The sequence below is a fragment of the Lepisma saccharinum genome, chromosome 14, assembly GCF_977018435.1.
Source record: "Lepisma saccharinum chromosome 14, izLepSacc3.1, whole genome shotgun sequence".
NCBI lineage: Eukaryota > Metazoa > Arthropoda > Insecta > Zygentoma > Lepismatidae > Lepisma > Lepisma saccharinum.
In genome coordinates this window covers 20371797-20443885 of record NC_139242.1, presented here as the reverse complement: position 1 = coordinate 20443885, position 72089 = coordinate 20371797, and the positions used below count along the sequence as shown (strand labels likewise).

The 72089-nt window shown below is 39.6% G+C and overlaps 1 protein-coding gene across 1 annotated transcript; it reads left to right on the top strand.

The window, feature by feature from the left end:
* The first annotated feature begins 12561 nt into the window (after positions 1-12561).
* LOC145998447 (facilitated trehalose transporter Tret1-like) lies at positions 12562-39399 on the top strand. The gene is made up of 4 exons (XM_083134858.1): positions 12562-12722; positions 24893-25026; positions 36906-37041; positions 37936-39399. The coding sequence occupies exons 2-4, from the start codon at positions 24967-24969 to the stop codon at positions 39213-39215; spliced, it is 1476 nt and encodes a 491-aa protein (XP_082990984.1). The 5' UTR covers positions 12562-12722; positions 24893-24966; the 3' UTR covers positions 39216-39399.
* Positions 39400-72089: the final 32690 nt, after the last annotated feature.

The following is a 72089-nucleotide window of genomic DNA, read 5'->3' as shown; positions in this document are numbered from 1 at the left end:
TCCCCCATTCCACCCACACCCCTACATTCTTGTTGATTTTCACATCAATATATGAATTTCTATTTCAATAGGATATTGTGTATTTTTAATCTTACTATGAAATAGATAGGCTATGTGTAAATTATTAAAAATTGGTATGTGAGACACATAGAACAAAACTGAGGTCATTTTTGGAGTCAGGTACAAAACTGACTTATAAAACAAGCGTCACAATCAAAAATTAAAAATCCTTGTTGACCTGTGTTATTAGTAGCATTAAATCTCAATTGTTTAGAATACTAACAAATAGTAAATAGTGCTGGTTTGATCCTCAGTGATTCGAATCTCACTTAAAACTGATTAGGGTCCGATTAACCTATAGAAGTATAAGGTGGACTTAAAACAAAGAAACAAACAAAAAGTAAACAGGGACTATAACATCTAGAAGACGAAATAAATAAATGTCCTTCGATAGATAGTGTGTATGTATAATGGGTTATACCATACCCATTATCCATATATCAATGGAGCTGTATCCTAACTGCACTAACATATGTATATATCTGTCTAACTATCTTTTATTCTTACTGTTCTTCTTAAGGTATACGTGCAAACTAAACTTTCGTATTGCGTAATGGAAAATTTAAAAATAAAAATAAATGAACTCGTACAAAATAATGCGAAAGTTGACAATTCAAAGTTACGATGTAACAAAACGTCCGTGAAAATACATGGACGGGAGCGGCAAATGACACACAGTCTCTCAAACTGAGTTAAAAGGCACGTGTGACGTAACTATGTTACGTAAGACCCTTCAATATGTGGCAATGGTGGACGGGGAAACGATAAGCAAGAGAAATAACTATCGATATTATATGACTGAACATTTTCCCATATTGGCACTCAGAGATAAAAATCAAGGACATTCATTGCAAACAGTTTGTTTTGTGGTAGTTTTTTCTTTTTTTCTTTTAAATGTTGAGACGCTTTCTCTATGTGATGCGCGCAGTGGTAGCGTCGTTGCCTTGTAATCAAGGGGTCCCGGGTTCGATACCCGGTGGGGGCACATAGTGGTTCGGATTCCACTTTAAACTGTAGGTCCAGTCCCGATTAGCCTTACTGTACATAAAGTGGACTTAAAACACTAAATCAACCAAATCAACCAATCTCTAATACAATAATAAAGTACAAAACATAAGCTACAGTATCTTTCTCAACTTCTTTCACATCACAATATATTAATCTCAAGTCGCTGTCGCCGTGTCCAAGAGTCCAGGGTTCGACTCCCGGTGGAGACGCGTGGAACAGGGGTTCGGATACTCTCCCTATTCGTGAAGTGAACCTCAAATGAATTGAATTGATTGATTTGATTTATTTTACTTCGCGTTTCTGCCACTTTTGGCTAATCGCGAAGATGATGATGAATGGTGATGAAATAGATGAAGGGACAATCACAAACAGGTGTGGACAACTCAAGTCCTTTTGAGGATTACACGGGCCATGGGTCCAGACGCCAGAGCCTCGCTAGTCTGCAAAATGCAGTCCAGGGTGTACATTTGGGTCCTTGCTGTAAGTTACCCTTTACATCCCAAATAAATTGGGGGACTTTCGACCCACACTGTAAATATTTCCTTAGCATCCCAGATTATGCTTTAATGGATAATAGAAGAAAGCTTCCCGCCAACTGCACAACACAAAATGGATGTTTCAGAAAGACAATGCAGTGCAAATATGGTGTGTGTCCTGTGTAACTGTGGAGCTTGTGATAAAATTAAGGCATGTCAAGATTATTGGAGCGAAAGAAAGTATGTTTCATTTAACATTGCTAAATGCAAAGAGCCTGAAGAAATTTGCCCTTAGCTGCCAAAATCTTAGCTTTACTAGTTGTTATATTGACCACTCCATATGTGACATCCTTTGTGTATTCACTTGTAAATTCTAGGACTGATGCGATACCACTTTGAACCGAAACTCACACCGATACTGATACTGATACTCATACCGATACCGATACTCATACCGATGCCGATACTCATACCGATAGCGATACTCATACCAATATCGATACTCATACCGATACCGATACCGATGTTTGCAAATTGTATGAATTACAAGTTGTGTAAAATATTGATTAATATACTGCTGGACAAAAAAAAACCGGACACCTTAATATTTGACATCTGGATTGCAATTACTAAAAAAGTTAAAAAGTGCCCTCTCCTTTGAAAATCCTAGGCACGCCACTAAGTCGTTCATTTTAATATTGTTTTCTGTTGAATATATTCAGGTTTTCTTATTTCCAATAATTTCTGCAACATTTAGTTAGCCTTCGAATCAGAATTTATGCGTTATCACAAAAAATGCAAGTGTCCGGTTTATTTTGTCCAGCAGTGTATTATAAGTATCTATTAATTTATGACAGTTTAGCTTCAAAATATTGAAAAATCACATCAGAATATTAAAATTCCTGTTATAAAATCACAAAATACAGTATTTTAAATATAATAATGGTACAAAATTCATGGAAACTTGCGATTTTGCATAATTAGACTCTGCGAATGTGTCCTACGGCATTTTTGCGGGCCCCGTGAACGATCAAAACGCCCGAAAGATATCGGCTGGTATCTGTAAATAAAATCCAACCGGTACCCACCGGTATCGGCTCAGCCCTAGAAAATTGCATTAATTTTGAGGTTTCGGGTTCGAATCCCGGTCTGGGCAAGGGTGTTCTTTGTGAGTGTCCCTTCATCAATTTCATCATATCATCACTCATCCGCATCTTCGAGATTAGCCAAAAGTGGAAGAATAGCGAAGTAAAATAAACAGAATCAATCAAACTATTAATTTGGATAATTGCCGGACATTTTAAAAGGATTTCTTTTATTGATTTTAGAAGATAGGAAGAATAGTATTTGGAAGACCATTTTTTCCCCGTTCTGATAGAGAAGCACTTGTGAGTGAGATAAAAGGCAATTTATCTTCATCTCATCAGATCAGAGTGCACAGTGACCACGAATCAGTTTCATTTATTGTCGTGTGTCTGTCGTTACGTCACTCCTAGTCGCTCTCTGGTAACCTTGAATTCTATGCAGCCAACCCATCCGGCGGAAAAAGCTCAGGCATGCTTTCCTCGCCAAGGGGGCGGAGGGGTAACGTTCAACATCTGCTCGGTCAGTGAGAGTTGCAGGAAAGTGCTTTTTTTCTTTCCTCGTTGTGTTCTGCTTGGTCAGGGCATTTTTATTGGAACAATTCCAGCACTAACGTGTGTCACAGTTGTAGACACCGTTTTCATCATGGTCAGATAGCTGACGGTAAGTCTAAATCGTTTATTTAAACATGAAACAACAGTGCAAGGATTTGTTAACTTGAAACGAGTTTTTTTACCCATCGAGACACCTCCTGTTGCTGTCTTGTTAGTGTGCCGTGTGCAGAGAGCCACAGTATCTAACTCAAAAATCGAATAACTAAAAAACTTTGAGATCTATATATTAATTCGAGCGAGTCAAAAACACATGTTGCACACCGAGAGTTTTGTTTCGTTTCGAACCAACTTGGGAGAGCTGATCATTGCACGAGAGCGTGACGTCACTGTGCGGAGGAACTGAGCTTTCTGAAGCAGACGAACGTTACGGAGTTTCAGGGAGGGGTCATTCCATGTGAAATCAACCAATGAAGAGCCACTTTTCAACATCATAATTATTTTGATTCATTTGAAATTTGGTATACTGCAGTGGCACAGAGGGACAGAGGGAACAGAACAGGCTGTTCCCTCCAATTTATCGCCCTTTGCAGCTTTTTAAATGATCTATATTAACACAATATGAACGCTTTTTTCTCGCGAAATAAATGTTTCCAAAAGTAACTTTGAAGAGAAAATTTGAAATGGATGATATTCATGCCCTCTGCCATGATTCCGGTAAACGTTTCGGAACGTTGTAAACACGCTTATAAGCATGGCGCATACAGCCTTTGTGGCAGTGATTCAAGGTATAAATATAACGATTATATGCCAAATGTAGTCCTTCGCATTTTGCTCAGTCTGGTAACAATGACCAGACCATCTAAAGAGATTTTATTTGTCACAAAACAACGTTGTATAAAGGTATTAACATTTGAAAGAAATACAGGGCTAGGAACAGGGTTGGCATGTTTAAAACAACTTGTTTCAAACGTTTAAAACACACGGCTTTGTTTATTCTTACAAATGTTTAAAACGTTTAAAACAATGTGTTTTAAACATGTTTTTTTCAGACTTGTTTAAAACACATTTTGATTCTTGATGTTTGATAATTTATGGTTATTTGCGTGTGTTGAAACTTTATCTTTTCATTCATTCCGTGTCATTTTGTCTATTCTGCACAGAAATCTGTAGAGTGCCTGAAAATGTATAATCAGTTAACAAAGAAACATATCGTGATGAATATCCGTGAACTGCGACGCCAAGGGTCCCGGGTTCGAATCCCGGTCGGGCTTGGTTGTTTGTGAATGTCCATTCATCAATTTCATCATTTCATCACTCATCCCCATCTTCGCAAATTAGCCAAGAGGCACAAAACGCGAAGTAAAATAAACTAAATCAATCAATCAATCGAATATCCGTGAGCCTCTTTAAAAAGCCTGCCTGTGGTTTTTAACAAGTGTTTTAAAAAAAATGAAAAGAATACTATATGGATCAAACAGTTTTGTTTCTCACTTAATACACTGCACACAGTTGTTAATTTCAATGTTTTGTTGCAATTACGAGAAAATGTCGTATACCGAAAAACAGAGTAGCTACCACGTGGATAGAGAGGGACCTGGCAACTGTGCGTTACTTGAAGCTTCTTGAACAGCCTACATGCGAGATTTAAGATTAACAAAACTAAGTATTTTAAGAAGTCAGTCAAGCTTTTACTTTAAAACTAGGAACATAGTCCTTCCTTGGATTATTAACAAATTCCTTATTATCATTATTCTTGGAATATAAGTCTCCTTGGCATTATGTTTTAAACGTTTTATTTGCTTAAAATATGTTTTTTGCGGTTTTTGTTTGAAACACTGTTTAAAACATGAAAAACATGTTTAAAACAAAAAAACTGTTGTTTTTTCGAGAGAGAAAAAACAAATTTTGCCAATGCTGGCTGGCTAGGAAGCCTGTTTCCCATGGAAATAATCGGGCCTATCTGATAGCGTAGCGTCTATTGCTGTCCCCTTGTAATCGAAGGACCGAATATTAGATTTCAGGTAGAAGCACATTTTTAACGGTACTAGTCCATTTTAATTTTAAGAAAAATCTGTCTCGTGAAAATGATAATTTATAGGTATGTTCCGAAGTGCAAAATTGTATACATTTTTTTAAAATCATTAACATACAATTATCAATTTTTGTATGTGGATTGAGACGCATAGAAGATATACTGAAAAGTGTTTACAAATATATGCATACTGCGAAGGCATACACTGATTGATAAACAAAGTTTCAATTTTTTTCATATTTTCTTTTGTGAACATTATTAGATATCAAGGAACGCAGGCGTTGAAACGCATCAAGATCAAAAAGTAGCATAAAAATGCATAAAATGCTAGTCATAAACACAGTACTTGCAATTCAAATACGATTCTTATTTCACCCGGAATGAAAACATTACTCCATCTTAACCACAGATGAAGCTGTATGAAAGTATGATGTTCTCTCACAGTTAATACATAAACAATGGCATACACACACGCGCGCGCACACACACAAAACGCATTAATTAACCAAAAGGAAACTTCATTTGAAAATATACAATAATGCAATTAAAAGTGTTAAACACCGGGTCATTTTCATGCAGGCAGCATTTGTCTCGATTCACGCTTGCAGGACTGCGCCGGACAGCATGCGTTTTGGCCACATTTCCCATCATGCTCTGCGCCGTTGACGTCACATTGAATATCATCCATTCTCTGCATGTTTGTTTAGTTTTCCTACCCTCGTCGTTCCACCACAGATAAGGGCATATACAGTGCGTCCATTTCGATCTTCAGCCGAGAGATCGGGAGAAGCGTGGCGGGCGGCGCTGGCGGAGATGCCGACATTTGCGGCCTGTAATGTCCGCTTATTTTTATGGACATATGCAGACATTTATATAAATATTGCAAAACGAGCACTAACCTGTGTTATAATTTATCATCTGTAATTCATCCAAGTTCTGCCCTTATATACACAAAAAAAATACGCTTTAGAAACGATGTTAAGAGCCACAGATAATAAAACATTTTAATCATAGTTTTGACCAGTAACGTCCTGCTTAAGTTTGTATCCTTGAAAGAGTTTTGTGCCGATGGGGATCGTTTGGAGGTTTCGAATGTGCAACACTGTATCAAGATTACGCTGTAGACGAAACCGTTAAAAGTCAATGGTATTCGTGAGCTTCCTTGCAATCCGAAATCTCCGAGCTCGAGTTTTTTGTTCCTTCGTGACAGAGCTGTGAATATAGTGGCGAGCAGATGTAAACCAAGAGCGTGTTAATTTCGTACTGTGTGCAAGAGTGTTATTATTGGTTACTTGCCGTTACTTGTTTGTGTTATTGCAGTGTGTATGTGTGTTGTGTCAGTGAGAGGATTGGAATGCCAGCCGGAAGGTTCACGTTACGAGGGGGGCTGATAAGTTCTCCGCCCGACCCAGAAGGACTTTAGCTACAGGCACGAAAGTTTCAGGCTATTCAACGTATTCTCCCCGAAAGTCTACACACTTGGCACTTGGTGGATATCAGTTTGAACAACTCTTATAACACAGGTTAGGTTTGCAATATTTATATAAATGTCTGCATATGTCCATAAAAGTAAGCGGGCATTACAGGCCGCAAATGTCGGCATCTCCGTCAGCGCCGCCCGCCACGCTTCTCCCGATCTCTCGGCTGAAGATCGAAATGGACGCACTGTATATACCCTTGTCCGTGGTTCCACCCTCTACTGCGGGTCTGCCTTGTTTCACTTCACTTCTGCAACCTTGTGTTCTGACGTCACACGAGGAATGCCTACGAGGTTAGGTTAGGCCTGTTAGGCTAGGTTCCAATATCATAAATACAATTAAAAATTATTAATTAGGCTAAGAGAACTTAACCTAGCTAGCCTAACCTAACAACGTAGTCATTTATCCTAAAATTAAAAAGCTTTCTCCCGTGACGTCAGAACACAGGTTGCTCAAGTGTTTTGCGATCAGTGAGACGCGCGAAGGTATACGATCCCCAAGGTCTTAAGGAAGCTGAACTCCCTAGCTGTTCCCTACGACTGCAAAGAGAATCGAGTAACATCCCATTCTCTTTGTACGACTGTCTAGTGTCTATGTTCCTTGCTACGACTCTACGAGATATACTGGCCTCGCCAATGGCGTAGTGGAAGCGTCGTCGCCTTGTAATCAAGGGGTCCCGGGTTCGATTCCCGGTGGAGGCACATAGTGGTTCGGATCCCACTTTAAACCGTAGGTCCAGTCCCGATTAGCCTTACTGTGCATAAAGTGGACTTAAAACAACAAATCAATCCAAATCTACGAGAGATACTATAGCGGATTCGATTTTCTTTGAGTTTTTGCTATGTGCTGAAGTTTAATTGCATCGTAGTGATACTTTTGAGTGTATTAAGTCTATAATGCCCTAATCTCGTTGCGAAATTGCGTCTGACTTTCATAACGAACTGGAAAAATCTCCTACAGTCTAAGCGCCTTCTAAAAGCTGCGGAATAAGCTTGCCAAGGGAACAGCTCCCATCCACCTGTTCCACCAGCCCAAAGACCGAAGTTTCAACGCACGCAGCGGTAGGGCAAGAAAGCGAATGTTGCGAGTGTTGTATGATAGACCGGCTGAAGACGAAAGCTTTTAGTTCATTGAATGTTGAAGAAAATACACCAAGTCAACACCTATCCTAACTGAATTAAAAACTAAAACGAAATTGTACACAATACATTTTGAAACGTGTTACTACAACTCTATAAAATGATTAACTGGATATTCCTCCAGTGGCAAATTATATTGTTGTCCTTATTTGTTCCTAAGAAGGAAGTTTGGAACAGTTACACTATTACTCAATCACTGTACAAAATTTTAAAATGGGATGCCAATGGGATCCGGAGTTGTCTTAGATTTAGGTTAGGTTAGGGTAGGGTATGGTGGATTAGGTAATACATGATAACATATTCTGATAGACAAATTCCTACAATGCAAAAATAAAAGTCTAGCAGAAATAAAATACAATATAAATATTGTTTGAATTAACGTACATAAAACTGATGTTTACATTACCAGTTATTAGAAATACAGGGTGATTCAAAAGTCTGGTACCATAGGCAGCAACTCCGTTGTTAGTGCACATACCGAAAAATGGAAGGAGGGAAAAGTTGTTGGAAATACGTGATTCTCAGTCTAAAATGCATAAATTTTCAACGTAGGCTGTACACTGGTATGAGCCTTATTGGTAGCCGAAAATGCCACATGCTTGGCACAGAATACTGCATGCCATTGCAATATCATTCAGTACTGGGTAAATTAAGAAACTATGACAATAGTTACACGCAGGGACGTTGTTAGGGGGGGGCACGCAGGGTCACTGGCCCCGGCAAACGTCCACGTGGCCCCGGGAAACTGTTCTGTATTTGCTGGAAATGTTACTTTGATGACAAATATTGCAAAATAATTCTTCAGTAAATTTTGCTTGCAGTTTGAAACACTTCTTCAATTTTCAGTAGCACGAACCCAAGCAAGGCATTTCTTTCTTATTTCCCTGTTTCTTGCTTGTTGAACGAACACAAACAGATGTATTGGGAGGGATGCAGTTAATGGTTTTGTAGTCCGCCCCGGTCAGGGAAGTCTGACACCTGTTGAAAATGCACTTTTCCTCCCTGCTGCACACCAGATCCAGGATCCCCCCAAAACCCGCACTTTCTCTTCATCTGGCCCTGCACTGGCACCATGGGCGCCGAAAGGACGACACAAACAGGAAGATTTAGCTACGGGTGGCTGGAACTTTCTGGGTTAATTATTTTATAGTTCAGAAAAGATATCCCCATGCGTTTCAAATTCCAAGAACAGAATTCTATTGCTTGTCCCTTTTTCGGCGCCGGAATGAATGACATTGCGGTTCTTCTCACATGCACTCAACCCTCCTGCTAATGACCTGCCTTGCAAAGGAGGGGAAAGTCCATTTTCTGAAAATTCGGAGAAACATCGAAGCGGTCGGTTCATCTGTTGATTTGGTGGACAGTTGATATCTGTCAGATAGTTTGAAGTAGGATTTGTGGTCCGAGCGGTTGTAAACTTTTGTAAACGCGAGAAGATAGCATCACGAAGTGTTTGTGATCTCGTTTTCCTACATCGCGAGTAAAATGTCAAATGAGATGCTGCCATATCGTCTTCCTCTGGAGACAATGGATCAGGATCGACCAAATATCCAATATATTGGCATTCTAAAAGAGAGTCTGATTACCACACAAGATCCTGGGTTCGACTCCCAGGCTGGTTGATCTCATGTAGTATAATGAAGAATAAACTACGTTTCAATTAAGGAAGGAAACTAGGTATGTAGCAATTGTTTTTACAGCCGTCTGCATGCTCTAGAAGAATTATGTTTCAAAATTTGTATATCTTTCTGACTTTCTGTGATTTTTCTTCATTTAACCTCCACCTGCAAATGCGGAAGCTGTTGCTGCTTAGGTGGCTAGGTTGGCTAGACATACAAATATAATAAATCCCTAGTCATACGGCGAATAATACTTATAATATAATCATGAGTTATGGAGAAGCAAATAACTTATCAAATATTTTCTGTTTCTATTTGTTGTGCAGTAGTTAACAAGGTGCATTACAATGCCAGGGGTCCTGGGTTCAAATCCCGGGCTGGGCGTGTGTGTTCTTTATGATGGTCCTCTCATCAATTTACATCACTCATTGTCATCTTCATCTTCACGATTAGCCAAAAAGTGTCAGAAAAGCGAAGTAAAATAATCCAAATCAATCATTTACATATTTCTATATTACGCCGCTTTTCTACCTCTTGGGTTAAATGCGACGATGAGGATGAAAGATGAGCCGAAGGAATGGCGATGGGACAGACATGATACAACCATACCTGTCCAAGTTCCGAATCTTGGACCTCTGATTTCGTAGCGTGTTTTACTCAGTGGAATTCTTAGGAAGAAAAACTGTGTAAGTAGGGTGAAAAGAAGCAAAGTTGTACGATGCATAAAAAGCCATGTTTAGTTCTTCTAAAACTTTCCAATTATCGAGTTCGTGTTTTAAGTCCACTGTATGCACAGTAAGGCTAATCGGGGATCCGAACCACTATGTGCCTCCACCGGGTATCGAACCCGGGACCCCTTGATTAGAAGGCGGCGACGCTACCACTGCGTCATCGAGGAGGCCGAGAAAAACTTACAATTAGTCAGTAAAATTAATATTGAGGGACAAGGCCTGCGAAGAGTTATTTCATTCGGTTGCGCGTGGTCATCTCATCAAGTCCCATAGTTTCAAGAGCAGAATTTGCTTCCATATCGCTTTCAAGTACTTCCCAAATTGTCCTCACGATGTTGTAACAGCACAGAAATTTTGGAAGTAATACAAGCAGGCACATACCCAGGGAAGGGGCTCGAGGGCTGCAGTCCTTTCCCGAAATCCTACAAATATCTGATTTTAAAAATGTGTCGTAGTAATTAAATTTACTTCATTAACAGGATTAAACATCTTGTATATGGTAAGTTGCAATATACCAAGAAATTCATCTTCAGCGCATTTACTCCTCCCCCCAACCTTTTCGTCTTTAGATGGCGGCTGCTGATAAGGGACAAGCCCCTTCCGAAATCAAATTCTGGCTACCGGCCTGACCACCAGGAATCGAACCTTGAACCTTTCTATTGATTGATTAATTGAACTGGTGTTTTAAGTCCACTTTATGCTCAGTGAGGCTAATCGGGACTGGACCTACAGTTTAAAGTGAGATCCGAACAACTATGTGTCTCCATCGGGAATCGAACCCGGGCAGGTTGTTGAACCTGCAGAACCAAAGACGAGAGCGTATAATTTCTTATCGTCATCATTTCCCAAGCGAACAATCAGATGCCATAGAAGACTCGGGCCCGCCCTATAGAATAGTGCTTAACGCGGTCGCCTTGAACTAAGAGATACCGGATTCGATTCCGGTATGAACTGCATACGTGAGATGCCTAGCTTGAACTCATTACGCACACATTTCATATTTGCACTGTTGCCAATACTTGTAAACCTGGTTCCAGGACTTTATATCTAAAATCACGGAAAAGCATTTTATCTACTTCTTCCAGCAAATTTACAAATCTAAAGACTAATAACATTCTTCTTGGTGTATCAGTCATTAAGCTAATGAGTTCATTCTGCATTTAGTTTCCCGAATAAGGGCTGTGGATTTCGCGAGTGTATATCCGTAGACTGTTGGGGGCTACAGAAGAAAATGATGTTCCTTTCCAATTTATTGAGTGATTGAGTTGGTGTTTTAAGTCCACTTTATACAAAGTAAGGCTAATCGGGACTGGTTCTACAGTGTTAAGTGGGATCCGAACCACTCTGAGCATCCACCGAGTATCGAACCCGGAACCCCTTGATTACAAGGCGACGATGCTACCATGCGCCACCCCCCCCCACACACATACATATACATATATATTATATGGTGCATAAATAGTTTGTTAATTTATAATACTTTGATAGAAAAAATCTTACGTTTGGGCCCCCCAAACTGATCAACCTAGCTACGTCCCTGGTTACACGCAAAGTAAACAAGTATAAAACGTGAACATGTGACTCGCACACCCCACCCTTCCTCAGACCACGAGAAAAGGCTAATAACGCACAGATGACAATCAGGCTACAATACGTGCTTCACACTGCCACTGCGCGTGTCCAGAGAACCTCATCGACTTTGAAACTGTCCCTCCTGACCTTAAGAAAATTTTGGGGAGTGTTGCAAATTACTCGCCAATTGTAAGTTAAACATGCGAGAGGAATATTAGTGTGTCCAGAATATTGTGCAGAAAGGGTTGGGTGGATCGAAGGTCTAAGTTTATTCTGCTATATTTTATTTTGACACACCAAAGAACAAATATCCATATTTACAGAAAAGTGATTGGGTGGGAAATCTAGATTCAAAAAAAAAGTCTCGAGGTTTTATTGTTTGCTATAGCTATGCATAGACACACGAAACTGAAATTTAAGAATTATCGAATTTAGGGAATCATTCAAAAGTCCAAGATACAATGACAGGTTAAACTTTCAGTTTACTTACAATTTGAATGTAAAAAACCTTTCGCGGACAATTTGACTGCGCATACTTTGTAATCAATTAGACAGTACGTGATATATGAGTTTATAAACGATATACATAAATACGCTATTTTAGAAGTTATTCGCAAACCCTCAGATTACACGAAAGGTCAAGCGTAGTGGTTAAAAATAGATAAAACCGAGATAAGCTTGAATCGAAAGGTCAGAAATGAAGAGAAACAGCTATTTGTAGAACCGCCTGTCACCCACAAGAACTGGATTCAGAGTCACGATTCTCACATCGTATTGAGGAAGATTCCACTGTGGGTTGTTTACTTACCATCTGATTCTTGCTTGTGTACATTGAATATTCACATACACACGTCTGAGGTTGCTCAGTCAAGTTAAAACATCAGGACTGGTTAGCCAAGATAGAATCTAGACAAACCGAATTCTGATTTTAAAAATTGAAGTCGCTGTATTTAATAGTCATGGAATCTTGGTAAGTGATTTTCATTTTTACTTGTCAACATGGTACAGAACGTGTAATTAAAATGAGGGGTGAGCATTTAAGGTGCGAGGGGAGGGTAGACAGGAAAGCACGGGTGTATTTGTTTATTCTTGTGTACAGTGGAAAACTTAAAACTACAGATATGACATAGACGGAAACTTGGACACTTATTGTGACAAAGGCTTCATTACATTCACTTGCAGAGTGAGCATAACACGGCAAAGTCTTTGACAAAAATAACTAAGAATAAACGATGCAGTTCGCCGAATTGAATTCCGATCAGCACATGACTTTATGAATTCTCGCAAATACAATTCTTACATTGTGGTCTCAAATGTTTTAAAGTAAGTGCGACGACTGTAAGAATAATGATCTGCTTTACTTTATTTTCCCTTGCAGGCATTACCCCTTCATACTCACTGCGAAGGACTTGACACTTTCCCGAATACATAGTGTACTTCCAAGAACGTATTTAAAGGGGGTTCCGGGGATCCGGACCCCCCAAAGACTTATAAAGTACAACAATAAAAGTAATGATATAATAAAATAACTAAAAGTAAATAATGAAAATATACTTGTTCTTTAATGTCCGCCAAACTTATTGGAAGGCAAGAATTATATGTATTAGAATCATACGATTTTGACTGACAGTACCAAAGAAGATTTATAGGAAATATTTATTACTACATATAATAACATGCATATTGGATCCCACTTTAAACTGTAGGGCCAGTCCCGATTAGCCTTACTGTACATAAAGTGGACTTAAAACACCAACTCAACAACAACAATAACATGCATAAAATATTACCAGGAACTTTGCTTTTCGACAACTGGATCTAACATGTTTTTTGATACTCAATAAATATTCAATTTTTATCTATTTGACATTAATTTCCTTGCTACGGCAGTTGATTGTTTACAAATTTTGCCGACCTTAACTGCACGTAAGCTAGAATGAATACGCACTATCCTTATACCGTCTTTTTACTTATTCATGTAATGAAAATATAATATTAATTAATTTGAATATTTTAATTAATTAAATATACTTATAATTATTTTATTTTGAACATTATTATTGTTATTATTATATTATTATTGTTATGAGACATATGATTCGGACCCCCCCCGAAATGTATTTCTAGATACGTGCCTGTGTACTTCATATTGTAAATTGTGTATTTTACGTTGCTTTTCTAACTCTCTATTTCTCTACGTAATTTGAGATGATTATGTTGAAAGATAGATGCAATTCATGAAAAGTCAAACAAAAAGTAACAACCATTCTAGGATTCGAGTTCAGATGCCGAGATTATGAGTTTACTTTAATTTGAGTTTGTTTTTTAAGTGCTTTTTATGCACAGAAGGGCTAATCGGGACTGCACCTAGAGCTGAAAGTCGGATTCGAAGTACCGGGTATCCAACCCGGCAACCCTTGATTACAAGAGTCATTACTTCAACCAGCCCGGCTTTTTTTATGGAAGTAAGGTACTCCTTCCCCAACCAAATTGCTCACGAGGATCAAATATTAGTGTTTACTCCATGTATAAATAAAAGTTATGCAATGGCTAGCCCTTCTCCATAAGCATGTCACTGGGTAATGGAATCAGCTTATTTGTCTACAAACCACCTCTAAATATGGAAATCAAGGGGTCCCGGGTTCGATAGCCGGTGGAGGCACATAGTGGTTCGGATCACACTTTAAACTGTAGGTCCTATCCCGATTAGCCTTAATGTGCATAAAGTGGACTTAAAGCCCCAAATGAATCAATCAATCACTCTAAATATGGTTGAAATTAGAAATGGCGGGACAAGATGAGCATGAAATTTTTAAAACAGGGCTTCCAACTTGATATGCATCCATAGAAGAGAGAGCATAAAATATATCATCAAGGTGTTTTCTTTTTATTTTTATATTAATGTAGCCGAGTCAGGATTTTTAAAAAGATTTGGAGCCTCCCCAACGGCGCGGTGCTAATGTCGTCACCTTGTAATGAAGGGGTTATGGGTTCGATACCTGGAAGAGGCACATAGTGGTTTGGATCCTAGTTGTAGGTCTAATCACAATTAGCCTATCTGTACATAAAAGCAGACTAAAACAAAACTCAATCAAACAAACTTCCAACTGGGAGGAGGAGGGGGGTTGTGTTCGTATTTAGGGGGTGTAAGGGTCTATTTAGAGCCAAAACGTCCATAAAGTTGGCCATTGTGAAAACGTTTATGGGGTGTTGAGTAAATTTTTGGGGGAGGGGTGGATAAAAGATCCAGTGTCGGATCTACAAGCCGGAAAACACCGCAGTGCGGAAACATTTAATCCTTTAGGGGTATCTCAACCATTGACATAGCAGAGGGTTCGTATATGCGTATGTAAAAAATAAACGTAGGTACTCAGGGGTACAGCAATGTATACAATATATACAGGTAAAGGTAAAGTAAAAGTTCGCTCTGCATATAGCACCTTGCCATAAAAGCACATTTAGGATATGTGGGGGTAGGACACACATATTTTCGATGTCGGCCATCTTGGAGGTGATGTGATCATCCTTTACCCCCCCCCCCATATCATTTGATTTGAGGCGGGGGGGCCTAGAGCCGCTTTATGCGGGGACAAAGCCGGAAAAATTCCGACCTTAGATCACCCACTCCGAGTTTCCCGCGTGGCAGTCCGACTGAATCAAATCAGGCTAGAATTTAATGAGAAATGTAGTGGTGAAGGTTCCTTCAACCTATATTTAATCAGGAAACAGTTATGACTGCATGATTGTAACAAATGTATCATTTTCCAGGTGTGAAAAAACAGTATCTTATATATATATCATCACCTCACTCGCTTCCCATTTAAAAATTTTGAGTTGAATTCAAATATGGCGGCCACCAATATAACACACCAATGTGGTTCCCCCTAAGTTTAACCTGTTTCTATTATGACCAATTGTACCCAGTCTAGTAGCTCCTTTACTTTTTATGGGGATGTTAAAGAACTTTTGAATCACCCTGAAGGCCCATCACGGACGTCCCCAGGATTTTTTTCCAGGAAGGAGCAAGGAAGTTATTTTCGGGGAGGGGGCAAACAAGGCACATTTTCTCCAAAAATAGTGTTGTTCCCTAAAAAAAACATTGCTTAAATTTGAATTTATGATGTTCATGCAATAATTAACACATATTATTGTGGCTAAAATGAAATTATATGTATGAAATACACAATTTTTGGTTAACTTTTATTTTCCAGGGGGGCCACGGCCCACCCCGTGCCCCCTTCCGGACGCCCATGAGGCCCATGTGACTTAGTCAACATGAGATCAAGAATTACACACATACACATATATTATATATGTATGTATGTATGTATATACAGGGTGTTTCTAAAGGTCGTTTACAACGCTTGGGAGGTGATTCCTCACACGATAACAAGCAAAAAGTGTGAGTTCCATTTTTACGACTGAGGCTTCGTTTCCGAGATAGGAGCCTCGCAAAAGGTGACAAAGTGAACGTCACACCTAACTGGGACGAATACTATCACAGATAGAGAGGCGGTTCCAAGGGAATCATAAAGGAATCGTATGTGCTCAGTCCGGAAGTCACTATGAAAAGTTCACTGCACGCATGCGCAATGGAGTCCTCAAAGGAATTGGGGATTTCCAGCAAGAACAATGCATGAAAAGGATATGTGACGCAGCAAGAAGGACCGTGACAATGAGAAATGCGTTAAAGACAACACATCCCGACCTCAAACATCAAAACATGAGCACGGAACACAAAATCCGAAAAGTTGAGCACGGTTGCATACCCCAGTTACACGCGAGGAATGAACGAATCATGTCATGTGGCATACGAGACACATATTACTCCACCAGGAGGAGGGAAAGAAAAACTCAATATCAGATGATTGCGACAACGTGTATTTTTACACGCGACAACTACGTAATATCCCCCCCCCCCACACACACACAACAAACAACAAAAGCTACAATGTCTTACGCTCAGACAGTGCGTGTCACTGTACACCAACTGAAGATGTCACTTTCACCACACAAAGGGGTTGGGGAGCAATACCAAGAGTGTTATCACTAGGATTTGCTGAGGGCAATAATCACAGACGGTTTTCAAAATGTCTGCCGTTCACTTCTACGCAGAGATGACAGCGACGAATCGAGAATTGTCGAGTACGAGCAAACAAGCCAGGTGTATCTGCTACCGTCGCGTCGGCGACGTTGATGCGAGCTGATGTGACAGGTGTGTCGTATACGAGTGTTTTCATTTCTCCCCAGAAGAAAAAAATCGAGAGGGTTGGGGTCTGGCGACCTCGGTGGCCAAGGCACAGGCTCATCCCTATCAATGAACCTATTGCGAAACACGTCATGCAGGAAATGTCGTACATTACGATCGAAATGAGCTGGTGCCCCATTGTGTTGGTACCACATTTCTTGCCGCAGTGCCAAAGGTACAGTCTCCAACAGTTCAGGCAGAACCTCAGTAAGAAATGCATGATACGTGCGACCATTCAGGCGAGCAGGGAGAATGTATGGTCCAATTAAATGATCATGTACTATCCCGCACCACACATTCACTGAAAACCTGTGCTGGTGATGGGCCACAAAAGTGCATGTGGGTTGTCAAAGTCCCAGACATGACTGTTTCTACTATTGAGGATATCCTGGTGAAAATGGCTTCATCTGTCCACAATACCTTTGCCCCGAAGTGAGGGTTTGTGTTCAGCTGATGCAACAACCATTGGCAAAACTCCATACGAGGGCGAAAGTCACGAGGTAACAGTTCTTGTACTTTCTGCAGTTTAAAAGGATGCATTCCTTCCTCTGACAACACTCGCCAAACATTCGCATGAGACGTGTTTCGTGCCCGAGCGAGCACGCGCGTACTTGTGCCAGGACGTTCTGCGACCGCTGTTAACACATCTTCTGCAAACTGATGTGTGCGTACACTTCGGGGTCTTCCAACTTCTTGCCGTGGTGGTAACACTGACCCTGTTTCACGCAGTCGACTGTCCACTACCTGAAGGAAGGCGTGAGACGGTAAACGTCTATGTGGAAAGCGTTCTCCATAAAGACGCCTTGCCTCACGGCTATTACCACGTGCCTCCCCATACATGAGATGCATGTCTGCTAGCTGCTGGGTCGTATACGCAGCCATCTGTGTAATAGGGAGCTGGAACTGCAAAGTATCGTTTTTGTTTAACACTGGCACACTGCACAAATTGGCCGTATCACCGTACGAACACCACAGACCAATTGTTGCGATACTTGACTTGCCCACTCCACCACGTCAACTTCTTTCAATACAACATACTAGTACTCTTCAATCCGTATGACAACCTAGAGCGAACTGCTGATCATATCCCAGCACCTGCAACACGACTGGGACGACTGCTGGAGAGAACCAACCCTTCGAGCTCCTCTCGCGGGTACAGCAGTCATGAAGGTCAAACGTAGACTACGAGAGCCAGACTTGCCTGCGCAGCGCTTCCGAAACTGGTCTCTTTTACGTCACAGTAATCCTTTTCGAACACTCTTGGTATTGCTCCCCACCCCCTTTGTGTGGTGAAAGTGACATCTTCAGTTGGTGTACAGTGACACGCACTGTCTGAGCGTAAGACATTGTAGCTTTTGTTGTTTGTTGTGTGTGTGTGTGGGGGGGTGGGGATATTACGTAGTTGTCGCGTGTAAAAATACACGTTGTCGCAATCATCTGATATTGAGTTTTTCTTTCCCTCCTCCTGGTGGAGTAATATGTGTCTCGTATGGCACATGACATGATTCGTTCATTCCTCGCGTGTAACTGGGGTATGCAACCGTGCTCAACTTTTCGGATTTTGTGTTCCGTGCTCATGTTTTGATGTTTGAGGTCGGGATGTGTTGTCTTTAACGCATTTCTCATTGTCACGGTCCTTCTTGCTGCGTCACATATCCTTTTCATGCATTGTTCTTGCTGGAAATCCCCAATTCCTTTGAGGACTCCATTGCGCATGCGTGCAGTGAACTTTTCATAGTGACTTCCGGACTGAGCACATACGATTCCTTTATGATTCCCTTGGAACCGCCTCTCTATCTGTGATAGTATTCGTCCCAGTTAGGTGTGACGTTCACTTTGTCACCTTTTGCGAGGCTCCTATCTCGGAAACGAAGCCTCAGTCGTAAAAATGGAACTCACACTTTTTGCTTGTTTTCGTGTGAGGAATCACCTCCCAAGCGTTGTAAACGACCTTTAGAAACACCCTGTATATATATATATATATATAAAAGGTAAAAAAAAGTGCTCCCCTGTGCATAGCACTACGCCATGAAGGCGTGTAGGGGGTGTGGGGGTAACGCCCCACACTTTCTTGATCCGGTCGTGAGTGGGGGTGATGTGATATATATATGTATGTATGTATGTATGTATGTATGTATATACAGGGTGATTCTAAAGGTATAGTACAAACGAAAACCACAGATACTTCCCATGAAATAGAGACGAAAGTTCCCCTTCCACTTTGCCGAGAGATGCCTCCGTGAGGAGCTAGACAACGCCGAAAACGTGTGAAAATGAACTTCACACCTCTGTACAGCCAGTACCAGTGAAGATAGAAAGGCGGAACAAACGAAGTCAAAAGGAACACCAAAGTTGCCCATCCGAAAAACACTAGGCGGCAGCTGCGCAACGCATGCGCATGGGGTTCCAAAAAGGAAATAGGAGTGTCCCGCAAGACAAGTGAAGGGAAAGGGTAGCGATCGACAACGGTAGGGAGAAAAGAAGCTATGAAGCATGAAGTAACAATTTCACAGCGGGAAACAAACACCATGACTGAAGCAGTGCAGTCGAGAAAAGTAGTGCGGGGTTGCAGAACCACGGGAGGACGACGTAGGATGTAAAAACACACCGAGAATGCAAGCAAAGTGGTCCGTGACACTCGACAGGCAACAGACGCGTACATGGTTCGGGGCAGAAATGGCGGCGCTGGCGGTGCAGCGCAAGGGGAGTCCCCAAAACACAGTGGGGAGACACCGCAGCAAGAACAAAGCACGGTTCAACAAAAGAGAAAGGGGACCGGACGGGGAATGGTACCTGCCAAGGAGACAACAAATGCGGGACGAGGGATTCCCCGTAGCAGCACCGAGGGGATGTCACACAGAGGTCGTGCGCCAGCAGGACAAACACAGCAACTACGGGCACAGGAGGTTATTTCTAATGAAAGGTGCACGTACAGATAGGACTACGTACCCCGTACTGACGTTGTAACAAACGTCGTGATGGGGCCCAATCAGCCTCTTAGAAATGAAGCCGGAGGCACATCGCTGGGTGGGAGCGGGCGAAAGGCTGCTGGAGTGTCGTACGGACCCCACCACTCCGTACGGTGGACGACACTAATGGACGAGGTCGGAATGTTTCCATCCCGATCACCAGGTCCACCGTTCCCAGACCTGACGCGACTGCTTGCTTCCGAGCGCAACCCCAGCCGAACAACTGGAGTCCCTCCTCGACCGCAGCCTTCCGCTCCGAAACCAAGCGTGGCCTCACACCACCGCAGCCGCACACTGCCGCGTGGGTGTGAGACCGGGCCGAGCAAGGCTGGACAGATAAACTGCGTGGGACAATCGTGTAATGAAGCTACGTGGGGGTATGCACGTCTGTTCAACTGCTGGGTTACCCCACATTGGTGTACACAAACACCACACGATCGTACGTAGTGCTCCCCGTCGGCTCGAGCAAGACGGGCGAAGTACGTGTTGTGGGTGAATGGGACAAGAATGAAGGACGCTACATGTGTTCCACGATGACAAGGCCCCAGAGTACATGGCCCCACCTGCCGGCAGTGGTCAGGTAGTGAAGAGCACAGGCACGGGTGGCTCAGGAACGTCAGCTGATTGTACCACAGCGCCGTGCGGACGTGTGGGCTGATTGGAAGTGCAGGGTCAGGGAGCGTGTCAGTGAAAGAGCCGGTGCGGTGGTGGTGTGCTTGACGTACGACAATTGAGTACGTTGTTTCGAAGCCGTTGTGACCAGTGTGTGTGTGTGTGCCACCTGTGCACTGCAGTACAGTATTCCATAATTGGCACTATCCTCACCGTACCATGGAACGCTACACATTTGTAGAACTGAGGGACATGCATTTTGTCTGCGGCCTTGCAGATGGCAATGGCCGAGCAGCTGCACGCCTTTATCGCGGACGGTATCCGGAGAGGCGACAACCCGACAGCAGGTTGTTTTCGAACGTGCACCGTACCCTTGGTGAATCGGGTGTGTTACGTGCAGGCCATCATGTCGGTCACCCAAGACATGTGCGCACCGCGGCGGTCGAGGAGGACATACTTGCTCGCGTGGACGACACACCGTCCACTAGCACCCGTAGCATTGCACGTGCAGTGGGAGTATCACAGTCGACAGTGTGGCGTGTCAATCACGATGATCTGCTGTATCCCTATCATCCACAGCGAGTCCACGCGTTGCAGGCTGGGGATTACCCACGACGTGTGGAATTCTGTCAACGACTGTTGCAGTTTTGTACCGACGATCCCCGTTTTTTGCGCCATGTGCTTTTCACGGACGAGGCAACATTCACCCGTGAGGGCATCTTCAATTGCCGAAACAGCCATGTGTGGGATTATGAAAATCCACATGCAGCAGTCGAGGTGCACCATCAGACCCAGTTTGCAGTGAATATCTGGGCAGGTATCATCGATGAACAGATTATCGGTCCATACCTGCTGCCACCACGTTTAAATGGCCGCCTCTATCGCACCTTTCTTGCATCAGTCCTTCCAGAGCTGCTAGAAGATGTACCCCTCAACGTGCGACATCGTATGTGGTTTCAATTGGATGGAGCGCCTGCACATTTTGATGGCACAGTGCGAACCCTTTTGCACCATACCTACCCACAGCGCTGGATCGGCAGAGAGGGCCCCGTCCCCTGGCCCGCCCGTTCGCCTGACCTCACACCAATGGATTTCTTTTTGTGGGGCCATGTGAAAACACTCGTCTACGAGAACCCGGTGCCTGTCAAGGAAACATTGGTAGCGTGGATACTTGCAGCATCGGCCGAGGTGTGTACCATGCCAGGGATTTTTGATAGGGTTCGCCAGAATTTCCTGCGACGCTGCAATGCATGCATTGAATGTGGTGGTCGTCAATTTGAGCAACTTTTGTAACAACGTCAGTCCGGGGTACGACTACGTACTACGTACTATTCCTATCTGTAAGTGCACTTTTGTGTGGCAATAAACCTCCTGTGCCCGTAGTTGCTGTGTTTGTCCTGCTGGCGCACGACCTCTGTGTGATATCCCCTCGGTGCTGCTACGGGGAATCCCTCGTCCCGCATTTGTTGTCTCCTTGACAGGTACCATTCCCCGTCCGGTCCCCTTTCTCTTTTGTTGAACCGTGCTTTGTTCTTGCTGCGGTGTCTCCCCACTGTGTTTGGGGACTCCCCACGTGCTGCATGTGTTTGTTTCCCGCTGTGAAATTGTTACTTCATGCTTCATTGCTTCTTTTGTCCCTACCGTTGTCGATCGCTACCCTTTCCCTTCACTTGTCTTGCGGGACACCCCTATTTCCTTTGTGGAACCCCATGCGCATGCGTTGCGCAGCTGCCGCCTAGTGTTTTTCGGATGGGCAACTTTGGTGTTCCTTTTGACTTCGTTTGTTCCGCCTTTCTATCTTCACTGGTACTGGCTGTACAGAGGTGTGAAGTTCATTTTCACACGTTTTCGGCGTTGTCTAGCTCCTCACGGAGGCATCTCTCGGCAAAGTGGAAGGGGAACTTTCGTCTCTATTTCATGGGAGGTATCTGTGGTTTTCGTTCGTACTATACCTTTAGAGTCACCCTGTATATATATGTATGTATGTATGTATATATATATATATACGTATATGTGTGTGTGTGTGTGTAAAGGTAGGTAGGTAGAAGGAGCCTTTGTTAATATTTTGCAGGGGGGGGGGGCGAGATTTGTAGATCCGGCAGTAGATAAATCACTGTTTCTAGTTCCAAAAATATTACATTTATCTACACAATGGAAAATGTAATTTTACCAAATTCTTATAAGTTTTCTATGAATAAAACGCACTTTTTGTAAAAGCACTTTATTCAAGAATTTAGAATTTCAGCGCAATTATTCCAAACAGATGCCGATCTTTAGTGAATGAAAATCCACAATAACGTAACTCAAGAGCTCAATACTATGGACGCGAGTTAATGGAATGTATAAAATTGTTGGTTCACATCATGTGCATACAACATTGGCAATGAAATGGAAACGCCCTTGTTAGTTTTGTATGCTCTGATTTAGGAAATTGCAGAGGTTGAAAGGGCAATAAATGGTATATTTTGAAGTCAAAAGTCTATGTACTGAGATTAGCGCCATAATTGGCCTTGATTGAGAGTAAAGGGAACAAATTAAACCAGCTGAGTGTGGTTTAAACGAAACAAACAAAAGAGCTCATCTTCTGCATATATGGTACCAGTGGCGGCGATATCGGCCTTTGGGTCCCTTAAAGAACTGAATAAGTGACCCTTAATAACTTTTCAATTCTATTACTTGAGAAAATCAAATATTTTAAAAATATATACATTGCACAGAACTAAGGTTCCTTAACGAGTGTGGTAGGGAATCAACCATTTGAGGGTGAACCTAATTTCTTAACCTCCACAACATACACGAATTGAAGATTTGGGTGGTGCCACAATGCTTGCGTAGGTCTTGTAGACCTACCACCAAAGAGCGGCTCAATGAAAACTGAACCTCAATATTTAAACGTCACTTGGCGCCTAATGTGTTACAACTAGTCGCCACAGTTGAAACTGAAAATCTATTTGCCAAATTATGGCTCAGTGTATGAAAGTCATAAAATATTGTTTTTTTTTCCACTTCCGCAGTGATTAAATTTTTTAAATATAAAATTAATAGAATTTGCAGTTTATTACAAACCATAGCAGTCATAAAACTACTTCATCACAAAAACAATCTCAGATTCCAATTTTTTAATGTTGAATGCAATGTAATTTTGGTTGTGGAAGGAATTGTGAAATCGCTACTCAATACTATTCGTTCGGTGTTAAAGAAGTGCAATTTGTTGTACAAAATAAACAGAACGTGAATTTGAAACAAATATTACCTTCGGAAGTTTCATATCTGACAAATTTTTACATATTTCACCATATTTTGCCATATATTTATATACATATTTCAAAGGTTAAAGTTACAAAAGAATACAATCTCTATTTATGATTGGCGGAAAAAACAAAGAACACGCCGAGCAAGAAATTAGTGAACCGTTTTGGGAACAGCTCTCACCGTCGATCGCATCCACTGTTTAGTCGCTAAAAGTGGTGACATGGAAATTTTACGTCGGCGTAAAATGACCTAATAACCTTGTAAAATAACTTGCGTCCGCTAATTTCTAATGCTGATTGTGATATATTGCTATCAACTAAACACAAAAATATTATATATTGCGGAGTGAGAAAATGCAGATAAAATATTTCCTAATACATTAATTATCTCAATTTGGATATTTAAAACTGTAAGAAATACGAACATAAAATTTTGATTAATGCAATCAGATTCAAATGTTAGATATTTATAATACGTATGTTAGCCTTATTTGGAATTGGGTAAAACACGTTCTACATGTACCAAAAATAACTTACTGTATCTTAAGAGAAATTAAGTCTTCATTCTTTTCCTTACAATCATGTATTTCCAAGCTTATCGAATTATTTTTTTTAAAAAAAAAAAGCTTGTATGTTTGTTAATTGTAAGTGTGAACTACAGTCACAAGCTATTAAAGTAAAGGTATATCCAAGGAGTATCTATATTATCCTTGGTATATCTTTAACCTGATGGAGACGGGTAATTTTCAAAGTAAATTTTTGAATTTTTGTTAGGTTAGATCTCATAAATTTAAACAAAATGAAAATTCTAAAGTTGTTTTTTCAATTAATGCCTTAGTAAGATAATTCAACACATGTTACTCATATGTAAGTAGTTACTGGCATAATTAACATTATGATAGTCTATTCTTCAGAATATGGATAATGGATATGTTAGATTCTGATTAGTAATTATTGATGGAGCATAGAGCAGTTACGCAGTAAATTTAGCTCCAACTTGTTTGTTTACTCATTCGGTTCAAATGAAGCAACTTATCTGTTTGTTTAATGTTTATTCTAGGTGGAAAATACCTGTCACTGTACACAGAACCAAACGTTATGAGATAGTAGACGGGTTCACAGAGAAACATCAGGATGGAAAGTTGCAGGACGTCGAATCTAGATAAATCCACGTGGAAAATAACCATGCTCCAGGTGAGACAGCTTCATTTTACATTTACGAAGGAAGAATTATTAATTTTGAAACTTGTACTGAGGACATTATGACGAATTTGTGTCATAATTGTACTCCCGAGAGGAGAAATTCTTTTAATGTTGAAGCATTTATAGTTCAAATCACAAACCCTGACACCTTCTGTAAACAAAACCAACTGTTCTTCTTCTTCTTCTTTTTTTTGTCCCTGTCAGCATTATCTTGTCGACTTTGGACATCGTTATTGTTTTTTTAAATTTATTTTAATGTTTTCTTCTAAAGTTGGCAGTTAGTCTCACAAATTAATCGGAATCACAAATATATAACAATTATTATAAATAATTCACTTTTTTTTTGTCCATTTTGCTGTTTCTTAAAAATCACTTTATATTTCAAGTCTACATTTTCGAGAATATGCATACAGCATCCATATTAATGAAGGGGATAAATCTGTTAAAATGGATGATAGTGATATTGGAAATGGAATTTTTAAACGTTGAAAACCTTTGTAGAGTATGATTTGTTGTACTGAATAGATTGGACATTCTAGAATTAAATGTTGAGCATCAGGATTATTATTGCCACATTTACAATTTTCTTGAGTTTTAATTTTTATTTTTGCTAAATGTGCTGGTGTACGTACGTGTCCTGTTCTTAATCTATTAATAAAAACTATGACTTGCCGTGGGAGTGTGTATGAATTGAACCAAGGGACTTTAGATTTAAATTCTGCAATCCATCTATATGTGTTGCCCACAAACTTAAATTGATCTTTGCACCATTCATTCCATTGTTCCATAAGTTTGATTTTTACTCGTGGTAATAAATCAGTATACATTAACCTATTGAAACTTATGAGTTGTAAATCTCTGGCCTGTTTAGCGTATATGTCCACTCTATCATTTCCTACATTAATATCATGTGCTTTGACATAACTGAATTGTATGTCAATGTTTCTTTTGCAAGCAAGTTGAATTTGTTGAATAATTAAAATAATAAGATATGATTGGTGACATAATTTGGGATAGGATGTAGATAATGCTTGAAGAACACTCAGCGAATCTGTAAGGAGAAGAATTTTTTTAAAGTCTTCCGCTATTCCATATTGTAAGGCTTTGTATAGGGCGTAACTTTCCGCAGTAAAAATAGATGAATCTATAGGTAATCTAAATTGTTGATAAATGTTTTTCTCTGGGATGTAATAGGCACATCCTACACTATTGTTATTCTTAGAACCATCGGTGTAAATCATTACATGCATTGGCCATTTTTCTCTGTACAATGCATGTAAACCTAGATCTCTGAAGTGGATTGAACATTGAGTATATAATGGAATATCTAGTTGATAGATCAAAGGATGTAAGAGAGTGAAAGTATTAGATCGAAGTTCTGGAAATAAGTAATGACAGTATACAAGGAAATATGAGGTGGTATGAGGATTTATTACATCGGCTTCAGCCCATTGTTTTTGTATTTCAAACAATTTATTAAATGGATGATGATGATTTTCCCATGATTTAAGGAGGAATTTTATTGTTAATTGAATCCGCCTGTGACTCAAAGAAGTCTCTTTACTCTCCATATAAACACTTACATTGGGGCTTGATTGCATAAGACCTAGACAAATTCTCAATGCTTTTCTTTGTAATATATCTATTTTGTCGAGTAGATTGGATTTTGCTCCCCCGTAGCTGAAAGCTGCATAGTCGAAAAATGAGCGAAAGCAATTTTTATAAAAGAGAAGTAAAATTTTTGGGTGGCCTCCCCATTTTGTTGTTGTCATGCTACGAATTATGTTTAAAAACTTTTGACCTTTGTTTAATAAATATAAAATGTGTGTATTCCATGTAAAACGTCTATCAAAATGTACAGCTAAATATTTGTGAGAATCTGTCACTGGGATGTCAGAAATTTGTAAAATATTATTGGGATAACTATCTGTGCGTTTGTTATTAAAGCAAATGATTTTGGATTTATTTTCACTAAGGGTTAATCCTGCATTATGAAACCATTCTCTAATGGTGTTAATTAATCTCTGTGTTTTAATTATACCTTGGGTTGCATCATCTGTAGTACAGTAAAAACAGAAATCATCTGCGTATTGTACTAACTGGAACGGATAAAGAGGTAAGGAGTGAATTTCATTTGTGTAAATATTAAATAATAAAGGACTTAAAGGTGCACCTTGAGGAATTCCTATGCTAGTGAAACGAGGGTCACTAATTGTTTCTGAGAACCATCCATATATCTTTCTATTGGAATATAGGTTCCATATGATTAACGATAATTGAGGATGAATGAAAAGATTTTCTAATTTGTTACAAAGCATATGTAAATTGATAGAATCATATGCTTTTTCCACATCTATAAAAAGACTATAACAGTGTGAACGACTAATTTTGCTATTTTGAATTGCAGTGCTTAGGATAGCTATTGCATCTTGACTGCCATAATTGATTCTAAAGCCAAGTTGAGTAGGATAAAAGAAACGTTGACGTTCTAGTGTCCAGGTAATTCTGAGGTATATCGTTCGTTCGAATATTTTTTCCAAAACTGAAATTAACATTATGGGTCTGTAAGATGTAGCACAATGTGGTGATTTATTTGCTTTTAAAACTGGGAGAACTATATAATCTTTCCACTCCCTCGGTACTATACCGGTACGGAATATGTTATTGTAAAAAGATACAAGAATATCTAAACCTGCTTTAGGTAGATATTTTATGGCTTGGTATGGTATTCCATCTAAACCTGGTGCAGTGGGTTTAATATTATTAATTATGTTTTTTAATTCCTCTGTAGAAATGGGAGGGAATTCAAGTGAAAAGTTAGAAATATTTTCCTCTATTTTTTTATATGGAAGGTGTACTGATGGTGGAGCCAAAAGCATTAAAAATTGGTCTTGCCAACTATTATCTATAGGTTTTCTACGAGGTGGACATGGTTTACGTAAGGAATTAAATTTATGCCACACATTTCGGGATGATTCCTGCATGTCTATTGAATTGCAATATTTAATCCACGCTTCACGTTTTGCTTGTAGAAATATTTTTTTTCCTTGTGCTATTGATTTTTTCCATAATATTCGATTTTCAAGGGTAGGATATGAAGCAAAATGATTCTCACTCCTTTTTCGGTTGGCTTTTGCTGTCTCGCACTCCGAAGTCCACCAATGAATTTTTGGAAAAATTAGTCGTGAAAAATTTACTCTTTTTCGTGAACTGAGAATGTCTAAAACTTCTGTGATATATTGGAGTAGTGTATAATATGAAACCGATTGAGAGGAATTTATTTGTTCTTTAAGTATATAAGAATCTATTAAAATTGTATATGATTCCCATGATATATTATTAATTTTCCAGCGATTTATGGGAAATATGATATGTTGAATTGGTTGTGAGGATATAAAGTGTGAATGAATATAAATGGGATAATGATCACTACCATACATTTCTTCCGCTGTGGTCCACTGAAATTTTGGTAATAATGATTCTGATATTATAGTGAGGTCTATTGATGAGGGATTATTTCCGTTGCGTGGGACGTGGGTGGGCAATCCATCATTTAGAACAATAAATGAGTTGTTTTCTATCCAGTCGGCAATGCTGGACCCAAGTCTGTCTGATGATTGTGAGCCCCAAATGTTATGATGACCATTAAAATCTCCAACAATGATGTATGGGCTAGGGGTATTTTTTGTCAATGCTTCTAAATCTGACGGTTTTATATTCTGAGAATTGTAATTTGATGGGATATAAATATTGATTATTGTTATTTTTTTCCCCTCTATGAAGATTTGGATAGCACGTGCTTCTACTTTATAATCGCGGAAGAGTTTATGGTGTTTGGATATCTGAATTTCCTGATATGATATTGATTCGTGGACATATATGCTAATACCTCGTTCATTTTCAGAATAGGGTGGGCCTAAACAATTATAATGAACAATTTTGTATGTTTCGTACTGTCTACCCTTAGTTTCCTGTAAGCAAAGAATTAAAGGATGGCATTCCGTTATTAATTTCATTAAGTCCAATTTTCGTGTAGAAAAGCTAATAATATTCCATTGAATGAGAAACATCTTCTGCTATGTGTATCCTACTTGTTCTGTTTGAAAGTAAGGTTTTGTAACACATTTAATAGATTTATGGATAGTTCATTGATATGTTGTAAAAGCTGTTTTTGTTGATGTAACTCTTTGAGTTCAACTAGAGTTGACCATAGGAGTGGTATTGTTTTGAGAAGTGAGGTGTAGACTTCGTGAATATTACCGATAGATGGGGGAGGTTGATCAATGATTTTTGTCGACCATTCAGAATGTCGATTGTTCGTAGAATTAGCAGAAGGGAAGATATTTTTCCCTATAGATGAGGAAGGAGTAATATCAGACTCCGTTGAGGAGCTTTCTGCTTTTGATGTTATGTGATCTGGATTATTGGGAACCATATGTCTCGCCTTGTTATGATATTTTCTTTTGTGCTTTGTAGGTTCATTGTTTTTTTTGTGTGCAATATTAGGTATCTCAACTATGTCTGGATGTGGAATTACTTTTGGGTCCACTGTGTCGTGTTCCAAAGAAAATTGTTGTCTTCCTATATTATTGAAAATAGGCTCCACAGTTGTAATGGTTTTTGTGTTAGTAGATGATTGTTCTTGTGAGCTTTTATTTTTTAAGTCAGTGGGTGGTGATCTGGAATATTGTTGAATAGGTGGAAACTCTTTAAAATTAATTGTGGGCTTCAAAATTTCCTCTATGCTAGGTTGTGGAATATAAGTCCCTTCTATCATTTGTTTAGCTTCACGGTATGATAAATTATTTAGAGCCATACGTTCCTGGATTTGACGCTCTTTGTGCCACATTGGGCAATTTTTATCAAGGGCTGAATGGGACCCCTGGCAATTCGAACACTTGGCAGGGAGATTACATGAATCTCCGTGTTTAATTGCTCCACAGGTAGCGCATTTAGACTGTGAACGACATTGGTTGGCCGTGTGAGCGAATCTGAAACAGTTTCTACATTGAATGACTGTTTTCTGTCGGGGTGTTACTTCATATATGCTGCTATTTATGGCTACTTTTTCTGGGAGATGTCTACCCTGGAATGTCAAACACACTAGTTTAGTATTTCGTAGCTGAAACGATCCATCACTTTTCCAAATCTTTTTCTTCATTCGTTTTGCACTAATGATAGGAATGTATGATTGACTGCCATCCACTACGTCTTCCTCACTGACGTCGAATTCTATACCATATATTAAACCTTCTCGTTGAATTAAGGATTGAGGTATGCGAGCCTTAATAGAAAGATGAGATTGAAATTCTTCGTTTTTAACAAAGTTATTCGCCTCCTGAGCAGTGTTGAAATATACTCTTACCCTATTACGACCACCTTGGTCTATATATTTAACTGGAATTTCTGCTTTTCGAAATTTGTTACCTAGGCTCCCGCCCGCAAGTTTACCAACGTTTCTTCCTGTACCCTCTATCAGAACTATGAAAGGGCCATTACTGTTATAATCGTAGAAGTTCTGAGACGAGATTCTTGCGTTCGAAGATTTAAGAGAATTATCCATAACTTCTTGATCTTCTTGATGGGATATTGTCTGAGAAGTCTCTACTTCAATGTAGAATGCGGGTGAAATGTTAGGATTCATGTCATCACCAGTGTTTTCAGAATTGAAAGACGAGGTTGCATGAAGATCATTTAAGTCTTCCATTCTGATTATCAATGATAGGACCTTTACGGCCTATTATGTATACTATTTGACACTTGTATGGATTAGAAGTCACCTGTATCACTTGAATACTTGATCTTTATGTTTAATACACAGTACAATCACAATCACAATGTACATTTACACAATTTACAACATCACTGCGTAAACATCAAGAACCCGATTTGATTTAATTCATAGAATTAAACCTGCATGCAGAAAGCATTGCAAACTCATAGAAGTAAAATAATCCACACGAAAATCAGCGTTGTTACAGGATTCATTACGTAAGGTAAAACAATGGCAAATTTGAAGTATGGGATACGCTGCCGCAAATGACGTCTCACTTTAAACCCAATGCTCTTTCTTTTTTTACTTATTGCTTCACCTTTATGGTTAACTCTTTGCACCAGTAATCATTTCCCATAAATTTGGCTTCTTTCTTTGAATATATTTTACTTGCATTTTTAGACAAAATGATATAACATGGTAATGTATATTTCTAAGGTTTGATATAGATAGGAGTGTATTTGAAATTTGTTTGTACATTTTATGTAAATTGTATCTTATGTAAATAAAATATATAATGGGCATAAACAGCCATATGCAATGCTGTAAGTCCAATAAATATATTGATGATGATCAAAACAAGACAAAAAGTTCGTAAATTTATTGCGGTTGGAAACTTTGACAAGTATCCTAATAACGATTTTTGTTCCGCCACTTCGTAAAATAACTTGGTGACATGGCAAGGCAAGATAAGTGTGAACATTTTGTAGTAATATAACTTTCAATGAGCTTAGAGATTTGTGTACATAATGATATTTTATAACATTGGTTATTTTCTAAAAATAATCATGTGAACAGCAAGGAAGTAGTGCAACTTAGTAATATTGCCTGACTTAGCCTTAGAAAAATAACATGCCGAGTTCTATGCGTGAGGGAAAGTCTCCGTTTACTCCGAGCTTGTTTTCAAAACACCAGCAAGGACAGCCTTTGAAAAGGGGCGAGAAACAGATTCTACTCAATATTTATGTAACGTTCTGTCAGTAGTATCCTGAGAAACCAGTAAATGAAGTGGTTAAGTTGGTATCCCAGTGCAGTGGTGTGTCAGTGTCTGCAGTTTTAAGGGTTATGAAAGAGAGAATGACCGGAAGAGTAACAATCTATGCGGCTGCATATTCGTCTGATGTTTTGAGAACGGGTTCTCACATTCAGAGGCTCTTATACAGGGTGGTGCAAAATTCCGTTTACAACGCTTGGGAGGTGAATCGCCAAGTAGAAACAAGGAAAAAATGCCATGTGGAAAAATGTCGAAATCGGCACCGTTTGCGAGTGACAGGCGTGCGAAAATCGCCTCACACCATGTGTAAAGTACAATAACTCAAGAAGGAAGAAAGGTATCAATGTCGGATTAAAATAATACAAAGAAAGTCGTTTCTGACGAATACAATGGTGCAGCAATTGAGACCCAGTGTAAATTGCGCAAGGGGATTCTCAAAGAAAGTGGGGAATCCCCTGATGGAAAATATAGGAAATTTACTACTATTTTCAACATAATGTTGAGATCGGAATGTAGGCAGTAAAAATGACGACGTATGTCCACATGTCCCACTACTGCTGGGACACCGTCGCAAATGGAAAAAAATACCGGAAAATCATAAAAAAATGTTTTCAATCCCTTAATGTTGACACACTACTTTGCAGTACGAAAAACAAAAGTTAAACAATGGCTACATGACGTCAGGCTGTACATACTACAAGAGAGCTCCCCAAAGAAAGTGGGTAATTCTCGAAGGAATGAAGACGGAGAATGGCGAGAAAACGCACACAATGGCATGTAACATTTCCAGGCACAGCTCATCTTGAAGGGATTCCATTGAGAAGCGAACAACCTCCGCACATGCAGATCGATGGTATGAAGTACAGCGATCTCCAGCACTATGAGGTGCTGATAGGGACTCACAATCACCGGTATACTCAGAGACGTTGTTGAAAATGTCCGCTATTGACTTCAAGACAAAGATGGCATCGGCGAAGCACTGATTGTCTGGTACGGTCAAATACCTCTGGCATGTCACCAATTGTCCCAGCAGCGGCACTAACACGAGCAACGAGGTCCTGAGCACTTTCCACAGGGGTTTCATACACGAGCCTTTTCATTTCTCCCCATACAAAGAAATCCAGTGGTGTGAGGTCGGAGGAACGAGGTGGCCACGGTAAAGGTCCACCCCTGCCAAGTCAACGATCGCCGAGTAAGGCCCTGGCTCCCCGGTCGAAATGTGCGGGGGCGCCGTCGTGTTGAAACCAGATACGTTGTCTACCTGCCAGTGGCACGTTTTCCAAAAGTTCGGGTAATACGTCATGTAGAAATACCCGATCATTCCCACCACACAAAGTAGAGTGCAAAATGTACGGGCCTATCAAGTGGTCACCTACTACGGCACGCCACACATTCACTGCGAACCTATGTTCATGATGGCGCACAATGATTGCATGCGGATTGTCCATATCCCAGACGTGGCTGTTGTGGCTATTGAACATGCCGCCCCTGGTGAACATTGCCTCATCGGTCCACAAAACTATTGTTGGGAAATCTGGAATGGCAAGAGTTTCTTGCACGTACCATTGGCAGAAATCCATGCGTAGGGGAAAGTCCGTGGGCAGTATGTGGTGCACCTTATGCAATTTGTATGTGTGCAATCCCTCCTCCTGAAGAACGCGGAACACATTGCTATGGTGAGTTTGTGGCGTACGAGCAATGACACGTGTGCTGGTGCCAGGACGGTCTCGTATCGCGCCCGCAACACGTCCTCTTCAAATTGCACAGTGCGCACAGTGCGGGGTCTTCCACAATCCCACCTACGGGGTAGTAGAGATCCAGTTTCACGCAGTCGAGCATCAAGTCTTTGAAAGAGTGCATGTGCTGGTAACTGGCTATTGGGAAAACGTTCGTGATACGAACGCCGTGCTTCACGGCTGTTTCGGTTTGCCTCTCCACAAACGAGATGCATATCAGCAAGCTCGTGGGTAGAGTACTCCGCCATTGTCCTGTTCGAGAACTGCCCAGCAACAGGGGCACTTTCCCTCCGAGTGACGGATCACAACTACCGTTATTAGCACCCACGTAATGTCACACAGGTCCACGCAGTTGTTGCAAACCGAGAAAGAACACGGGAATACGTACTCTACGTACAATATTCCTTGGCGCAATTCAACCAGACTAAACTCCACGCTGCGACACGCAGAACAGACATGAAGAACAACGGTCGACTACACTCTGTACGTAGTATCCACCAACGCTAATACGTAACAGGTGACCTACAGTTCCAGCGTCTCTAGTGGGGCTTTCTGTATCAATTAGCTGAAATCAATCTCAGCGTAATCTGACGGCATAGCGTCATTATCGGGTCAATTTCCTATTTCCCGAGTGTGGGACGGTGTCCCAGCAGTAGTGGAACATGTGAACATACGTCGTCATTTTTACTGCCTACATTCCGATCTCAACATTAACGTTATGTAGAAACTAGTAGTAAATTTTCTATATTTTCCATCAGGGGATTCCCCACTTTCTTTGAGAGTCCCCTCGCGCAATTTACACTGGGCCTCAATTGCTGCACCATTGTATTCATCAGGCATGACTTTCTTTGTATTATTTTAATCCGACATTACCATCTTTCTTCCTTCTTGAGTTATTGTACTTTACACATGGTGTGAGGCGATTTTCGCACGCCTGTCACTCGCAAACGGTGCCGATTTCGACATTTTTTCACATGGCATTTTTTCCTTGTTTTTACTTGGCGATTCACCTCCCAAGCGTTGTAAACGGAATTTTGCACCACCCTGTATAAAATGAATAGGTGCGGCGAACTATGAGTGTAACAGCAGATGATTGCGGTCATGGATCAGCTGACGCGGAGTCATACATCGAATCGGTGAGACCGTTTGTTTACAGAAGGTCTCAGGGATGGTGATTTAGACCTTAGTAATCAAAGCAAATTGTAATTGTTGGTGAACGGTTTGTTCGTTCGTTGTATAATTGCACACGTAATTGAGAAAGTTCAGGCTAGGGGGCTATAGCTTACAAGCAGAACCGGATTCACAAATTTACTGTTCAAAATTTACACGCTAGATGTCACTGCTTTAGTGAACATAAAGAAAGAAGGAAATCTTCATTAATTTATAAGTTGAAATTATTGTATTAATTTATTAACTTCTCAAATCTTTCGTAGGAGACTTGAAATTAGTATATCTGTTGTTTTCTAATCAGTACGATTAATCAAATATATTAACGTGTAGTAAGGAACGTTTTAACTGATCCCAATGGCATGGTTGTGTTCGAAAAACCATGTGGCAAGTGCATGGAAAATGCTAGGGGTGTGCGGGACAGAATTTTTTTGGTCGGGACGGGAAATTTTTTAAATCCTGACATTCGGTACGGGAAAAATTCGCCATTTCCCGACAATGTCGGGAAATGTTCGAAATTTCCTGAAGCTCTGAAAATCTCGAATTCTACGCGTCATTTTCAACTTAAGTGATTGTTTTTGCATTTCTCGAATAAAAACAAACAATTTCCTATAAGTTCCAGACACTTGAAATGCTGAAAACGTCGAGAATTAACAACTTTTTAAAATGACCATTCGGTATTTCCAGACTGCTCGGGATTCCGAAAAGTCGGGAAGTCATTTCCCGATTTCGGGACCGGGACGGGAAATTTGTTTCCCGATCCCGGTCCCGACTTTTCGGGATCCCGCACACCCCTAGAAAACGCATCCGCTTATCTACGCCTTTTATTGGGTTTATCTAACAATAAAGTAATAAAATTTATAAACCAAGATTAGATACATACATACACACACACACACATATAAAAGTGTATATCTGTCTTTTGTGCATCGTTCCCGAGTTGGACGGTGGCGCCAAGAGAGAAGAGGATTTTGCAAGTGGTGAACGAAAAAACGCAAGCAGGAAAGATCAGGAAGAAGGATAACAATGGATGATATTCAATGTGACGTCAGCGACGCAGGGCATGATGGGAAATCTGGCCAAAACCGATTGGTCCGGCAAGCCATAGCAAGCGTGAAGCGATGCGAATTCTGCGTGCATGAAAATAACCCGATGTTTAACATTTTTAATTGTATTATTGTATATTTTCAAATGAAGTTTCGTTTAGTGAATTAATGCGTTGCGTATGGGTGTGTGTGTGTGTGTGTGTGTGTGTGAATGTGTTGTGCGTGTGTGCGCCATTGTTTATGTATTAATTGTGAGAGAACATATCATACCTTCATACAGTTTCTTCGGTGGTTAAAGTGGCGCGATTTTTTCAATGCGGGGTGAAATATGAATCGTATTTGAAAGGCAAGTACTGTGTTTATGGCTAGCGTTATATGACTTTTATGGTTACTCTTTACATCCTAGAAGGCTGTCACCAACCAGAGATGACTTGACCTCAGAGCAGGAGGAAGCCCTAGAGACAACCCGGGACTTCATGCACAACCAAAGAACACAGTATAGTCAAACAATGGCAACAGTGATGTGATGGTTCAGCTCTTTCAAAAAAGAAACTTAGGAAGTAGTCCGGACTTGAGAGATCAGGAGATCTGGCGGGCCAGTCCTTGTGAAATAACCCTGTCGCCAAAAAAATTCCCTCAGACAAACACGCAATGCGGAAGGGGAGGGAGGGAGGGGAATATAAGTATGCAAGAATTGAACAACAAGGTACAACAATATACACAAACAAACATTTGTTGTAAGGTACTAAATGCGCAGATTACTATATTGTAACATTTCTCATATTTGTGCTCGGGGCCGGTTTTAAGATGTATGCACTGTATAATGTAGCGGAATGTACTATTGTCATTGGCTATTTTATGCATTAATATGTGGTCTGGCAGTTTGAGTCTCTTGTGAGGAGTGTGGATATTTAATATTTTCAGAGAGATGAGCTTTCCTAGGTGTTTTGTAGATAATATTAAGTGAGGAACAATGGCCAAGAAGAAATTCAAAACGGAATTTCGTCTATCTAAATTTGAGGGCGGTGCTATGGACCAAATCGGAGAGTAGTATTAAGTTTCTTAACTTAGTTATATTTGATTCTTTGCGCACATTATTTCTTTATCTTCTTCATCTGAACCACACTGTACACGTCCTTGTGTTTACCTTGCAGCTGCTGGCAACTGCTGCGGCGAACTTGGCAACTGTGTCGCCAGGAATGAGTCTCGGATTCTCCGCAGTTGCTCTTCCTCAGCTACAGTCACCCAACAGCACCATCCCAGTCAACGAGGAGGAGGGCTCCTGGATAGGTGAGTGAGTTATTGGCAGATACTATCGGAAATAGCACTCGGATATTTCAAAATACGTTGACGAGACTTTCCTCGTTTTAGATAGGGTTTAAATATGAGGTTTAAGTCTCTAAAGAGCTACTTGTCGGTTGTTCATTTTTATCATGGGAGCTCATCTCCACCAATCAGCCGTCGTCTTTGAAGTTGACTTTAGCTAAATCAAGCTTTGCAAAAAATTGCAATTATTTCATGCAAACATTCTTTGCGAAAGACATCTGTTGGGATTGGATCCGTTCCTATCTCTTCGATGTTCGAGATCTTAGCACATTTTAAAAATAATACGTAGTTATTAGCACATAACGAACGGTAATGAAACGAGCGAGTTATATAGCACAGAGTTGAAGACACTGATTTTCCCCTGATTATTAAAATTGTACTGTTTTTTCCCCTTCGAGTTTCATACGTTACACACTTTCTTCAGTATCTTGAATGTGCTTTACTTCTTTGTCTATATTAGTCTGTTCTCAAATTCAGGGTCCTGCTGCACTCTTTGTACGAGTATCATGTTAAAATTTTCATAATTCTTTCTCGTAACATTTTACTTATTGGAAATGCTAATCAAATTTCTCAATCCTATTGGATATGTTGTTTCTATTTTTCTTTGGTGTATATCGCTTAATCTTGCGCTTGTTTATATCTTCGATTTATTTTGTGGTTCATTCTACGTAGTAGAGTTGAATGACCCTTAGTTTTACTCTGATTTTTTTTCTTTGTTTGCTTTATTTATTTTCTTTATTATCTCTTGAAAACATTTTGCATAATGACAATTTCGCCAGAATTGTAATTCATTCTACGGAGATGATAAACACATGTTGCGAAGGCAAATGAACTAATGTTGAACTTTCCTTATTTCAGCAAGCATAGCTGCCATGACAACGCCTGTGGGATGCCTTCTGATTGGGTCCGTTATGGACCGGTTCGGAAGGAAGATGGCGATATTAGCGATCAACGTCCCCTGCGTGATTGGATGGCTTCTGATCGCCGTAGCTCAAAACCTTCCAATGATCTACGTCGGAAGAGCGCTCACGGGGCTGGGCACGGGGATGTCCAGCACCCCTGCACCCGTGTACGTGGGCGAAGTGGCACAGCCTCACCTGAGAGGAATGCTAGTCTGCTGGAACTCCATATCTATGGCATTCGGGATCCTGATCGTGTACGTTATGGGCTCTTTCCTGGACTGGAGGCTGGTGGCTGGCGTCAGCACCCTGTTTCCCCTGATCGCGTACGTGGTGATGTCCCTTTTCCCCGAGAGCCCGAGCTGGTTGATGTCCAAAGGGCGCGTTGAGGACGGCGAAAGGGCTCTGCTCTGGCTAAGGGCAGAGAGTCCTCGTGCGAACGTCGAGATCCAGAACCTGGTCTCCCACGGTGCTCCCACGAGGGAATCCAGAAGCTTCGGCGAGGTGATGAGTACGTTCCTCCGACCCGAGAGTTACAAGCCGTTCGTCATCATGAACGTCTTCTTCTTCTTCCAGCAGTTCTCCGGCATCTTCGTCGTCATCTTCTACGCTGTGAACGTCGTTCGAGAGGCGAGCGACGATATCAACGAGTACCTCGCCACCATCCTGATCGGCGTCTCCAGGCTGCTGGTGACAATTTTCGTGAGCTTCGCGCTGACGAAGGTCGGCAGACGACCTCCTGCCATCATATCCGGCGCCGGGATGACCCTGTGCATGGGAATCCTAGCAACTTTCACGTACCTCGAGAGCAACGGATCCATATCAACAGAGAACATCAAGTGGATCCCCGTAACTGCCATCATCCTATACATCTTCACGAGCACCATCGGCTTCCTCACGCTCCCCTGGGCGATGATTGGCGAAGTTTTCCCGGCAGAGATACGCGGCGTTGCCAGCGGTGCCACGACCTGCATTGCCTACATATTCAGTTTCGTCGTCGTTAAGTTGTATCCGGACATGATACATTCGATGGGGAACTACGGCGTGTTCCTCTTCTACGGAATCCTCTCCCTGTTGGGGACTCTTTTCGTGGTGTTCTTTCTTCCGGAAACCAAAGGCAAGACTCTTCAAGAGATTGAAGATTACTTTTCAGGAGGTCGTAAAGTGGAAGTCATTCCTGGTGGTAATTATCCGAAGCGTGGTCTTATGGAAGAAAAATGTGAGAATAATTGTGTGTGAAATGTTCTGAACTCAAAATGTGTTGAAGTTTAAACAAAATCCGGACCCCTAAGAGGTTTCACCATTATCACGCGCAATGCATTATCACAGTATCCTAATAGCCCTGTCTAGTTCGCTGAACTTCTTGACACTTGGTGTATTGGAAGTGTATATCCCGGTGTCAGGCTGATGTAAGGAACTCACGTTTAACCAAGTAGACAGATTGCGGGTGTTGAAATTGAGAAGATTCAACAAATATCTGTCTACTGCTTTAAACGTTCATTTCATTAGTTAGCACGCACCACGTGACCATACACCACACATTACACCGCTCCGGAACGTAGTGCAAACATCAAATCAACGAAGTAGTCGAGTCAATGTTGCACTGTGTAACGAACTAGAACGCGTGAGTGCAGAGAGAGTCAAAAAGTGCAACCAACTAGACTGGGCTAATATGATGATACTGGTACTCAGGTGGACATGAGTAGAACTTGTATTTTTACCGTAAACTACACCAATAGAAGCGCTGTAACGATATAAGACAGTTGAGTCGGTGTTCGCTCAACGACAGTGACATGAACCAAGTTTAAAATCGTAATCTTTTGAGGTCAACTGAACAGGAAAAATCAGTTGCTGGTTGAATGCCATTATGCAACGCCACTCATTTAATTTTCCTTCTACATGAGTTCCGTCATGTCGTGAATGGGGTATAATCAATGCTCCGCCAACAATCCTCCCAAGTAACTTCAGTGTGCCAACGTAAGGCAGTAACCATGAACTTGAAAGTTACTTAAGTTATAGTATTTTATACAGCAGTGTTGTGATATCGTGTGCATAGCATTAACAGTATTGAGAGAAGAAAATTATTGTGATACAATATGTTTCGTAGAGATTGTGTCTAATACCGTTATTTACAAAATGTGCAACGTTCTTCGCTCCCGCGCGCTACACTGCACGCTCCACATTACATCTGGTAGTAAAGAAAGAAGCCATATATCGCAGGCTTTAAGCTGTCTTGTCGTATCTCCGGTTTTCGGCAGAGATGAGTTGACGACGTTATTGTGTTTCTTACAGGTTAATGCGTTACCTTACGAAGCGACGTAGCTAGCTGTCAAGTGGTGTGAATTATCAACATGAATAAAATGTTTGCGCAAATCTTGTAGCGTGTTCAAAATCAACATACATGTATGTACGTCTAACTCTAATCAGCTCTCCTGCAATGATAGTGCAGATGGACATATGACAATACAATATTCAGTCGGTGATGTGGTAATACTAATCAGTCAAGACATAAAACTTCAAAGTATCTCAGGGCTTGTTGAGTTTAGACAAAGGAACAATAAAAATGAAATAAATATTTATTTACATTAAATTTATTAGGGTTGATGCAAAAATAATAGCCGATTTTGAACGACAACTTTGAAATGCTATAATTTGGTTCAAAGTTACTGTAATGAATAAAAAAAATATAATCATAAATCATTAAAAATCTGACCAAGGCAAACTTTTATAGTATAAAAATATACTTAAAAACGTAACATTTCCATCCTCTAACAGGGTCTTCTTCAGACGAAACTTCACAACAAATTAATTTGCAATTAATTCCCAACAGATTAATTTGTTGTGAAGTTTCGTCTGAAGAAGACCCTGTTATAGGGTGGAAATGTTACGTTTTTATGTATATTTTTATACTATAAAAGTTTGCCTTGGTCAGCTTTTTAATGTTTTATTAACATGGAAACAAGGTTTAACAGTGTTACCATTATAATCAATACACTTTTGCAAATGAGAAATAACTCCGTTTATTCTGATAGCATAAAATGCCTAGTTTCTGCAGTCGACGAACTCTCGAACTCATCCTGGTTGTTGAAGCGTTTCTCTCGTAGGACATTGAATTTCCCGGTGCATTTAATCGATTTCTTGACAATACTTCTCTGCTGTGATGGTTTCGCCAAGATTTAGATAGTTGAAGTGGATGACACCGGCGCGGCAGAGCACCAAACAGTAACCATTATCTTCTTTTGATGCAATATCGGCATTGGGAAGTGTTTAGGAGTATCGTCGTGGTAAAAACATTGTGCAGAACGTCGTAGATTGTCTAATAGGATACACATTTCGTCGCACGTCACAATGCGTTCGAGAAATTGGACGTTAATGTTGAGAAAAAGGAGCACAGAGCATACTTTGAAATGGCAACTTTTTTGATTGTCATTCAAATCCTGTCTCCCGACCTCGTGCCACTAATGGAGTTTTTTCATCCTTCTAATTTGCTTCAAATGGCGAACAATGGTGGATTGGTTAACATCGAGTTCTTCTGCAACCTCTCCTGTTGATTTGAGCGGGTCAGCTTCGATTATCACCTTCATTTGTTTGTTGTGAACTTCCGATGAACGCCCACGAGCCACCTCATCTTCGAGACGCATATGGCCGGTATGGAATTTTTCGAACCACCTAAGCACTGTATGATAAAATAAATGCTTCCCCCACCCTTTCGCAGATCTGCAACCAAGTTTGAACTCATGAAGCAAAACGATGTGCATTCCTTGCTTTGACATTTTCATGGTAATAGCCTAGAAGCGAGGTAAATCAAGCGTTAGGAAAATTATTTTAAGGTAGATCGATTAAGCAATAAATAAGCTTTAAATATAACATGGCATATTATATTATCAATGAGATGTATTAGGAAAAATTATTTTCAAAACACAAAGCGAAACAATCCGTCATAATTTTTGCATCAACTTGATACGTAAACATTTAAACTACCTGTTGAGTTACACTGCTTACTCTTATGTGGGTTAACAGGACGACGTCACTCCTCCGAAGATATCAGGGAGGACAGGAACCATCCATTTATTACTCCATTGAGGTGTCTAAGAGAGTTTTGGGGCCTAGTTTATTTTAGGGAGAATTCACACTGAAGCGACAAGCATGTCGCTTCAGGAGTTCACCAATCGAACGCAGGCTTGTACGGCTGTCATGCCGATACGGTGTGAAACGCTGCTGTTGTCGCTTCGGTCGGAAATATCCCTTAGATGTATCAATTCATCCATTTAGCCAATAGCAGTCTTTGGCAGACGTCACGTGCTGTGCCAATGAGTGACGGGGAAGGTTACGAATGGCTCCTGTAAGTTGGGCAGGAATGTTTGTCTACCCATTGGGGACAGTATCCGTTATGGACATCCGTGCAACTGCGAGAGAACGGACAAGGTCTCCGTCTGGATCGCCCAGGCAGAAGCAAGGGACGGACGGCGACCCGCACGAGACACCTAAGCAATGGAAAGGGACGGGCGGTGGCCCGTGGTATCGCCCAGACTACTGAGAGGGAAGGGACGGGGTCCGTTGGAACCACCAAGGCAGAACCGAGAGACGGGCAATGGTCCGTACAAAATGCCCAAGCAATATCGTGGAATGACAGGGAATAAAATTGGAAACTAACGTCCCTTTGGAGACCCAGTATTACTAAAAAATAAAAAATAAATCAAAGGTAGGAAAAGATGACAAAATAAGGGTTGATTACTAATAAAAGTATACGTAATTCTCTCCTTCTAAAATCCTGGGCACGCTATTATTGGTTAGCGCACGGGATTTAGAGTAAACTCGCAGGTCTGTCGTAGGTTCATCTGAAAACGAGAGAAGAAGTGCTCTCTCGAAACGTAGTGTTAGAATAACTTTAAAGCACTAATCAATGGATTATGTCCTATTAAGATTCAATGTTAACGTAGAACCATTTTCACTAACAAATCTTGAAGTACCTCTAAATTGTCTTTAACTCGAATGGTTAATGGCACTCTGAGATAGGTTAGAGGTACTGTTTAAAGTGACATCAGAACCACTTATATGACATCACCGGGAACAGAAGCCACGACCTTTTGAATATGTGTTTGTATTTAACAGTGAAATCTGCCACCTTTGGAAAAATCGTGACGATGAGGATGAGTGACGATAAGATTAAATTAATGAAAGAACACTCAAGCCCAGACAGGGAGTCGAAACCGGTAGCTTGGGTTGCGACACCAAATGTCGGCCACTTAACACGCTCAGCCTCTGAGCCGATACCGTTTGAATACAATCCGATAACGTTATGAGAAGTCGGGGGAATATGAGAAGTTGGGGAATATGAGCAGGTTGAAGCATTATCGCGCACACCGTCAAGAGGAGAATCTCGTTTCCGCGTCTGACAGTTGGCAGCACTTCGTTGAAACCTCTACCAGTGCTCCACTAAATGTTGCGAGCCTAGCGACAGTCCCTGTCGTGTCAGCGTCATTTTAATGTAAGTCTGTGAAAATTTATTGTTAAAATGTAGTCTCATAGTTATTTAGGAATATTTGTATAGGCTAAAACAATATGCAAGTCATTAGTCTGAAAATATGCCATAATAGTCATTTGAAAATGTAGTGATTAGGCTTTCTATTCAGAATGAAACTATTTCGTTGCTTGTAAGTATTGTGACACAGGAGATGGAAATTCAAATCATGGCGTCTGGGGAAATATGAGCAACTATTTTCGACTGTACAATATTCCAAAATTAGAATAATAGATTAATTATTCTGGTCTTTAGAACACCATTAAGCCTTGTTTCCCTTTAGAAAGAGTGGAAAGGGCAAGAGAGAAAGCGGAACGAAGAAGGAAGAATAATGAAGGAAAAAGAGCGTGAGATAAAGAGTCCAACCACATTCACTTTCAGGTGAAAGTACAGTTGACAAGGGAAAGCCACCTGCTACGAGAATGTTCCAGAACAACTTTCTAATAGTCTGGAGGGGAGTATTTTTGTGTATATATATCGTCCTGTTTTGTAGCTTTTTACATTTGTATTTGGTACATTGTTACCCTGCCCCCGAGTCAGGGCAACAGTGTTTTTTTTTTTCTTATTGAAATATTTATTAATATGTTAATTAATTGGGTAATCAAGTGTATAAACATATATATGTGTGACTAGTGTAAATCAATTTATTATGCATTTTTAGGTTCGTATTATTTCATGTATAAATATCATGTAGCTCTCTGTTCTTGCTTCGTGTTTCGAACGTTCAAAAGAAAGGCGGGCAGTTTAGCTCTTAAAGATTAAAAATTTTGAAAGAAGGGCGGTTGGCAGCAGACGCCGACCAAACGTATATAAACTCCCAGATGAGAGTGGGGGAGGTCGGCTGTTGGAACTGAGACTTGGAAGGGAGAGGCTGTTTTTGCTTCGGTTAGCTAGGACCGGAGGACAGGTCTCCCGAAACGGATGCTGTAAGAGATTGGATTGCCGGGCAAGCTAGTGCCTTGGTGTCCAGTTTACAGGTAAAAAGGTAGTTTGTACTGGATGTTATTTTGAAGTAATTACGGTGCGCCGGGCAGCCTAGTGCCTTGTCACCGTGGAGGTTGAGAAATGTACACGTCGGGCGGCCTAGCGCCTGTTAAGACGTTTCTTGGAGTAACGCGAGTCTACCTTGTGACAAGCGTACTTCAGATGTAATTCATGAAATGTAAAGCATCCAGGTACAATCAATAGAGATTCCAACATAAAAAATTAGAGTTTTGGCCCGATAAATAATTAGAGAAAATAACGTTCGGAAACGACATGTATATACTTTAAATTTTACGTTAATTAAACTATAGAAATTATCCAAAATTTCAGTTTTTAATTTCATACATGCTGGACAAGGTAATTTATCCCCCTGATCATAAAGTTTTCGCAAAGGTTATCCGTTGTCTCTTGTAGTTAATTATATAATTATGTTGACTTGTAGCAACCCACGTGCATTGTCGTACAAAGAAAGATACCCCTAGACAAATCAGAGCTGAGTACGAAGTGCACCGAACCTCGAGTGCGGAGGTAAAGTGTGGGGGGGCCAGGCTAGTAACAACATAGTCTGAAGAAGACCTTGCTAGAAGGTTGAAACGTTATGTTTAATTTATGTTTTAAAATAAAATAAATTTCTGCCTTGGTCAGCATATTGAGTTTTTCATTGTCTTTAGAACATTTCAATTAAAGAAATGAATGTAATTGAACAATATTTATTATAAACAAATAAGCAAGTAAGTAAATAAATAAAGATGAAGAGGTTCCAGATCAAAGAACGCAGTCGTCCTCTTCGAATGAAACAACTTGTGTTCAAAATTAACAAGTCAATCCACGTCCATCCACATCCGAACAATCTACTAGTTCAGGTTCATCCACATCTGGAACTGCTCCAACTCCAGGTCCGTCCACATCAGGAATACCTGCAAACATCAACGCCAAGCAACCAGTCACTCCAATGAAAAACCAGAATGAAGCAACATGGGAAAAGCCAACGCCGAGGGAGACAATCAACAGACTGTATCCTACCACCTCTTCAAGAAAAGCCACCATCAAACAGAGGGCAAAAAACGGTAGTCGCCAGGGAATTTACCTCCCAGGAAGACATGAAGGAAGTAAAACGTCGCAAGTTAGCCGGATCTATGAAAAGAAAATTCAGACCAGCTATCAAGAACCAGTAAAAAGGCAACCAACTTTAACTGATGACGATTGCATGTGTCCTGTTTGCGGCGGAAAGTACAGCGATGACTTCAATGGAGAAAAATGGATAAGGTGTGAGAATTGCAGCGAGTGGTTACATGAGGACTGTGTAACCATTGAGGAAGATGGAGTCACGTTTGTATGTGAAAACTGCAAATGATTTTTTTGGTGGTGATGATGGTGAGAGAGTGCGTTTATGTTATGTAACAGGTTTATGAAGTGAAATAAATATGTGAGATGTTAGGATTATAGCAAGATGTTCTCAAGGGCTGAGATAATATGAAACAAGGAGTGTCCTTCCTAAATGAAAACTGAATTTTCTTAAGGGATGGTAAGTGACAGAGACGTGCTGCGTTTGTGGGGATTGAGTTCATGATGTGACAAAAGGTTACATGTACATATAAGGTGTTTAATTTGTATTAGTGCCTATTACTTAGGGATGTGACGAAGCTGAAAATTTACGGATGCCGATGAACTCACCGATAATTTTTGGAACCGATACCGATGCCGATATTTAACCGATTCCGATGCATAAGATTATTAAACAGAAATGGGATGTTATTTTCAGCGTGAGTAGGTGAAACCGGCGACTCTGGGCCGGCCCTTTGACCTACTTTTGAAATGCCTTACGATATTTTCCTGTAAGGCTGTTTCTCCTTACGATGTTTTTCTGTAAGGCGGCGATTTTACGATTTATGTTATTTTCCTGTAAGGCTGTATTCTCACGCTGTAAGGTGGCCCTCAGTGTAATCTACTACGACCTATTTTTGAAATGCCTTACGATATTTTTTTGTAAGACTGTCTCCTCTTACGATGTTTTTTTGTAAGGCAGTGATTTTACGATTTACGATATTTTCCTGTAAGGCTGTATTCTCACGCTGTAAGGTGCCCCTCAGTGTAATCTACTACGACCTGCTAATAGGCTTCTGCTCTGCTGGACGCATTTTTTGACCCACTTTTGAAATGACTTACGATATTTTTCTATAAGGCTGTCTCCTCTTACGATGTTTTTCTGTAAGGTGGCGATTTTACGATTTACGATGTTTTACGCACTAAACTAACCTACAATGAGAGAAAAATGGAGAGAAAAAGCTCTGGCATTATTTTTTAAGCTATTTTTTTACCTCGTGCAAATTTTGCTCTTATGCTAACTTGTTTTTTGACCTACTTTTGAAATAACTTACGATATTTTCCCATAAGGCTGTCTCCTCACACTGTAAGGTCCCCCTCAGTGTAATCTACTACGACCTGCTAATAAACTTTTGCTCTCAGCGTAATCTGTTTTTACGATGTTTTACGGATTAAAACTAACCTGCAATGAGAGAAAAATGGACAGAAGAAAAGCTCTGGCATCACTTTTTAAGCTATTTTTTATCTTCTGCAAATTTTGCTCTTATGCTAACTCGCTTTTTGACCTACTTTTGAAATGACTTACGATATTTTCCTATAAGGCTGTCTTCTCACACTGTAAGGTCCCGCAGTGTAATCTACTACGACCTCCTAATGGACTTCTGCTCTCAGCGTAATTTGTTTTTACGACGTTTTACGGATTAAAACTAACCTGCAATGAGAGAAAAGTGGACAGAAAAAAGCTCTGAAGTACAGTTAATATTACCTAGGTTAATCTGTGACATACAACTAGCAATCGACACGACCACCTGACACACAGACACAGAGAGAGTGAGCAAATTTAAAATGTGATCTATCGTGAATTAAACTAAGCTCCCTCACCCACCCACATATAGCCTTACAGGTGACTCAAAAGCAGAAATTGGTCATAGCGTGACAGGTCGATCTATTGTGAACTAAACTAACCTCCCCCACTCATACATACACACTATGTCTTACAATAAGTAAGGCTGCTATATCACATGTAAGGGCTGACGGTTGCCAACACACACAAGATTTATTGCAAATTTTATTAACCTACGACATAAGCCATGGACACACACACACCAAGCCTTCCAAATAGGCTATAAGCAACTCACCTCTTGCAATTGTATAACGGGGGAAAATTAACCTACAGCTAGCAACACTGTTTGAGCTGCTTTCGACGAGTAGTGTTACCAAACTTACTTTTTGCAAATAGGCTCTACAGCTAGAGGCTTGAAACATATACCCTACCAGAGTATGCCAACTTACCTCATGTAAAAATATTACCTAGTACGGGTTAAGCTGTGACATACAACTAGCGAACGACACGACCACCTGACACACAGACAGCTTATACGCAGTTTTTCCTACACACGTACTGGGTTTAAAAGGTAACTTGCAACAACCATTTCACTCACCTCTTATCATATAATAAAATTACCACAGGTTTTTGATACTTGCTGCCAGAACATGGTGGTTTTAGACTGGAAATTCAGCCCGATTATTCTATTTGTGCAAGAGAAAAATGATGATGCCTGCATTTGGAATATATAATTCTTCTTACGGTATTTTGCGTGCCCCAGTAACCTTGCTTTCGATTCACGGAAGCTATGACGTGTATTTCCTGTTTCGCGAACATACGAGAACTTTTCACAATGTCGCATCAGATAATATATTGCAAGAGCGAGTTGGTTGTGTATATAAATCTAGTCTTGGGGAATGGACATGAATATAATGTCAAAATTATTGCATAACTTAAAAAGAACATTTATTGCACTGCGCTTTCTAGCAAAGGTAAATGTGGAATGCCCCGGCCCCTCAGAGATTCGAATACTGTTAGTTAAACAGCAAGCATTGTCATATGGACTGACGATTATTATTTTTTTAAAAAAACAGACCTCGTAGTAAGTTATAACCTGAGCTGTCTTGCAAGTCTCTCGAGTTTGATATCTGGTGAAGGAATATGATGCCACTATAAACTGTACACAAGATATACCTAGTCCCTGGCATGAGATGGACGAGGACCTATACAGTTGTATAATGGTTGTTTTTTTTATTAAAGCATAGCGCTTATTTACATGTCAGCGCAACATGCATGCAAAGAAGGGAGGGAGACCATAACGGATAATTCTTATTTCGATTTCAATATTTTTGCTAGTTACGCTATCTAGACGAACACTGGAAGATGGGCAAAAGCGAGGGAAAGAGAGAAATGTTATTTTTTGCCCCTCTGCCTGTGTGTGATATACTAGTTTTACATGCATACGGCTGTATCGTGAAGCGAGGCCGAAAATAATTTTTGAAAGCAGTCTCGAGCATCTTCGCGTTCAGCCAACAAGAGAAATAAAATATTACACATGGGTGTGGGGCGCAACAGCCACAGTACGGTAATGTGCATGGATGTTAAAACTTTTGGGTTTTTCTGAATAGACATACATATCAGTTTTGCAGTCTCCAGATGGGACCGGAGCTTACTCTTCATTTGGACAAGGGGGTTCAGATCAACTATAATTTTTGTTAATTTTTGTTAATCTACGAAAAGCCAAGGGGGGCGAACGGAGATCACTACGAAAATTGTAACGCGAGGCTATTTTGGCTAATGGCAACGATGAGGATGAATAATGGTTGTTTTTGATGAAATTGAAAAAGTGGGGCACGTCTGCTTCGAAGTGTATTACACCAACAACTACAATTGTCCCTCTTCCCCACACGAGGCGATTAACAGAGGTGTATTTTTGCCGGTCTACGACTCTGAGGGCTCAAGTTACAATGTTTACCTATAGCTGTACATATTTAAAAATGACCTGAGCAATTAAATGTTACAATACCGATCCTGATTTTTGTCGGATGACGTAGGTTGCAATCCCACCCCCGATGGCGTATAGACTTAAATGTTTCCATAACATGAAATACTGTTAATGGAAATCTGTCGTTTCTAATGTAAAAATCATATAACAAGAAAAAGAAGAAAATAAATGTTGCGAGCAAATACGGAGCCTCAACCCAAACACATAAATAATCAGACAAGATGTCAACGGTGCGTTCATAACTAACAAGTGATTATTCAAAAATTGAAATGGTGCAGGGGGGAAACAACCAACTAACTAACTAGGCTTCTTAAACCCGAGGACAGCAAATACAAGCCTATCCTGATCTGAGAAAGATCTCTATCTATTTTTTTTCCATCCCAACCGATTTTTTAGGTTTATTCAACCCCTCATGGTACACGAGCTCCCACTGCCCTGATGGTGGAGGAAGCGAATCTATTTGGACATGAAAGAGCATTATGTGTGGGAGACTATAATTTATACATGTGGTTGCTTGGATGCTTACAGAGGATGCCATAGCAGTGCGATTGAGGCATTTTATTAAGCACATATTTTGATGAGTGTAAAGAATTAAATAAGTCACAAGGGGCTGAGGCATGGTTCGAATTTCTCGATCTAGGTATGGATGCAGACAGACACGAAGTTTTGTGTGTGGACACAAATGATAATGGAAAAATGCTGTTCACCCCGATAGCATAGTGGTAATGTTGTTCTTGCCTTGTTTCCATCGACAACATAGTGGTTACACTGTCCAATATTAAGAAGTTCTCAAAATTATTCAATCACTCTTTTTTTTTTTTTATCATCTCGGTAACCAAAAAAAAAGGTTTTCTCAAATGTTTAGACGACTACGAAAATGTTGAAATGTAAAATATTGTTGCATTGTAATCAAAAAAGAATTTGTTGAATATGCCTAACCTAAAATAAAATTCAAGAATTAATAGAGTTAAACATTTGCCACTCTGAAATGGCGATGGCTATCATAATATTATTTTCAGCAGGATAATAATGACAATATTATATATATTAAGGATTAGGCCCGAGGGATTCTTATTTACTACACTTGTTTCTAACCTGTCCACACTGGAAACCGAAAACACAAGTACGAGACACTAACTTGGGGGAGGACATGCAAAAAAACTCTGCGGGGCTCATCTTAAAAACTTCAGTAGATGTTTGTCATGGAACTCCCTCCTTAAATTCGATTCGAAAGGCACAAATATTCCGGTTCTTGAATAAGAAGCGCGTATGCCTTCGGAAAGAGAGAAGAAGAAATAAATAAATCAACTCATGCATATTCTTCATGTACGTACGCTTGGTGACAAGAAACAGTATTTTTTTTTCTCTTCAAGAAATTGTTTTCAACTTTTTGCTAGGTGACCCAACAGGAGTGGACGAAATAGCTTATTCATTCAAACTGGAAGCTTGTTTTTTTTTCAACAATGGAAAATATATTATTTCCAGTGAAATATCGACTCAACTACCTAGAATGGCTACCACGGGCTTGGTGACTGAATTCTAAAAAACTATCGAGCGACTTACTTCACAGCAGTGTCACTTAGTTTCAACAAGAACAGTTCAAGGCTTCCCGGGTGTCCTGCAAGGTTCGGCATTTATTTTTTTTTAATAGCAAGCAGATGAACTGGCCTTACAATATGAAGACCCCTCTCACTGTGTCGGTTGCAGTTATTTTCTGGTAATTATGTCTTGCCGATGGCGTTGTCGCTTTGTAATCATACTTGGGAGTTATTTTTTTTATTTTGCCTTTCGCGACATGTTCGACTAATTGTGACAATACGTTTCAACCTTTCTGCATAAATGTTGATCATCGTTTATCTTGTCCGCATCGATTAATTTTCTTATGTTTTTTTTTGTTTTTTCGTCGCGTCCATCTCTTCTGTTATCACAATCGAGACTTCTAGATTATTATTTTTTCTCCCTGCAATTTTAGAAATGTAATTTTTCATGATCATCCAGCGAACGCCTGAGACATTTCAGCAAAATGTCGATTATTCAATGGATGTTGTAAGGTTCCATGTTTTTTTTTTTCACTATCTCTTGTTTGGTCGATTTTGAATTTGGGAGTTATTTTTTTTATTTTGCTTTTCGCGACATGTTCGACTAATCGTGACAATACGTTTCAACTTTTCTGCATAAACGTTGAAACGTTTCAACGAACGTTGAAACCGGCGACTCTGGGCCGGCCCTTTGACCTACTTTTGAAATGCCTTACGATATTTTCCTGTAAGGCTGTTTCTCCTTACGATGTTTTTCTGTAAGGCGGCGATTTTACGATTTATGTTATTTTCCTGTAAGGCTGTATTCTCACGCTGTAAGGTGGCCCTCAGTGTAATCTACTACGACCTATTTTTGAAATGCCTTACGATATTTTTTTGTAAGACTGTCTCCTCTTACGATGTTTTTTTGTAAGGCAGTGATTTTACGATTTACGATATTTTCCTGTAAGGCTGTATTCTCACGCTGTAAGGTGCCCCTCAGTGTAATCTACTACGACCTGCTAATAGGCTTCTGCTCTGCTGGACGCATTTTTTGACCCACTTTTGAAATGACTTACGATATTTTTCTATAAGGCTGTCTCCTCTTACGATGTTTTTCTGTAAGGTGGCGATTTTACGATTTACGATGTTTTACGCACTAAACTAACCTACAATGAGAGAAAAATGGAGAGAAAAAGCTCTGGCATTATTTTTTAAGCTATTTTTTTACCTCGTGCAAATTTTGCTCTTATGCTAACTTGTTTTTTGACCTACTTTTGAAATAACTTACGATATTTTCCCATAAGGCTGTCTCCTCACACTGTAAGGTCCCCCTCAGTGTAATCTACTACGACCTGCTAATAAACTTTTGCTCTCAGCGTAATCTGTTTTTACGATGTTTTACGGATTAAAACTAACCTGCAATGAGAGAAAAATGGACAGAAGAAAAGCTCTGGCATCACTTTTTAAGCTATTTTTTATCTTCTGCAAATTTTGCTCTTATGCTAACTCGCTTTTTGACCTACTTTTGAAATGACTTACGATATTTTCCTATAAGGCTGTCTTCTCACACTGTAAGGTCCCGCAGTGTAATCTACTACGACCTCCTAATGGACTTCTGCTCTCAGCGTAATTTGTTTTTACGACGTTTTACGGATTAAAACTAACCTGCAATGAGAGAAAAGTGGACAGAAAAAAGCTCTGAAGTACAGTTAATATTACCTAGGTTAATCTGTGACATACAACTAGCAATCGACACGACCACCTGACACACAGACACAGAGAGAGTGAGCAAATTTAAAATGTGATCTATCGTGAATTAAACTAAGCTCCCTCACCCACCCACATATAGCCTTACAGGTGACTCAAAAGCAGAAATTGGTCATAGCGTGACAGGTCGATCTATTGTGAACTAAACTAACCTCCCCCACTCATACATACACACTATGTCTTACAATAAGTAAGGCTGCTATATCACATGTAAGGGCTGACGGTTGCCAACACACACAAGATTTATTGCAAATTTTATTAACCTACGACATAAGCCATGGACACACACACACCAAGCCTTCCAAATAGGCTATAAGCAACTCACCTCTTGCAATTGTATAACGGGGGAAAATTAACCTACAGCTAGCAACACTGTTTGAGCTGCTTTCGACGAGTAGTGTTACCAAACTTACTTTTTGCAAATAGGCTCTACAGCTAGAGGCTTGAAACATATACCCTACCAGAGTATGCCAACTTACCTCATGTAAAAATATTACCTAGTACGGGTTAAGCTGTGACATACAACTAGCGAACGACACGACCACCTGACACACAGACAGCTTATACGCAGTTTTTCCTACACACGTACTGGGTTTAAAAGGTAACTTGCAACAACCATTTCACTCACCTCTTATCATATAATAAAATTACCACAGGTTTTTGATACTTGCTGCCAGAACATGGTGGTTTTAGACTGGAAATTCAGCCCGATTATTCTATTTGTGCAAGAGAAAAATGATGATGCCTGCATTTGGAATATATAATTCTTCTTACGGTATTTTGCGTGCCCCAGTAACCTTGCTTTCGATTCACGGAAGCTATGACGTGTATTTCCTGTTTCGCGAACATACGAGAACTTTTCACAATGTCGCATCAGATAATATATTGCAAGAGCGAGTTGGTTGTGTATATAAATCTAGTCTTGGGGAATGGACATGAATATAATGTCAAAATTATTGCATAACTTAAAAAGAACATTTATTGCACTGCGCTTTCTAGCAAAGGTAAATGTGGAATGCCCCGGCCCCTCAGAGATTTGAATACTGTTAGTTAAACAGCAAGCATTGTCATATGGACTGACGATTATTATTTTTTTTAAAAAAACAGACCTCGTAGTAAGTTATAACCTGAGCTGTCTTGCAAGTCTCTCGAGTTTGATATCTGGTGAAGGAATATGATGCCACTATAAACTGTACACAAGATATACCCAGTTCCTGGCATGAGATGGACGAGGACCTATACAGTTGTACAATGGTTGTTTTTTTATTAAAGCATAGCGCTTATTTACATGTCAGCGCAACATGCATGCAAAGAAGGGGGGGGGAGACCATAACGGATAATTCTTATTTCGATTTCAATATTTTTGCTAGTTACGCTATCTAGACGAACACTGGAAGATGGGCAAAAGCGAGGGAAAGAGAGAAATGTTATTTTTTGCCCCTCTGCCTGTGTGTGATATACTAGTTTTACATGCATACGGCTGTATCGTGAAGCGAGGCCGAAAATAATTTTTGAAAGCAGTCTCGAGCATCTTCGCGTTCAGCCAACAAGAGAAATAAAATATTACACATGGGTGTGGGGCGCAACAGCCACAGTACGGTAATGTGCATGGATGTTAAAACTTTTGGGTTTTTCTGAATAGACATACATATCAGTTTTGCAGTCTCCAGATGGGACCGGAGCTTACTCTTCATTTGGACAAGGGGGTTCAGATCAACTATAATTTTTGTTAATTTTTGTTAATCTACGAAAAGCCAAGGGGGGCGAACGGAGATCACTACGAAAATTGTAACGCGAGGCTATTTTGGCTAATGGCAACGATGAGGATGAATAATGGTTGTTTTTGATGAAATTGAAAAAGTGGGGCACGTCTGCTTCGAAGTGTATTACACCAACAACTACAATTGTCCCTCTTCCCCACACGAGGCGATTAACAGAGGTGTATTTTTGCCGGTCTACGACTCTGAGGGCTCAAGTTACAATGTTTACCTATAGCTGTACATATTTAAAAATGACCTGAGCAATTAAATGTTACAATACCGATCCTGATTTTTGTCGGATGACGTAGGTTGCAATCCCACCCCCGATGGCGTATAGACTTAAATGTTTCCATAACATGAAATACTGTTAATGGAAATCTGTCGTTTCTAATGTAAAAATCATATAACAAGAAAAAGAAGAAAATAAATGTTGCGAGCAAATACGGAGCCTCAACCCAAACACATAAATAATCAGACAAGATGTCAACGGTGCGTTCATAACTAACAAGTGATTATTCAAAAATTGAAATGGTGCAGGGGGGAAACAACCAACTAACTAACTAGGCTTCTTAAACCCGAGGACAGCAAATACAAGCCTATCCTGATCTGAGAAAGATCTCTATCTATTTTTTTTCCATCCCAACCGATTTTTTAGGTTTATTCAACCCCTCATGGTACACGAGCTCCCACTGCCCTGATGGTGGAGGAAGCGAATCTATTTGGACATGAAAGAGCATTATGTGTGGGAGACTATAATTTATACATGTGGTTGCTTGGATGCTTACAGAGGATGCCATAGCAGTGCGATTGAGGCATTTTATTAAGCACATATTTTGATGAGTGTAAAGAATTAAATAAGTCACAAGGGGCTGAGGCATGGTTCGAATTTCTCGATCTAGGTATGGATGCAGACAGACACGAAGTTTTGTGTGTGGACACAAATGATAATGGAAAAATGCTGTTCACCCCGATAGCATAGTGGTAATGTTGTTCTTGCCTTGTTTCCATCGACAACATAGTGGTTACACTGTCCAATATTAAGAAGTTCTCAAAATTATTCAATCACTCTTTTTTTTTTTTTTATCATCTCGGTAACCAAAAAAAAAGGTTTTCTCAAATGTTTAGACGACTACGAAAATGTTGAAATGTAAAATATTGTTGCATTGTAATCAAAAAAGAATTTGTTGAATATGCCTAACCTAAAATAAAATTCAAGAATTAATAGAGTTAAACATTTGCCACTCTGAAATGGCGATGGCTATCATAATATTATTTTCAGCAGGATAATAATGACAATATTATATATATTAAGGATTAGGCCCGAGGGATTCTTATTTACTACACTTGTTTCTAACCTGTCCACACTGGAAACCGAAAACACAAGTACGAGACACTAACTTGGGGGAGGACATGCAAAAAAACTCTGCGGGGCTCATCTTAAAAACTTCAGTAGATGTTTGTCATGGAACTCCCTCCTTAAATTCGATTCGAAAGGCACAAATATTCCGGTTCTTGAATAAGAAGCGCGTATGCCTTCGGAAAGAGAGAAGAAGAAATAAATAAATCAACTCATGCATATTCTTCATGTACGTACGCTTGGTGACAAGAAACAGTATTTTTTTTTCTCTTCAAGAAATTGTTTTCAACTTTTTGCTAGGTGACCCAACAGGAGTGGACGAAATAGCTTATTCATTCAAACTGGAAGCTTGTTTTTTTTTTCAACAATGGAAAATATATTATTTCCAGTGAAATATCGACTCAACTACCTAGAATGGCTACCACGGGCTTGGTGACTGAATTCTAAAAAACTATCGAGCGACTTACTTCACAGCAGTGTCACTTAGTTTCAACAAGAACAGTTCAAGGCTTCCCGGGTGTCCTGCAAGGTTCGGCATTTATTTTTTTTTAATAGCAAGCAGATGAACTGGCCTTACAATATGAAGACCCCTCTCACTGTGTCGGTTGCAGTTATTTTCTGGTAATTATGTCTTGCCGATGGCGTTGTCGCTTTGTAATCATACTTGGGAGTTATTTTTTTTATTTTGCCTTTCGCGACATGTTCGACTAATTGTGACAATACGTTTCAACCTTTCTGCATAAATGTTGATCATCGTTTATCTTGTCCGCATCGATTAATTTTCTTATGTTTTTTTTTGTTTTTTCGTCGCGTCCATCTCTTCTGTTATCACAATCGAGACTTCTAGATTATTATTTTTTCTCCCTGCAATTTTAGAAATGTAATTTTTCATGATCATCCAGCGAACGCCTGAGACATTTCAGCAAAATGTCGATTATTCAATGGATGTTGTAAGGTTCCATGTTTTTTTTTTCACTATCTCTTGTTTGGTCGATTTTGAATTTGGGAGTTATTTTTTTTATTTTGCTTTTCGCGACATGTTCGACTAATCGTGACAATACGTTTCAACTTTTCTGCATAAACGTTGAAACGTTTCAACGAACGTTGAAACCGGCGACTCTGGGCCGGCCCTTTGACCTACTTTTGAAATGCCTTACGATATTTTCCTGTAAGGCTGTTTCTCCTTACGATGTTTTTCTGTAAGGCGGCGATTTTACGATTTATGTTATTTTCCTGTAAGGCTGTATTCTCACGCTGTAAGGTGGCCCTCAGTGTAATCTACTACGACCTATTTTTGAAATGCCTTACGATATTTTTTTGTAAGACTGTCTCCTCTTACGATGTTTTTTTGTAAGGCAGTGATTTTACGATTTACGATATTTTCCTGTAAGGCTGTATTCTCACGCTGTAAGGTGCCCCTCAGTGTAATCTACTACGACCTGCTAATAGGCTTCTGCTCTGCTGGACGCATTTTTTGACCCACTTTTGAAATGACTTACGATATTTTTCTATAAGGCTGTCTCCTCTTACGATGTTTTTCTGTAAGGTGGCAATTTTACGATTTACGATGTTTTACGCACTAAACTAACCTACAATGAGAGAAAAATGGAGAGAAAAAGCTCTGGCATTATTTTTTAAGCTATTTTTTTACCTCGTGCAAATTTTGCTCTTATGCTAACTTGTTTTTTGACCTACTTTTGAAATAACTTACGATATTTTCCCATAAGGCTGTCTCCTCACACTGTAAGGTCCCCCTCAGTGTAATCTACTACGACCTGCTAATAAACTTTTGCTCTCAGCGTAATCTGTTTTTACGATGTTTTACGGATTAAAACTAACCTGCAATGAGAGAAAAATGGACAGAAGAAAAGCTCTGGCATCACTTTTTAAGCTATTTTTTATCTTCTGCAAATTTTGCTCTTATGCTAACTCGCTTTTTGACCTACTTTTGAAATGACTTACGATATTTTCCTATAAGGCTGTCTTCTCACACTGTAAGGTCCCGCAGTGTAATCTACTACGACCTCCTAATGGACTTCTGCTCTCAGCGTAATTTGTTTTTACGACGTTTTACGGATTAAAACTAACCTGCAATGAGAGAAAAGTGGACAGAAAAAAGCTCTGAAGTACAGTTAATATTACCTAGGTTAATCTGTGACATACAACTAGCAATCGACACGACCACCTGACACACAGACACAGAGAGAGTGAGCAAATTTAAAATGTGATCTATCGTGAATTAAACTAAGCTCCCTCACCCACCCACATATAGCCTTACAGGTGACTCAAAAGCAGAAATTGGTCATAGCGTGACAGGTCGATCTATTGTGAACTAAACTAACCTCCCCCACTCATACATACACACTATGTCTTACAATAAGTAAGGCTGCTATATCACATGTAAGGGCTGACGGTTGCCAACACACACAAGATTTATTGCAAATTTTATTAACCTACGACATAAGCCATGGACACACACACACCAAGCCTTCCAAATAGGCTATAAGCAACTCACCTCTTGCAATTGTATAACGGGGGAAAATTAACCTACAGCTAGCAACACTGTTTGAGCTGCTTTCGACGAGTAGTGTTACCAAACTTACTTTTTGCAAATAGGCTCTACAGCTAGAGGCTTGAAACATATACCCTACCAGAGTATGCCAACTTACCTCATGTAAAAATATTACCTAGTACGGGTTAAGCTGTGACATACAACTAGCGAACGACACGACCACCTGACACACAGACAGCTTATACGCAGTTTTTCCTACACACGTACTGGGTTTAAAAGGTAACTTGCAACAACCATTTCACTCACCTCTTATCATATAATAAAATTACCACAGGTTTTTGATACTTGCTGCCAGAACATGGTGGTTTTAGACTGGAAATTCAGCCCGATTATTCTATTTGTGCAAGAGAAAAATGATGATGCCTGCATTTGGAATATATAATTCTTCTTACGGTATTTTGCGTGCCCCAGTAACCTTGCTTTCGATTCACGGAAGCTATGACGTGTATTTCCTGTTTCGCGAACATACGAGAACTTTTCACAATGTCGCATCAGATAATATATTGCAAGAGCGAGTTGGTTGTGTATATAAATCTAGTCTTGGGGAATGGACATGAATATAATGTCAAAATTATTGCATAACTTAAAAAGAACATTTATTGCACTGCGCTTTCTAGCAAAGGTAAATGTGGAATGCCCCGGCCCCTCAGAGATTCGAATACTGTTAGTTAAACAGCAAGCATTGTCATATGGACTGACGATTATTATTTTTTTAAAAAAACAGACCTCGTAGTAAGTTATAACCTGAGCTGTCTTGCAAATCTCTCGAGTTTGATATCTGGTGAAGGAATATGATGCCACTATAAACTGTACACAAGATATACCTAGTCCCTGGCATGAGATGGACGAGGACCTATACAGTTGTATAATGGTTGTTTTTTTTATTAAAGCATAGCGCTTATTTACATGTCAGCGCAACATGCATGCAAAGAAGGGAGGGAGACCATAACGGATAATTCTTATTTCGATTTCAATATTTTTGCTAGTTACGCTATCTAGACGAACACTGGAAGATGGGCAAAAGCGAGGGAAAGAGAGAAATGTTATTTTTTGCCCCTCTGCCTGTGTGTGATATACTAGTTTTACATGCATACGGCTGTATCGTGAAGCGAGGCCGAAAATAATTTTTGAAAGCAGTCTCGAGCATCTTCGCGTTCAGCCAACAAGAGAAATAAAATATTACACATGGGTGTGGGGCGCAACAGCCACAGTACGGTAATGTGCATGGATGTTAAAACTTTTGGGTTTTTCTGAATAGACATACATATCAGTTTTGCAGTCTCCAGATGGGACCGGAGCTTACTCTTCATTTGGACAAGGGGGTTCAGATCAACTATAATTTTTGTTAATTTTTGTTAATCTACGAAAAGCCAAGGGGGGCGAACGGAGATCACTACGAAAATTGTAACGCGAGGCTATTTTGGCTAATGGCAACGATGAGGATGAATAATGGTTGTTTTTGATGAAATTGAAAAAGTGGGGCACGTCTGCTTCGAAGTGTAGTAGTTGTATTTGTGGTGGGGACAGCGCCACTTACAAGTGTAGAAAAGGCGAGGCTATTTGATTGAACAATCAGATTTGTTTACACTTAAAACAATGCCAAGATGGGGCCTGTACCCCAATTCTTCAGGTGTGATATGCTCTGAGTTTTAGGAAATTCTGAATTTCTAGTGTAGAAAAGGCGAGGGCTCAACAGATAGATTTACTCATACTTAAGACAATGGCAAGAGGGGCTTATACCCTAATTTTTCAGGTGTGGAGGTTCGGGTTTAAGTCCTCATAAAATATGAAGCCTCCCCTGATGGCAAAATGATAATATTGTTGTCTTGTAAACAAAAGGCTCGGGGTTCGAGTCCTGATAGATTGAAATACATGTGGCAAAATAATATGTCCACAAGTGAGATTTTGAATAATTACTGCTAGTTGATAGCCCCCAAATCTGAAACCCCCCTCCCTCCTCTGCTCAGACAGATTCGGCCATGTGTGTAAAAGCTATATCTGTGTGATTGTTGTTTATAAACTTGCCAAAAATATGGCTTTTTTGGCAATATTTCTATGCTCTATAACTTACAGATCTAATTTAATATACAAATTTGAGCTGTTGCCTGCTTTTTTCCAATCTCTGATCAATTCCATTGCTTGGGGTAAACAATTATAGCTCGGAAATGCATGAATTGATATTAATCTATCAAAAGACTAATGTTTTGCCTCCATGCCTTGCCGGCACGCAAGAGATAAAATCTATATAGCTAGAAGGGGGCATTAATGATTTTTCTATTCACTGAAGGGGCCATTAATCTTTCTGTGCGACAGGGGGAAAAAGTGTAACGTGTCTGCAACATGTAAAAGTGTAACAAAGATTATTGAGATAAAAATACATATTTTCACACAGTGGCAATGAACTGACCCCCCTTCATTCTGAAAGCAATTCTGTTCTGATAATATGAGCCTAGGCAAAGACTTAGAAAATATTATGGCAGTTCAAAATCCAATTTTGTCTGCATTAAGGTCTCAGAACCCGGTAAAATGTGGGCATATTCCATATTGAGAAGTGTTAATATTGCTGCATTGTAATCAGGGGCTTTGGGTTCGAGTCCTGATAAAAAATTGAAATATATACAACTGCCCACACATAAGATATTCACTGCTAGCTGATAATACAGTTGAGGTTTCAAAGCTGGTAGAGTGTCTGGGGCCTCTCTGACAGCAAAGTGTTGGTATTATTGCTTTGTAATCAAAGGGCCTCTGTGTTTGAATCGGGCTTCTAGAATTGCTCCGTGACTCTCTCATTTCTTACATCATAAACATATGATTTTTCACCTATGAGAATGACACTGCATATGGTGTCATCGGGTAAAGCCTCGTGAAATTCACAGATAATTTTAATGTTTGTTCTGTCATTCACCACAACTTGTTTTCTTTTTGAAGCATTGATGACAAACATGGGTCTCCGTGTTTTGAATTCATCTGGTGTGTAATACATATCCGTATTGCCTGTAGTGACCCTTTTGAAAGCCGAAAAAGCTTCATATAATTTGAGAAAATCACCCTTGGACATGTCTAAATTATAATTTTCTCTAGGAAAAACCTCATTTCTGCCATTTTTAAGATATATGTTCTTGATGTTGCAGTTATCAAATTTGCTTGAATTTTTTTCCTGATTATTGTGTCTTCCAGTCTGAAACAATACCACCACAAAATCAGGCATGTCAAATTGTATGCTGGAGAATGAATTTGTAGCATCAAATTCATAATATGTGCCAGAGGCAGGCTTCTGTACGCATTGATATGTATAAAATTGCAGAGGAATCTGTGGATTTTTTAGGATATCAGCTTTGTATTTAAGAGCATAGCTGGCCTCATATTCAACAACCGGGATTCTTAACTCCATAGTCTGAATAATGCATTTGCCTGCATCAGGTAGGGTATTAGGCAGAGCTTCCCCTGTAGGGTTTATCGCACTGTACCTCATCAAAGCATTATCATCATTGGCAGCTCTTCTAAATGTAATTCTTAACCCACCCTTCCACATGATATCTTTGTAATCCGAGAAGAATCCTGGCAACAGGCGCATGGGGAACAGCACTGTGTGGTTCTTAGATAATATCTTATCACCAGCCTCAAATCCGCCTATTTTGTAGTAAGAAGCCTCGGTTTTGGATAATTTTAATGTGGCCAAAGCCGTGGAGGTAATGCCGGGATAATCCACTCTGTTTATAACAACACCATGCTTTCTGACCTCAATTTCAGAGAACAGATGCGGCACAAAATTGTCCACCAATCTTATATTCGAATTTGCCGGATAATCTGTACCATCGAGCTTTACGACATCAAATTTGATGTATAGATCTGCTCTGTGGGGGTGTATAAAGCCGTCCCCTACATCAAGATCAACCTCTATTTCTGTGTTGGGTTGATTTAAATTTGCAAATGTCCTCCTGTTTGGGGGGAATGATTGTAGCTCATAACTCTCAATATTTTCCATTGTATGTATTTTTATTTAAATGTTAATCTCTATGATAGCAGTTGTTGTGGCTCCAGCAAAATCAACTAATTCTTCTTTTTCATTAGTGACCATCAATTCAATGTAATCTATTCTGTTGTGACACACGGGAAAATATAATGTTGGGGATGGATTGTAGATGATCGGCTCCATGAATTCGGAATTAGGTTTGAATGTTGCAATGATGCCAGTTTGTTTGTGAGTGCCTATGCCATTTGATTTGGTGATCATACCCTCAGCCACATTACAGTGAATATTCAGAGTCTCTATGGCTAAGAATTTGGGTATATTCATAGCAGTGTGTTTGATGGCCGGTTCAAGTTTTGTGTTGTTCTCGAATCCTAACAGCTCTCCTATAGTACCCAGATGCACTGTTTCTGTAGCAGATACAATTTCTACTCTGTGAGTGACAGAATTTTGACTTAACACTACACCTCTGGGTAATTGAGCATTTAGAGTGGACAGATTATACTGCCCTGGAGTGATGACAATTTTTTGATCCCCTACTGCAATTGTGTTGTTGTGGTGTGTAATATTAGGGATCAGGTACATGCCATAAAATGCTCTGAGAGCTATTGTTTTGGGATACACTATGTCATCATGCAATTTGAGTTTCAATATTGAATTTTGGCTGGTGAGATGGAATACCCCCATGATGTTTCAGATACCACAAGGCCTTTTGAAAATTTTCAATTGATGGTTTATTTATTTGAGACATATATCTGAGAACGGATAAACACAAATGTCCGCAATTAACATCTTTGAAGTTTTGAACACGGGCATTATTGTAATAAAGATTAGCTGATTTTAAATATTTTATTAAATTTTCAGGTGGAACACCTCCAAATGAATCAAACACAAATGCATCATCGTTTAAATATTTAAGATAACAGATCCAGTGAGTGCCCTGATTTTTGTACTCATCCAAATTAACAATGCCACACTCTTTGTTGAGTGGTTGTTCCGGTAAAGAATCAGACATGTACACACCTCTAAAATGTTTGATGCCCAGTGGCTTGATTAAAGCTTCAATATCTTGGTTTGTAAGCGGCTCTTGTTTTTTTTAAACTTATTCATGGCTCTCTTAACACCTTTGCCTTTTTTCTCCATTGCCAGGTTATGGCGCTTCTGCTCATCTAATTCTGCCTTATTCTTCTTGGCATCTATTACTGTTTTTGCTATGGCAGCTGATCCCCCGGCCAAGCTCCCAACAGCCCCGAGAGCAGCTAAGATGGCAGGGATGGTAAATATGAAACCCCCCACATGTGATTTTTTTCTTGATTGCTGTAATTTTTTTAATTGGGGGGTGCTAAGCAACAATTTCATACCATGGCCCTTTGCAAGACAAGAGCTTTTTTTCTTGCGCTGCTTTTTGGTCAAAAGGCTGTCAATAGTTTTAAGAGATTTGAGACCTGCATAAGGTATTTGATACATAACACCCTTGGCCTTCATTGTAGGTTTATTATATACATATTCACAGCCCCCACCCCAGTTTTTGTTTGGTGCTCATAGCTATGGTGGTTCCCAATGCTGCTATTTTTTCACTTAAAGAAGCATCTTTGCTTACAAATCTGCCAAATGCAGCCTCTTCTAATTTCTTGTCTGCAACATGTCTCTTGTCAAGATCAGAATGTGTGTTGTATGCTATGTCATGGTCTCTACAAGCAGCATCTAGGGGATTAACACCAGCATCACCTCTGTTTAATCTATGCTCCAATTTTGTAAAGGGACCACAATACTGATAGCCTGGAATGTGTAGTTCAAATGGCAGCTTGTTTATAATGTCATTAACCAACCCCCGACCCTCAGAAATATTCCAAAATTTAGGTGGTAGAGTATTAATAATTTTTATGAGATATCCAATGCCCTTAGTGTCATTCACTATAAAATTAGACAATTTGGTGCTTATCATGTCCATAATTCCAACCTTTTCATTGTAAAAATTGTGGTTGCCAGCATTTTCCTCCCCAGCTATCACCAGCAACCTATCTACAAGTTTCCTGACATCATCAACCCAGACAAATTCTTTAGGCAGGGTGTTGTATTGTTTGATTCCACTGCCAGTCTTGATCTGTGACCATATGGGCTTGATTAAATTGTTGTATTTTGCTCCACTGCTAGACTTGACTCTTTTTTGTGTGGGATCATTGTTCTGGTATAGAGCATCTGATTTTATTAATATTTCTTTGTAATGCTCATAATCTTGATCTGTATAGCTGCCAGGCCTTTTCCTAGTCATCAGTTCCCACAATCCAGGTGTGCCGGGATACTTAACAAAACCACCTCTTTGTCCAAGATGAGATTCTGAATATACAATTATATCATCCCCCATAAAAGTTACTCTGAAATTGCCAATTCTATGAATGATGCTCCCGTCAAGCTCTGTGTCAGCATATAAGCCAAACACCTCATCTTTGTTGTCTTTAGGTGTGGTTAAATATTTTTGAGCAAGAAGACCCAATTCAATAGGATCCTGTGTAGCTTCAATTCTTCGAGGAGCAACAGGACTAGGTGTATGAATACTGGAAAGTGGGGTGAATGGATAATCTAATATGTTCCTTGCAGCTACAGGTACAAGCTCTGTGATCAAATTTTGATTCTGCTCTGTAACAGTTTTGATATTCTTACCTAAATTATTAATAGCATCAATTACAGGCTGTTCTGTTTGTTTGTGTTTTTCATAAATTCCACGGTTCTCTGATTTCCATCCCTTAAATCTTTTTACAAGATAATCTCTTAACTTAAGATCATCAATGATTGGTCGTTTCATGGTTGTTTATTTATGTCTCAACGTCTAGAAAATCGTTGATTTTATTTCTGTATTTGCCAGTATTAGGTGTTCTTGTCATATCAATTGTGACAAACCCATAACTGTCCTGGCTCCAGCACTTGCTGCAAAACTTGGAAAAATCATTGTAGCTCAAGTCCCCACCTACATATTCATCATGTATGTGTTTGAGGTTGGTATGGTCTTGATGAAACACACATATAAAATTGCTGTTGTCTCGGATCAGTTGCTTCGGAATTTTAGAAAAAGTCTGTGCCAGGTAGAAGCAGTCAATGTTTTTGTGCCGGCCCTGTGTAAAGAAATTTCTAACCTTGTTTTGATTATCCAGTATAATGTCATCAAACACAACAACAGAATTATCGAGACATTCATCTAATGGCTTAACATCTGGTTCAAAAGTGGCAATATCCAATCCATCATATAGCTTCATTAGCTGCTGATATTTTAATTGTTCCAAGCTCTTAGAGAAAACATACAAGTGCCTGTTTTTCCAGTCTAACCAGTTGGGTGCCAATAAAAAATTATCAACCATTAGTGTAGTTTTACCACAAGCCGATGGCCCAACAATAAGACATCTAATATTATCAGGCAGCAAGTTGCCATTTCTCTTATTCTGTTGTTCAGGTTCTGGCAGCCTCTTTATAACATCCCAGGTGCTCATATTATTATTTTGTCTGCATCGATCCAGCTGTTTTCCGGATGACCCAGCCATTTGACAAATAACTTGTTGCCTTTTCTGCGAATGATTTTTTCTATGAGATATGTGTCAGGCTGTTTAGTTTTGCTGAGCTCTTGTTCATAGAATCGGCCTTTGAGAATTTCTCCTCGGTGATCTTTTATTATATATGTGTTAAGGGTCCCGGGTTTAACTTGAACCACTGTAAATAATTCGGTGCTCCAGTTTCTCGTAAAGCCTCTCTTGAATAAGTGCTTATATTTGCTGATTCTTACTTGGTCACCCACCCTGTATTTGGCCTTTCTTGTTGTTGGCTGGTATCTAGGATAATAAACAGTCCTGATCAATTTTTGCTCATCAGATGAAGTTACTTCAGAGGGTTTCATGTTGATTGTGGAATGGACCGAGTTGTTATATTTATGTAGAAGTTCTGGAAGAATATTAAGCCATTTATAATTACCTTGAAGTGTAAATTGTTTATACATAAGATTTTTTAAGGTTCTGTTGAATCTCTCTACAATTGAGGCTTTGAGATCACTGTAACTCGAGTAATGTTTTATTGCCTGGCTTTTAATAAATTGTTGGAACACTGAATTATAAAATTCTTTGCCATTATCTGTTTGCAAATAGCGCGGTGATCTTCCTGAATGATTGAAGATTGTCCTGAAGGCTTCTGTAACACATTTTCCAGTCTTGGATTTGAGTGGCACAGCCCAGGCAAATTTTGAAAATGTATCTATTACAGTGAGTAGATACTTGTAGCCCTTGTTGATTTTGTCTAAGTTTTTCAACTGCCCACTTGCCATTTCAATCAAGTCGCTCTGCCATAAATCATCTATGCCCTTTGTGACTACTGGGAGTCTCTTATAATTATGTCGGGCTTGTCTGTGTAATTCATCAACAATAATTTGTCTAGACATAATATGTAAACAAGAATATTGCAACTATGGGGTGTTCAGCAGCTGAGACTGCAGGATTTTCTAAATATAATTTGTCCCCTATTTGTATTTTAAATTCCAGAGTGCCATCATCTTCAGTATAGGCTGTTTCTAATGTATTGGGATCTGTAAAATCCTCTAACTCTACACTGGTGATTTTTACTTTGTTATCAGCATTTGTTATTGATAAGGTAGGGTAGTGGTGTGCCTGTGGCTGATGCCAATATTTGATTTTGATTGGTCTCAATGTGCCCCCAACAAAAAACTGGTAATAAAATTGTGCAGGGGACAGCATATATATTTTGCCACCTGGTGTAAATGGTGAATCATATTCTTTGTTGGGGATGCTGTACAATTCAAGAATTACTGAATGTTTTGGATTCTCGATTATGCCTGTTATTTCCTTTTCTGCTGTAAGCAATCTGCTTGTTACAGATTCAAGGTGCTCATTGATGGTCCTAACAACATCATCGTGGCCTGGCTTTATTTTTATGTCCACAACAAGTTTTTTGTATTGTTGCACAATCTCTTGAAGCTGGGTGGCAAAAACAGACAGAGCATTTGCTTGATTGGATTCCATGGTCCCTAGCTGTTGCTTGATATTAGCTACAATTTGTTGCAAATTTTCAACAACTGCCAATTTTGAATTTTGAGCAGTAAGATCATGGACCTGTCTTCTGATATCCTCAAACAGGGCATGCAGTTCATTAATATGTTGATTGGTTGGTAGAGTGGCAACTGTCTGAGTAAGTTGTTTGATCTCTGCTTGGATATTCTTGATATCTTCTGATTTCAATATCCTATTCACTGCCCTCTTAATATTTTTAAGTTCCTGTGATGTGGGAAGATTTGATACTGTATTTTGTAAAAATTCAAGTGCCAATTTCACATTGTTTAATTCAGAAGCATCAGCCACATTTTGCATAGCATTTTGGAGCAGGGCTATATCTGCCTGAGAGGGTGTTGATTGTTGTAAAATTTCAAGTTTTGTTTGGATATCATCGATCAAGTGATGAAAATGAGATAGCTCAGATTCGGTGTTGAGATTTTCAAGCTTTGTGATTTGGTGCTGGACACTGACAAGGGTATCTACAATCCCAGGCAATCGGGATTCTAGTACATTTGCCAAATCACTTTGCACTGCTGCTATTGTACCTTCAAGATGGGTTATGGAACTTTGAATTTTTCCAAAATCTTCATATGTTTCAAGTTGCAGCTTAATATTTGCTACACTCCGAGTTATTGCATTCAAAGCATCAGAAGATGGCAAGTTGTTCATAAAATTTTCAAGTGTCTCAATTTTTTCTTTAACCTCGGCTATGGCATTGTGCAGAGGATCCAGATTAGGTATCTGGAGTGACTGAATCTGTTCTTTTAGAGTGGAAATTACTAGATCAAAATCTTCTTGTGATTTTATGCTTTTGACAATTGTTTGGAGCTGTGTCTGGACATTATTTATTTGCTCTTCCAATTGCTGTTTCAATTGTTCAGAGTTGGTAGCCTGGGTCTTAAATTTGGCTTGAAGAGCTGCTACAGCTTCTTCTAAACTTTGAAAATTATCCAATGTTGCCAAATCAGTATATTTCTGAAGCAGCACTTTGAGTTCAGAATCAATTTTAAGAAGAGGGTCCATGCATTGTGATTGTAAATTTGTAATTTCTAATTGAAGACTGGCATTGAGTGTAGTTTGTAAAGCTTGTAAATCACTTCTTAATTTCTTGACTCTGACATCAAGCATCAGAATCTCGTCACTGTGATCTTCATGCCTTGTATGACCAAATATATCATTAGGCATTTTTGTTTTAGTGGTTATTTATTATAGAGTATCTGATTCTTAATTCTATAAAAAAGGGTATAAGCTTGTCATAAGATCCAGGGACCTCAATATATAAGCAGTCACCAGCAGAAACAGTATATACAGTGCCAGAAATCATGTTTGAGTGCTTAATTCTATAAATATTTCTCCCTACTGAAATTTTAACATCACCCTCAGGGGTTGTAATAAATTGCAATTGACCACCTACAGGTAATTGGTAATGATTTAAATTATTGTTAAATATGTACAATATTTTACCTGTTTCATCATCAACATCTGTAAGTATGCTGTTCAGATGAATAATTAACAAGCCACTCAGTTTAGACAGCATATCAGAAGAGGGTTGTGGTGTTGGTAGCTCCATAATAGCCTGTTTTTTGAACCCAAATAAGTTCATAGGCATGTTTATTTATTTCAAATCATGCTCTGTAATTGGGCATTGATCCCCATTTTTCAAATCACAATGCCCCCAAGGTAAAGTATGTATGTCACATGATAAAATGCATCTCTTATCATCATGTGGGTCCAGAGCCACTTTTCTTACAATATTTGAAGTCAGCAAGTGATCCTCACTCTGAATTCTATTTTCTGATGTTCTGATTGAACTCTGGGATTTGATGCAATTTTTATAATCTTCAAATTGGAGATCTTTTTCCACAGCTACTTTGCCAACGCCCTTGGCCTTTTTGGCAACAGCACCACTACATGTCTCAAAACTGTACATCTTGGCACTTAACCCAGCAAATTTCACAATAACATCACCACATGTCTCATCTTTTAACTTGCCAGGCACCTTTTTGTTGTGGGGTTGAATCCTTGTATGTTCACTGGTATCAAAGTATTGAAACAATTCAGGCTGTGCCATATCTTGATAAACATCTTCTGTTTGAATATCAAGAATAAAACTATCCGTGTCCATGTACAATAATTTTACACGATCACCATAAAAAGGTTTCAACACGTCATAATACAATGTTAACATATGTAATTTGGACAATTCCAATATTGCAGCCCCTACATAAATAGGTTTATCAAACTTAATCTTTGTTTTCATCATGTTGAAAAGTGCCATGTGCTCATCATAAATTCTTCTGTAATTGAAGTTGGGCTTTGCAACCAATTTTTTGCTCAGGCTGGGGTCAGTAATTATTTTAACATCGGTATGTTTTCTGACATTTTCAATTGTTTTGCCATACACTGAATTCACCATCAATTTAAACAAGCCCTTATCAAATTGGCTCTTTGCAGATGTTCGAAGCTCCGTGTTTGTATCAATGTATGGTTTCAACCATTTTGAGTGCCTGAACCTCAAAACTTTGCCAATTTTGGTCACTTGGACACCATGTTTCATCAGGAACTGGAGGTTTTTGTAATATATGACATAACCCTGTTTCGGCTCTAGAGTCATCATGAGTTTCTTCTGTTTAGAGCCAGGTGAGCACTGAACCTCGGGAATTGGGGGCAGATCAGAAAATTTGTTGTGTACATTATCAGGAAATGTCAGATCAACCTCTAAGAAGAGGCCACAGTTACTGTCATCAAAATCCTGAAGATCCTCAATATTGAAATCTTCAACCCATTCAAGCCCTGCATATGGCAGTTTTTGCATCATAGCGTGACCATAGAGGTTGTTTGCATCTACATACAGTATATAATTTGATGGCCGTGCTGGATCATAATCAGGCATATGCTTGTTATTTGCTCTGGCATATCTCTGGGAACATTGCACCATCCCTCCTCTTATACCTTTCTCCATAAACAGATACATATCTTGATCGTGGATCAGATCCAATTGCTTTTTGGTGTTGAAAAACATTGCAGACCATGCTAGGCCCGGGGCACTGTAAAAATACACTGGGTCCAGTCCATAATTTTGCATGGAAGATTTTCTGAATGCCTGCAATATATCAGCTAAGAGGGTGACATCAAGTTTCAAATATGCCATGTGATAATCACCAAATGTCTTGCATTTTAAATTGTTCCACATCAACTGGGCATGGTGATAATCTTCATCACTGATTCCAGATCCTCTGATTTTGCTGTAAAACTCTTCTTGTGGTGGCAGGGAACACTCATCAAATTTAGAAAAATCTGTGACATAGTCATATGGATATACACCCTTTCGCCTAATTAATTTCAGGTCCTGATTTGGAAACAATGCACGTGTGATTTTGAATTGATCATCAGATAATTGAGTGGCCAGTGTATCCAGGCTAGCTGATAAAAATCTGTAAGAATCAAGAAATCTTATGTGAATAGGAACACCATCAACTTTAATTATCTTGCTAATAGATATATATTTCTCATCATTTTCAGCTAAAATATTTAAATTCTGCTTCTCAAACCCCTCGTACCTGATCAGATGATGGAAATCATAATTGGATGCTCCATGGCAAAATATGGGGATAAATCTTGGTCTCTTGATCTTAATATTACAGCTATTACACAGGGCCTGTTTATATCGACCATCTGTATGAGAATGGTGATGAACCTTGATATTTGTATCTGAAAATTCACAATCACATACCGGGCATTTTTCTGCATTGTTGAAATCCTCAATCTGTTCCTCTGTTAAAGGCAACATAGGCTTTGATATTAATAAGATGTTAGATGCTATGTCACGGCACTCATTTTCTATTATATGTGCAAATATTTTGATGGCATTTGGTCCCTTGTATGAATATTCTTTAATAACAACACCATCCTGTACAACCACATAACAAAAGCTGGAAGGTTCATGTAGCTGGTATGGTGTACTTGAAGATTCCTCAGGATCTGGATTGCAGAATGCAAAAGGTTTGAGGTTCGATTCAAAATCACAGGCAATATATACTGGGTGTTCCAACGAGGCTTCAAACTTTTTGAATTTGCAATTCTCACTTGGATTAGGCATCACCATATGAACAGGTTTATGGTTCCCACAGTATTTCAGATGCTCAATTAACTTGTTTTTTGCAATTTCTACACTCTCTTCACAAACACCATTCACCATTTTTCTACCATCAAAAACAGTTAAGCATCTTCTGCACAACTTAAATATTTTTTTATATTTGTCTAGTTGTGTTCTCACTAAAGCTTCAAGATTATGTATCAGAGTGTAATGATATGTGCCATCCCCTTCAATTAAGAGCAGATCAATCGGAATAGCAGATTCATCATCAAGTGTACTGATTCTGAGAGGTGCTATCGGGCAATTGCCAGTGGAACAAATAAATACATTAATAGATAATTGCTTGCCATTGATGTGCCTGGCCCTTTTTTCAAATTTATCAATATTTTGAACAGACATTGGATATTCTAAACCCTCCATTGCCTCGTCAAAATCATGTTCATGCTGTTTGTAATAACTTATTCTCTGAGGATCCCTTGAAACTGGATACAGAGCAGCTAAAATACACCACAAAAAGCATTTCGCGTCATTATTTTTTATATTGACCACGGCTCTTTTGTTTTTGATATTAGCAGGTAATGGCAGATATGTAGAACCTTTTAATGGGCTGAATTCAGAAATATTAACATATAACTTGTGTGATGAAC

Excerpts from the sequence above, each read along its gene's own strand:
- LOC145998447 (XM_083134858.1), top strand. The coding sequence starts at position 24,967 with ATGGAAAGTTGCAGGACGTCGAATCTAGATAAATCCACGTGGAAAATA. Across the intron at positions 25,027-36,905 it reads GGAAAATAACCATGCTCCAG|CTGCTGGCAACTGCTGCGGC; the intron begins GTGAGACAGCTT and ends TTTACCTTGCAG. Across the intron at positions 37,042-37,935 it reads GGAGGAGGGCTCCTGGATAG|CAAGCATAGCTGCCATGACA; the intron begins GTGAGTGAGTTA and ends TCCTTATTTCAG.